Here is a 52,040-nt window from a genome sequence, read left to right as displayed (position 1 = left end):
TTATCTCTTTCTTGCTCTTTCATTCTTTACCTCTCTCTTTCCTTTTGTGGTCTCTAAACCTCCCATTCTCCACCTGCCTCTCTAGGGGGTCTCTTTCTACTATATATCTCTCCTTTGTCTCCTCCTTTCTATCCCTCAATCACTTTATCTAGATCTCTCTTTTTCACGTCTTGTTCTTCTGTGCTCAAAGTCTAGCTCTCGCTTGCATCTCACCACATCTGTAACTGTCTTGAGAAGTCTGTGTCTCTCTGTCTCTCTCTCTCTCGCTCTCTCTCTCGCTCTCTCTCTCTCAGACACACACAGGTTCTTACACACATTATTTGCTATATGACTTACACTCTGGATTTTTACTGTCCACACTCATGTGTGCTAATAGAGCTGTCAGATGGACAGCGTGTTTTACAGCCCTGGGTGACTCTCAGTGCAAACATAGAGAGATAAATGACCATGTCTAATTCTGGTCTGTTTTATTGCTGGCCTGTAAAAGCAGCTCATTTACGTAAGAGAGGGAACAGACACAGGGCACAGACCCATCCACACAGGGATAGTCCTACAGGCCTGGAATAACTCACTTCCACACACACTGTTAATGACTATTGCTGTTCATCAAATGGGATGTCTCTTAGCCATGAGTAATGCACCTTGCAAAACAGCCGCTTAAACGCCAAGAGCTGGGGCCTACCCCGGTGACCACAGTGAATCAGGCTTAAACCGTAGCTGTGTGAGTCCTGGATGGAGCTAAAGTTGTGCCAAATGTTATTAATGGCAGCTACTTTAAAGGGGACATATTTTTCTACAGGTTAACACAGCACCTTGGGACTTAATGAAACTGTGTCTGTGACAGGCTTTGATCTAAATTCAACAAATAATATACAACACAGCCCTTTTTCTTAATTTGTTTAAACAGCCCTGTTCAGAACAATTGGTCTTAGGGCCTGTTTAGAATGAGCTTCTGTTTACTTCAAGTGCGAGTTGGCAGGAGTGTGGTGCGAGGAGCAGAAGCTGTGGTTTTTAGTCATTTCTGCTTGGTTCACTTTCTTCTCCATTTTTGTTAGCTGTATTTGTTTTGATTCATTTAAGCTTTGCACATTCACATAAAAGAAGATGCAGTGCTGTGATTGAAGACACTCAAATGAGGAGGCTGGACAACTCAGGGGTGTGTGCTCTCATTAAAAACGAAGCAGAAAATCAGAATAAATTGTTTTTAGCCATAGTCTTCATATCCTCAGACTAATGCACTCATACAGTCTTATTTTTTTCATAATATGTTCCCTTTAAGGTACACCCTCTTGGATATAGATGTTTATAACTGTGCATGTACAGCTTCTATAGTGTCCATAAATAGGGGTGGAAATCTCAGGGGGACAGGGGAGGACATCCGCCTTTCTGGGAAATCTGAGAGTTAGAGAATATAACTATATCATTTTAAATAATAAATAATCATATACATTGAAAAAAACATGTGCTAATTATTGACACAATACATTTGTTTGTAGGTTTTGAAGTAGTGCATTCCCCCTTCATATTCCTCACAGTGGTTCATTTATTTATTTATTTTGGGCTGGTTCCTAAAGTTATTTGAGCTTGCTCACTGTCTCTGTCAAATATACCTGTTTAATAACAAGAAACTGCCAGATTGTCCTGCTAAAAGTGGTTTATTTGCCAACCAGACATGATGGTTTTTCATTAAAAAACTATTAGATGAGATCGCGCCACTATGCCCATGTATAGGGTATTACAGGTTTCATTGAATTACTGTTGGAACATAATGCCTGTAGACTTAGAACCATAGTACTTAGGCATCCCTCTCAAAAACTGCTCTTGAGGAATGTTACTGTTTATTGCTTCTGTCCAAAACAGTACTCGAGAGTATATATTCATACATGTGTTTGTACCAGAGCAGCCACAGCCTCTTGAGTTGAAGGTCAACCTGCTCAGTACCGAGAGTCAGCTAGAGGGGTGTCAAGCCCCCAGCACCCTGCAGTATACAGTGGAGACTGTGACAGCTGCATACTCTGGTGAGTTTGGAATAAGTTGGAGTAGTGTTTGCTATACATCTAACAATGACCTATACCTGACCTCACTGACACTTGTGTGGCTGAATGCACTCAAACCCTGCCAGCATTGGTCCAAGATCCAGTGTAAGGTCTCTCAAAAGAATAGAGGTTGTTACTGCAGCCAAGTGGGAACAAACTCCCGATAAATAACCTTGATTTTAGAAGAAACACTGAATGAGCCAATGCATGAAAACATCAATACTTTCTCGTTACATTATGTGTGATTCTCTCTCTCTCTCTATCTCTCTTTCTCACTGCTTCCCTCTCTCAGCCTCTCTCCTCTAGCTTTGTCTCACCATTCTTACTCACTCACACTATTCTTCATTCACTCACTCTCTCTCATTTTCTTTTCTGTCAAAGGCTTTAAAGCTGTATGCTGATGGATTGATGAAGGCTTTCTGGGAAATTCCTCATCTTCTACACTAATATGCACAGATGCTAGCATCACATTCACGTCTGCTACAAAGAAAAAATAAATTATGTTGAATTTTTAAATAAAACAGAATAACTAAAATCTCACAAATTTAAAATGACACTGGGTAGTATTTGTCCTTTAAAGTTACAGCTTCAAAATTATTGTGACGCCCCACTTACATGTAATAGGGAAAATAAAGCCTCTGTTGTTGCTGCTCTGGGCTCGGCACTACAGAAACTGCACTGTGTAACGTTTGAAGATAGGAAACATTAAAAACTGTACTTTATTTATTTATTTATTTATTTTTTTCTAAACATAATTTCCTACTCATGAGGAACAATGGAAGATCAGATGTGATGGGCTCAGCTACATTTTTCTACATTTTAGTTGATGGACTCAGGTTAGACACTTCATAAGATATGGAAAGAGGACACAAGTTAGAATCCAGCAGTCTCAATCCAGTCCATCCACTCTCCATGCCCTGACATGTCTGAGCAGAGAGGCTGGGAAATGGACTTTGGAGGGGGGATGAAAAAACCACAGTAAAAAATAAGGAATACTGACTCAAGTTAGAGGGACCACACCAAATTCACTGTTTGTTTTTTATGAGTAAGCCGTCTTTGGTATATGGTACATGCAGTTGTGAAAACCCTGGAATGTGGTTAGGAAGTTAATACTAATCTATGTGGAAAAGCTATGTCCAGGGCTTCTGATTGGTGCAGTAGTGTTGTCCTAAGTGTTGGCCTTATCATTGGGAGTTTTCGCCAGTGATGCCTCAGGCTTCCGAAGCTTGGAATCCAGCAGAGCACATTAGGCTTCATCCTCTGGGTGGGTAAGATTCTGTCACCTTATCACTGTTCACAGTACTGACTAGCATGGGCATCTATTGACTGGCACACAAGCATGTGGAGCTTTATAATGGTGTTGTGTTAGCAGCAGTTTGAAAATAATTGTTGACCATACGTATCTTAGAGGACGAGCGCTTGACATTACCCTAAAAAACTCTACATTGGAAACTGGGGGAGAACACTGCTTAAAAAAAATAGTTTGCTTAGAAAAGATTGTTTAAATATTTTAATTGACCTGATTCTAGTTCAGTGTGGTATATGTGTAGCTATGCACCTTTTTTGCCACATTCCCTCAATTAAACCTGTACCTAAGTATTTGCAAAACCAGTTTACTGATTCTTATTTTTTAAACATGGCTCTTCTGGCCAGAGCAGCAGTTTATAAAGTGGGAGCAGATCCTCCACACAGCCATTTCTCACACTGTGTTAGTGCCTGCAGCTTGTGAGGAGATTTTTGACTTAGAGCATATCCAAGTTAGGAAATCCCAAACATTCTAAGCTCAGCACTTTCCAGCTCTGAAGGGGAGGAGAGAATTTCATCCCTCAATTCACTGGTTTTTATCCTGCCTCCTTCTATTTTATCCCTCTGCTTTTTTATAGACAGGAAATGCTGAGGTGTTGGAGTATTAAACTGATGTGACAGGCACAGGAAGAGCAGCTGGTAGAGAACAGGAGGAACAGGAATGATAAGAGAGAGGGGGAGAGAGATCGAGGGGTGGAGGGGGGGTGTGGGTGGGGAGTTGAGGGATGAAGAACATGTTGTAGAAGAGCCCTGGCAAATCTCCCAGTTTTATTGACTCTTTATTTGGATTAATAGACAGCTTAGTACATGTGTGTGTGTGTGTGTGTGTGAGAGAGAGAGAAAGAGAGAGAGAGAGAGAGAGAGAGAGAGAGAGGCGAATGTTGAAGAAAGCAGGAGAGACAAAAAAGGAGGGAGAGAGAAAAGTAAAGACAGACCAAGAGCAGGAAAAGTGTAAAGAAGAGGGAAAGGGAATGAAAGAAAAAGTAGGATCAAAAACAACAAAAGGGAAACACAGGAAAGAGATACAAGGAGATTAAAGAAAAGGAAAGATATGGAAGGATAGAAGTATGATAAGAGATACAGAGTGCTAGAGAGAGAAAGAGAGAGAGAGAGAGAGGGAGAGAGAGATGGGAAAGGAGAATTATAAAGAGGAGAGAGACAAAAAATGAAGTATAAATATACCCAGAGAAAGAAAGGATTAGGTGAGATAGAGAATATTTGAGAGAGAGAGAGTGAAGAGGAGGAAAGATACAAGGTGGTAGAGAGAGAGAGAGAGTGAGAGAAAATGTAATAGTATTCAGAAGAACATTAAAGGCATGGAGAGAGGGTAAGTCTCTTCAAAGTGACTGTAAACTTTAATTCAAGCATTTGAATGAATTTGTAAACTAAAAAAATATGAAAGTGTGTATTTGTTTTCTTGATATTTCTGTGATCTCCACATAAATAAACCGTATCAAGGAGTGTACGCAGCATGCCTGAGCACGGCTGCAGAGCTGAGATATTCAGTAGCTTTTTTCAGAGTCCGTTTGTTTATTTATTGGACCTGGTTTTTGCACTAATTAGAATGAAGTGCTCCCCCATTTTCCTCTGCTTTTGCTGCCAGTGTTTTCAGATGCAGCCATTTGTTTCCATTAGGTTCATCAGGTGCAGAGTGGAGCTGCACTCAGGACTCTAGCTGGAGCTTTCCTCTTAATTTATACATCCTCATTATTGCACTTGGTTTCCTGTCCTTGAGAAATGGCACGTTATTTGCAGGTACCTACACATTTCTGGATTTTAACAGTTTAATTTAGGACCTTCAAAAGCATTCCACAATCCTATAATATCCTTCACTCCAAACTCGCTGTGATATTAAGTGGATTTCAGCTGATTATTTTGTGGCTATTTTTCAAAACTTCTAGTTCCACCTTAAATGCTGCTGTACAGACAGACCCACAAGCCACAGGTGCTAGAATATTGCTTCAGCATTTAAGGTGGAACTGAACTTTCTGAGACATCTGCAAAGTATTAGCAGTGTTTTATGCTTTTTTTGAAGGGAAGGGAATTAATGCACAAACAATATATTAAACTAAGACGATACAAATATTATCATAGTTTTTAAAGGAGAAAATACTGACATTTTTAGCTTTATTTGGCCACTTGCACCAACATCTAGCCACTGATTCACTCATAGTCATTCATAGCCCTTCATTTATAGTGTGCCCAAAAAAAATCAGTTTCAAGGTATATAGCCCTACCCCTCGTCCCTACCCCCTTTCCCAACAAGAACTGAGACATTCTACCCCTAGCCATGTTCTGGGTAAAGAGTTCAGCTGTGTGTTGTTAAGTGTTAGTGTACTAGTTTTTGTATCAACAAGAAACTCGTTTCAGGGTTCGGTGTCTGGGAATGGGGGACCTAAAATTGCACAGTGGTTTTGGGACTTGATTTAAGAAGCATGCACAATTTAATGTTCTATTTTCAGTGTTTATGATTATGACAGTCTGCTTTATACAGCCTTTCATGCCTTTGCTGGTTTCTTTCTGTGGGTGTTTAGGATCATTCTGCCAAATTATGAATACAGATATCACCCCACCACCTCTCTCTCTCTCTCTCTCTCTCTCTCTCTGTAGGTGTATATCTATGTATATGTCAGTACCCATGTGCAAAAATAACTTGAGTGGCATCTTACTTCCAAGAGACAAGCTTCCACGGGACCGAGACAGATGCAAAATACTGAAAACAAAAGGAATATTTGATTACACACATTGCACACTGATGGGGAATTTCATGTCTGATGTCTTATTTTCGGTCGGGTTGGGATTATTGCATCTCCAGCGCAAATGGTTTATAGCCAGCCACCAAAAACATCCATCATTCCTTTTATTCAGCCAGAAAAATAACCCTTTATTCTTGGAGGTGTTTTTCTCCAAAATGTAAGGAAATGTTTTTAATACTGAGAGAGAGAGAGTGAGAGAGAGAGAGAGAGAGAGAGAGAGAGAGAGAGAGAGAGAGAGAGAGAGAGAGAAAGGGGGGGGGGTGATGGAACGAAAGCAGGGGGTTCTATCCTCTGCCTCATGAGAGACAATTACCTTGCGACAGAAATACCACCTGTCATGTTCCTCTCAGCTACAGAGGCCTGATGTGGACATTCTGAGGCGGCAGGTAGACTGTTGGCTGTAGAGCTGAGTGCCCCTGCTGTTCCTGCACCCCCGTGTCCACTGACAGCAAAGGTCAATCAAATCAGAATTAAACAAAGGTACATCTCTGAAGCACCTGCAGCTTTAGTGTGTTTTTATAAATTGGGTTTACACTGTAGAGCATATAAACTGAATAATTTGCCTTTCAAAAATAAGTTCAAAAACATGAGATAAGCCATTCTGCTTCTGTGATTCTTACATAAAGTGCAGAGACATTACAATTGTCCTATTCCCTCATCTGAGTATCTCCAGCCCCACAGTGCTGGACTGGCATTTATTTGATAGCACAATGATTAAGAATAAAAAGGAACGTGAAAGAAGACATGATGAGCATGGGGATATACTGGTATTGATTAAAAATGGCAAAATGAGAATAAAGAAAGGCAGATGTGAAAAGAACTAAAGATCAAAGCTTCTCCTCCTCACTTCTCACTCTTAGGCTCTCGTGCTGAAATGAGCTGTGGCTCATTCTCATGGTAAGGAACAGGTGCTGAAGCCAGTTGTTCTGAACAGTGCTGTTTAAAGAGGGGAGAATGGTGCTATGTTGTTTGAACCTTGACCAAAGCATTTCACACATGGAACCGAACTGTGACAACTTGTGGAAAAAGTGGTATATAATATCCACTGTAAAGAAGCTGTGAAAGTTGTTTGTTTTGTCCTTCTTTTAATGTTGCCATTCTGAAGATACAAGGTTTTGTTCCGCCAGTACCCATATATTATTTATTAAAGTCTGTGCTTCTGTCAGTTGATAAGCACATGCACATGCTGAAATGGAAGCAGAATATAATTAAACCTTACACTCATTTTCTCTTTGAAACATCTATAATACAACAAATACTTTGCCACTGCTTCTTACTTATTTACACGTAATATCCCAGATCTGTTTTATCAAGCCTTCTTCTTCAAATTTAAGAAGCTGTCACAGTTCTTTTTCTTTAATATTTTGCTTCTTTCGCTTGAGTTTTCCTCCCTCCTCACACCTCTGTTACTGAGCCACGCTCCTGTCGGTTCTTTGCCTTGGCATCATGTGGCGAGCACTTGTTTTATGAAAAGACACGCATAGCCGGGGGAGGGGAGGAGAAAAGGAGCGTATGCCAGCTACCGGTGCCAGCCTGAGCAGAATCCTGCTTGGCATCACTCAACATGAAACAGTGTAATGAAAACCCATCTGCTGCAGCTATGAAGCGGTGCCAACAATGAAGTGTGTGTGTGTGTGTGTGAATGCATATCTGCACTTTTCTGTTAAAGTCAGTAAGTTATAGTGTTAAAGTAAACAGCTCCGTGCTGAAAGAACACAAAAAGCAAATATTATAGGAAACACCATTTTCTTCCATTTGGTTCACCGTCTCCAGTCTCCTCTCTTGACTCCAGCTGTGTCTCTCCAATCACAGATTTTGCTTTGTCAAATGCATCCACATTCACTTCTAAGAGCAGGGATAATTTTATTATTATTATTATTTTATAATTTTACACTAAAAAGTTTCTGAATAATACATGTTCTTCATCTTTTTAAAAATTCATGATTTAGTAAAAAAAAAATAAAAACATCCATAATGCAGATTTCTTCCAGCGAGATTTTGAGATTTTAGTAGCATGTCAGTGGGCAACAATAGCATGTAGCAACAGACACTCACACATGTGGACAGTTTCATGCAGCAATCAACCTACCAATATGTGTTTTTGGATTGTGAGAGAAAAATGGAGCACCCAGAGGAAACCCACACAGACACAGAGAGAACACACCAAAGTCCTTACAAACAGTGACCCCAGTTAAAGATCAATCCCATGAACCTTGGGTCCTGGAGCTGTGTGGCAGCTGTTGCTACCCCATGCTACATTAAGTATAACATTGCTAACCAAAATTAATGCATATATAATGCTCATAGCCTTCACAAGCACTAGCTGGGACTGATCAAGAGGTAACTGTTAGCCTAACACTGGAAGGGTTCTCCATAGGGATTGTAACACCACACAATGGTAGATACCATAAAGGGGGAAAGCACATTCATGCAAGAAATAAAACACAAAGATGAACTACCAAACACAACATAAACTTCTATAACATAAACAAACATAACAGAGAGCAGTGGCGCATCATGGAAGCTGTGACTGTCTGCTTCTTATCCTTCTGACAGACACACACAAACGGCTGGTTTGCTGCTCAACATCCACAGCAAGTAGATGCCACACTAAACTATACTTTAAAGTATAATGCCACACTAAACTATACTTTAAAGTATAATGCCACACAGACTATTCAAGTTCTCTTACTTCAGCATTAACCACTTTTGTTCCTCAGCAGTGTTAGATCACAGTTCACCATGCCAACACACTGGGAGTAGAATGTACTGAGAAGTAAAGGTTTTGTACAAACGATGAGCCCACACTTGCCATGTAATGTCACACCTGTCAACTGTAGATTCAGCTTGTCTGAGGAAGCAGCCTTTCCTTTAATCATGTTTCCACCTCATAAGACAGAAAACCCACTGGTTTAACCCACAGTAACTAGAGAAATCTAATGGCTGTTGTACTTTATTTTATTTTTTTATATGAACTACTCTGTTTAAAACCTGTGCTACCTTGTTGCTGTAGATCTAGCTTTACTCAGTAAGCTATATTTACCAACACTGAGTCATTAACAGGCTCATTCACTTACTCACGTTTAGGAAATATAAATAAAGGGGCTCTATTTCTCACATTCCTCACATTCATGGACTTAACAAGGATTTTGGTTCACATCAAAGACACTCTGTCCTTGTTTTTTGTAATGAGCAATTCAAATGTTGTTTCATACCGGTCTATTATAACCCTGAATTTATGGTAACTGTAATCCATGCTTGATCAAGAAGTGTAGACGTCATTCTATGCAAATTTATTTATTTTATTCTTCGCAGTTATGGTATAAAAAAAGAACATTTCCAATACAGGAACCGATCAAAGTGGCAACTCAGAAATGCATACGGCATCCATTTCAACAAATTCCCTTACTGCAGAGTGTCATTTGCATCCCTGTTAAAGGCCCCTGTTAAAGTAAGGACGACGCCTTGGGCACAATGTGCCACTTTACTTTGAACTTCAAATGTGGAAAGTCGACTGCTGATCATTGCCATGTGTCATATAGACGAGTGGGTATGAAGACCACTCTTGAAAGGGAAAATGTGAAATATCTTGCTGGGAAATGATGGCACATTTGAATCTGAGAGGACATTAAAAATTCCATTTCATATGCAATGACAAATGGAACTCAATACAAATGTCCAATGCAGGTTTGAAAGATGGACAACTTATGATAGATACATAGAGCCTTGCAAAGTGGGTTCTTAAGTAAAGATAGAATCATGTGTTGTATAGAATCATGAGAACTCATAGAACCATTTAAATGGCTTATAGTAAACTGGTGGAGCATGTGTATGTAAGAAAGAATGAACGAGAGAGAGAGAGAGAGAGAGAGAGAGAGAAAATTGCTGCAAATATGTGGGGTAATAAGACCCCTCTGTGTCTGAACTGCTATAAGATGGCTTAGTTCCTGCTGTGAAAATGTGTATGTTCTCCATCTTCAATATTAAAAATACACCTTCATCAGAGTAACTAACAACTAATGTCTTAAGTATAGAACAGAGCTTAATTTATTTCAAAATGTATCACTGCGCAAAAATAGTTTGGCTCACAGCAGAATGAATATCCACGCAACACTCTGTTAAATATTTCAGATCTTAATACATGCTTGAATAATTAATCTGATATTTTGGGATGAAATGCACATATTAAAATCCATCAGATGTGATCCAACAAATGCAGTAAAACAGTGAGGCACCTGGTCAGTAACACCGCAGTATGTGTCTAGCCCCTCATTACCGTTTAATCGCTAACTCATTAAGGCCAGGAAAATCAGCAAAGCTGTCTCAGTGGCCAATCTATCCCTTTAATTGATCAATTAAAAGCTGAGGTGCCATGAAAATCTCCAAACGACTTGCAGTACAACCTTAAGGGAATGGAGCCATGCAACCATGAAATAAATGTCCCTCTGTTAACTCAATGCTATTGAGTAGCCCTTAGGGTTGTTTGCTAATAGAGAGGAAAGGGCAAAGACAACTGTGTGGGCTATTCACCACACCGGTGTAAATGGACATCCCATGAGGCAAAAACTGCAAATGTTTTGGGTGGCACAATGGTGCTGCAGGAATTGTTCTTCCTGAATTAAAAGCATATTGGTTTGTGCATTGTAAAACATGTCTGTGAATTTTACGGTGAAAAACTGTAAAACCATGACAGTAAATGACTGTAAATTCTAAAATGGTTGGAAACAGTTTCTGTAACAGTGAAATATCATAAAACCCATTATCAGCCAAAATACATCTTTTTACTGTAAAAAATACATTATTTCACTGTTAAATGCACAAAACATTAGGGACTGTACAAGTGTCCAAGTACTCGAAGGAGCTGAGACTCATTAGGGAGCTCCCAGCATGCCTTGCTTCTCCATATTTTCTGTGAGTTTCTTTGTTTTTTCTGTCTTTGAGACTTTGATTTTGGGTTTCATTGTATTTGTGTGTGTGTTTGTGTTTCTGTGCATGTTGTGACGAGATGTGTGTTGGTCAGGAAAGTTCACCATTAGCCTATGTTCTGAGTGCTGGAGTGTGGCACCCAGATACCACACATATGTTTGGTCCTTTCAGCAGTAGGCCCAATTGGCTATATCTAAATATGGCTACATCTCAGTCCCCATTCTCTCATTTGTCACACAATGTACATGTTACATGTTGTCACACAATGTACATGTTAATTATATGGCAAAACAATGTTTCTTCAATGTTATTTTTATGTAAATACTATGGCTTTTTTTACTATGTATATCTGTTTTTTAACAGAAAAGTACTGTAAACAAAACAGTTCTTAAATGTAAAATGTATGATTGCCAAACGTGACCGTATATTTTACCATGAAATTGTGCCAATCAAATCTGCCAGTTTTTTTACCATAAATTAAAAAAAAAAAATTAACAGTGTGGACAGGGCACCAGTCCATCACACTATTGGGTAATTTCACATGGCCAAGAATGTGTTACTGTATTGCACCCAAAGGTTCTGAGTAGGCTCTAGACACAATGCAACCCTGATCAGGATGATGTGGTTACAGCAAATGAATGAATGAATGACTTAATATTCTCCATTTTAGATGTTTTTGTATCTAAATGCATAGATTTTCTGACTTTACTTTGGAAAAACACAGTGTCACCCTCCTGAGTCAATCAATGTAATTAAAAAACTTTGTGCACTTTTGCATCTTCATAAACCAAAGCCTGTTCAGGCTCATTTTTTTTAATAAACACAAAAAATTGATTGTAAATAGATGGTGGGTAGAAGGCAAATTTCATGGAGAGGGAGCTGTCAAAGTGACACCAGAATCAAGGTAGGAGCTCTTAAATGAGGAGCATGACAACTTTTCACAGAATGGCCAGCATGATTAATAAAAAGGACTGTAAGGAAAGGAAGAATGAAGTTGTATTAAACTAAATAGGTCCTGTTTTTCTTTCCTTTATCGTCTTCTAGAATCTAAATTTCCAGCTTCACCATCAAGCTTGGATTTTTTTCTGCTATACATTTTAATGAACATTCTTTCAAATTTCAGTAGACTGAAACACTCCTTATAACTTCAAACGGAAACTGCTGTAGGTTGAAATCGCAAATGCCATTAATAAAGTTAAAAGGACTGTAAAACTGAGCACTGAAAAATATATATTAAAAATAACATCAAATTGTACTTTTATGATGAAATATTAGAATGCAGGTAAAGACTGAGAGTGAACCTACTCATACATATTGTGTAACTTTCTGAGGCCGTAGTTTCAGGCTGTGAGGGTCGAGGTGACTCTACAGCAGTGGCTATCAAACCAGGTAGACTGAAATTGGGCTGGAAATGAGGGCTCCGTCTATACGCCACAATCACTGACCCACAAAACACCAGCAGGAATTCCTATCACCATATTTCATTTCCTGCTCTGCTCCAGTGGGTGACAGGTGCAGAGAGGAGAGAGAGAGAGAGAGAGAGAGAGAGAGAGAGAGAGAGAGAGAGAGAGAGGTGGGCTAACCTCTATGTGTGTAATTGACAGTGTGCAGTGGAGTTGCTGGAGTGGAAAGATAGGGTTTCTTTCCACGGTAAAATGCATGTTCAACTTTATTTTTGATTGATATTCTTAGTTACAATGCTGCAATCCCATTGTGCAAGCGACGTCATTGTAACACTGCTTACATTGAATAATTCTTTTGAATTCAAATTGTCCAGTGATTTTTGGGATGTTCAGTCACTTTTACCACTTACAAATTTCACTAGACCCTGTTTGAAATAACTAGCAAATGTTTGCCTAAGACTAGCTAGGACTAACTAGGGCAACCTTAGATTGTATGGAATATGTTCACTCCCTTTACGTTTTATTTACTTACGTTTTAACTGACAGAATACAAAGAAACTTTGCCAAAGATTGCATTTATTTTATTTAAACTGTTTAATCATTTGGGAACTGAGGAAACTAACTGTTAAAGTTTTGCAAGTGGAATATTTTCTCATTCTGTCTTGGTACAAGACTTCATCTCCTGAACAGAAAATGGTAGCCTTTGCCTCTCCTCTTCATGGTGTGCCATAGGAGACAAGTCTGGACTGCAGGAGAGGAGAATCAAGCACATGTACCTTCTGTATAAAAAGTCGTGTTATTGTAGCACACAGAATGAGGCCTGGCATTGTCTTGCTGAAATAACCATTTATTTCCCAGGAAAAGGCATCTTGATACCAGTATATGTCTCTCTAGAAATTCAGGGTTTGCCTCCACGTTGGTGGGAATGTCTCATGTATGCAAGCCACCCACACTGGTTCTACATAGAATTCGTGTTTACATAGAGTTTCTGGTTGCACTTCTTGATGCAGTGGTTCTGTTAAGTAACAACAATTTTTTTTAAGTACTCCCAGGCCCACGTGGCTCTATTTATCATTGTGGGATAACAATGAGCTGGTGTCCAGCTTTACTCTACATGGACTGGTATTTCTCCAGATTTCCTGAATCATTTCACAGTATTAAATAAGGTAGATAATAAAAGACATACAGTACATTCTTTAGAATCTTGCATTGAAAAATGTTCTGTTTGAACTATCTGACAATTCCCTCATGATGCTTGTCATGAGCAAGGACCTTTTTGAGCTATATTTGAATGCTACTTTTGTATTTTTTATATCCGCCTCTTTATAGTGTTTAAAACCGCATGATACGAATTTTCTACAAAGTTTTCATTCCTATTCTGACCCTCTCCCAACTTTTTTTGGAATGTGTTGCAGGCATCAAATTGTAAATTTGTTTATATTTACAGAACAAAATCAAGTTGTGAAACCTTGTCTTTGTACATTTGTCAGTTAAATACAATTTTAAGAGAATTTAAAATAAATCACATTGTTTTATTGCATTTTACACAATGTCCCAACTTTTTATGTAAATTAAGATTTATATTGTAAATCTTTTCTCAAAGAGGAGGTTTTTTGCTGTACTACTCTATTCATTTTAGAATTTATTCATGTCCTTTTACATTTTCATGTACACAGGTTGAACATATTGAAAGCATCCTGAAAAACCTGAAGTTTCTAGTGTCAGGAAAGAATATGCTCTCTTTATAAGCCCACAATCTTTCCGATTTTCTTTTTTTCACAGTTTATAATTTTATTCACAATCACTCACACTAGTGCCATTTTTCTTCATGACTTACATTCAAAATAGTCCCTCCAGTCATATCAGAAAATGAAAAATGGAAATGAAACCACGACAGGTATTAAATCCCTGTGCATGTGAAGATGGATTGAGGCTTGTTAACACTGCCTGGATGTGTTTGAGTTTGGACATAGCTGTACATCCAAGGCCGAAACATCAAGGCATTCTCTCCTCACGCTGTTGTTTTTTCTGTAGGTCATTTTAGTTTCTCACGTATTGAGCGCACCATTTAATATTCAAGAGGTTCTCTGAAAACATTAAGCTTTTATGCTTTTTGAGAAAATGTGAACATGTGTGTAGTAATCTACTATGATACCTCTTATGAAACAGACGGCAGATCAATGCTGCAATACACACAGAGAATGGAGATGCTGCCAATGCCATAATCACTCTTCACTCAAGCAGATGCAAAATCCTGTAATACAACTCTGCTCGTTCAGCTAGATCACCAGGCTTATTCAGAATTCCAGCAAGCTTAGCTTAGCCTAAGCACTTTATACTGCACTGAAAAAATCTAAGTCACTGTGGATGTACCATTCCAAAGATTCAAATGTTTGCAGAACTATCACTGTTTGGTTACATTACTGTACAACCAAATTCATCAATTAAATTTTACATTTTCTACAGCTTTATAGAGACTGTTACAGTACTATTATGGAATTTGAAATGGGTGCATTCATGGTTCAATGGAAATAATGATGATCAAGTCTCAAGGGAGATTTGAAAGAAAGTCCTTGTCAAATACTAATAAAATAAAAAGCTAACATAATGTCAGTCACTCATGAAAACATGGAACATTATAAATATAATACACTATAAATATAATATAATAAACATAATAAAGAAAAAGTTATATTTAATGAGTGCTTTCTAAAGTAGTTCAGAGGTCCAGAAAGCACCAACACAAAGGGTACAACCAACATGGAATTTAGAAGTCCAGGGAAAACAGGATCTGCTCAGGGGGTTCACTCTTTGTACACAGAGTGAGCATTCCTCACTGGCATGTAGCCAATAATCATATACATTCTCCATCAGATGGGAGTGTACAAAACCAGGCTCCTAGAGGTCCAGTGCATGGGAAAAAACATGACTAAATGAACCATGTTGAGCCAAGCAGCTGTGAATTCAGCCTCTCCCCTTTGCAGTAGTTGGCATCTCATTCGAATTTCCCATTCCACTTTAAAAGGTGCCATTGAACATTGTGTTTTAACACTAATAAAAGTAAATAACACTGAGAAGAGTAAATAAAGTACTAAGTAAATATCCTGAACAGAAAAGAAACAACACAGTGTGGCTGTAACATTAGAAATTTAATTTAGAGCACTTTTTATTAAGGTGGAATGGCAATACTGAATATAAAACTATAAACTCAGCCTCAATTTTAACATAGAGAAATTTGTGGGTAAATAAAACACTGTATAAATTCCCTGAATTGTAAATGAACAAAACGGAGCAAATAGTAGAATGGGAAACCTGAATAACTCACTAATAAGATGCTAACTTCAAGCTTGTGTGTTAAAGCAGTCTGTAACTACAGCAGCATTTAATGTGGAACATGAAAATCCACTCTTACAGTGTTCCAGACACAACATAGCAGTGAGTGAAAAGTCAGTCCAGTCTTGTCTCACTCTGTGTTAGCGGCAGGTTTTGTAGAGGTTTTTTTTCCCCCCTTTTCAGAGTAGGAACATATAAATAGTTGTGTGTCCGGAATGTTTGGTAGTGGAATCAACCATCTTGCTCAGAGAAAGCCTTGTGGGCAGTGCTGGTCTCATTGGGGAGGGCAAAACAAACATGGGGTGAGCCAAAGTTTCCACAGTGCAGGGCTATAGGCCATTCTATGCTCCGGATGATTTACTTCCAATACACATTTACATTGAAATTAGTCGTTTGATGTTATATAGATGTGTAAAATCTCGGAGAGTGAACCGTTAAATTAACATTGTTCATACGTTCATTCATCTAGAACCTACTCAGAGTGTCTTGGTGCAAAGCAGGAACACCCTCTGGACAGGGTGCTGATCTTGACAGGGCATCTACATAATTTACTTACTTGTTATATATGAAATTACAAAGAATATTTGTATGAAAATTATTAAAAACTTCCAAACTTTAGTGTTATTCAGCAGTGTTTGTATTATTCTGATAAATAAATTAATTTGAGATTTACTTTTCCAATATCCATATAAGAATCATCATCTGAGATGCTTCTGAGACCCTTGATTTCTCCCTCAAACAGCCACATGTTGTTTGAACATAGATATTTTGAGAAGATCACAGCATGATTCAACACATGATTAGTCTGCTTGATTTCCCTTCACACATTCTTTTTCAAACTCAGCTTTATCTGCACACCCACTATAGACCACTACCATATATAACAGACCTGCTCTAAGTACTTCTAGCCCCTCTGGGGATAAAGCAATCCCATTTAATTTTTTCTTCATCCTATAGCAGTAGTTCTGGAGCCCTGATCCCATAGCCATACTCTGCATACTCTGTTTCACTGCTTCAGGGTAAATATTACCTGGCGCTTTAATACACAGAATCTAACTAATAAGACCCACAAATGTGCCGTTTCAGAATAATGCTTTTTACCAAGTTATTTTAGTCAAGCTATCTTTGCCATGGTGGCAGCTCTGTTAGCCTCAACAATTATACATTGCCACAAGGAAAAATGTATCATTGTTGTCATTGTTGTTTCCAACAATGGTACATTTGCTATGATAGCAAATGGTGGATTATTTCCTATCTTACTTTTAATAGCTACAAATACCATCCAGTTCTGTAGCATTGTATTTTAAGCTATAAATTCTGGGAAGATTTTGCCACCTCACAATAATTGCTACAAACGTAGGCTTCTGTGAGCAGAATAGGGTTGGGTTTATTAAAAGGAACGCCTACGATTGTGGATAAATGCAGTTCTCTCTGGTTGTTTCAGAAGCGAAGCATATTTTAAGATGGAACAGTGTGTTTGAGGGGGAAAAAACAAATATTGTTTGTAAGTGGATGAAGTTTAACTTGTTTACATTTTTTATTCACTGTTTGATTTACCACAGAATGTTTGTTTGTTTAGTTTTGTAGCACTTTCAGTAATGCTGTTAGCTGTCTCCCTCTCCGTTCAAGCATTTAAATCTTTGGAGTTCCCTGTTGTCTAAAAAGCTCCAGATGCATTTTCACTGCAGAGAACAGAGACAGAAACCCTACGAAATAGAAACACATTTTTTTAGATATTTATTGACACTGTAAATACAATAGACTGGGTTCAAGACCTGAGAGCTAACTAATGGTGAGGAAACATCTTCTGAATATTTATAAAAAGTGTTTTTTATTAAAATGTGAACGACACATTTCACAAGCCCTTCCTCGTCAGGGACAATGGAAGCTGCAAATCAACAGGAACCCATTGCTAGCAACCCATATGTGATATTCCTGACATGAATTCTTGTTGTTTGAAGGAAGTTGCTGTCTGCCGCACTGCAGTTCTATATGAATGGCTACTCTCCAAGGTCCTGAAGTGGAGTGTAAGTATTGTTGATGTTACCTACCGTGTTTCCCCGAAAGTAAGACAGTGTCTTACATTCTTTTTACCCCCGAAAGTCCCACTATGTCTTACTTTCGGGGTATGTCTTATATTGGTAAAAAATGTCGATTTTTGTTTTAACCATAAAATTAACATGTATTAACAACCTGAACAGTATGGTATTCACCATAAAACAGTTTTATAAAAGCAAGTGCCAAGAATGTCTTGTTACAACCGTATCATGACGGTATTTCCATGTATAACATGTAAAACAATGAAAAACGGTAAGAACGAACAGTTTGAATATGTTACACTGGAAGATAAAACAGATTTATTCCATGACAACCATGGCCATGCCAATCAGAGTGGCCACCAGCGGCTGCACATGAGGGCACTGAGGCTGCGTGTTGGACCACGGACAACATTACTGCTGCTCCCGCGGCCTCCACATCCCTCCGCTCATTCCGCTCCAGATCTGTCCGCATCCCGCAGTTAATGCAGCAAAAGGTACCGGTACTATGGCTTGTATTTTTCCAACGTACAGTTTACTATGTCTTACTTTCGGGGTACGTCTTACATTAGCCGACCCCCCTAAAACCCACACTGCGTCTTACTATCGGGGGTGTCTTACTATCGGGGAAACACGGTAGTACATACTCATTTAGGGCTGGCATCCCAGTGGGTGTAGTAGATACAACAAGGCAGAGTTTAGTCACCTCTGATCTAAACACTAAATGATTAATCTGAAAAGCATGCGACCTCATGGTAATAAAATCTCTTGGAGCTACAATCACTTGGGATGAAAAGACAGAAAGTGGGTTGTTATAATGTGAGTTTGAACGCAGTCAGGGACACCTGAACATCAGTCACAGTCACTCAGCTGCTTTACACCACAAAGAGTGTGAATGAATAATTTCACACTGATTAAAACTTAATTAAGGAGTCGTTGCTGCTTTGTGCCTCTGATACCAGCTCTCTCTCTCTCTCTCTCTCTCTCTCTCTCTCTCTGTGTGTGTGTGTGTGTGTGACACACTATACAGCCTAGATTAAAATGAATAAAAACCAATTCCCATTAAGGCTTGGTCGTCTTTTCCTGTCGCTAATACAATTGATTTAACTGCACTTCCAGGGCTACGATAACTCGGCGAATCTTAATTGCATTTGTTCCGTGTTTCACAATGGAAACCTCTGGAGTCGGTTGCGGAAATTAGCCTAGGCTAGATTTTTTTTTTTCCAGGTGAAATTTAAGCCCGTGTCTCGGTGTGCTTTAAATGTTTAATGAATTAATTACCAAGTGGTATCACTCCGCCTAATTGATTATGCAGTAGAGCCCTGCCCACTCACTCCTCCTTCGCCTCCCCGCGCTCTTCTCCATCCGCCACACTCGAGCCGTTAATTCGTGCGCGCGAGGCGGGGAGAGGGAAGACCGGGGGAAAGTGAGGAAAGTGAGCTTCAGAGAGTCAAACGAAGGAGGTTCGGCGACACTTTTGCTTTTTTTTTTCTGTCTCGCCTGAAACGGCAGAGCTCTGTCGGCGGAGGAGAATAGTGCCGGAGCGGAATAACCTACCTGTGCTCGCCTCATGTGTGGGCTGTGTCTGAACTAGCCTAACTCTTCAACAGCCGTCAGTTAAAGACATGGGGCCGTTCGGAGCGCTGCTGTGGATTTCACATTATGTGGCACTTTTCCTTCAATTGACCGCCGCTTCTCAAGCGACTGGACGCGGTGAGGTGGATAACCACATCTCAGGAAACGGTAAGCAGCGCTGGGCGGTTGTAGGCGTTCAGAGGAATATGAAACGACAGTATTGTGGTGACCCGTTCACTATAGACACAAAGGGGCGGGGCTGATAAATGGACGCCTCTGGTCACTTCACTGTTACTGACGATTGATAACTTTCGTCTTTAGCACATACAGTAACAAGCTCTATGTGTTTACTGCTTTGGCCTACTTCCAACGTTGTTAGCTGTTTTCAGGGTAACATTTTCAAGCTAGTTCCTAGAGGAAATTTAAGTATTTATGGGTGGGCAACGACAATATTGTATTGTTATTGTGATAAATTCCCTCTGAATGTGAGGGAACACAAAGAGCACTGACCAGCTGTTACATTAGAAAGAAAACACGTTTAGTTCTGGACATACTTTAGTGCAACAGGAAACAAAAAAGTGTTGTAATCATATTTTTGTTTGCACTTTTTATAATGAAACGCTGCTGACTTTTTTTTCCTTTTGGACTTTGCCAGATATTTGTCCCCACCAATTTAAAAGTGTACCCCCCACAAGCTGTTGCTGCTTCATTTATTTTATACTAATCTGAGTAAAAATCAACTTGTTTTAGTCCATTAATTGAAACCTATTTTGTTCCTAATAGAATCAGAAAAAGGTTCATGCTTATATTATTATTTCACACAGTGACAATAATCAATATTTAACCAACAATCTTGATTTTTCCTATCTGTCAATCAACCAATCAATCAGTGTATCTATCTAATAACATTAATAATGATGATAATAACAGTAATAATGAAAAATAATAATACAATTAAAAATGTTTTAGACAAAATATAATGTTAACTGTTAATTTCAAGCAGATACCTGATACTTCTTTTATTTGTTAAAAACTGATAGGATTGACCTCGGTTGGACATCGGTTGTTCTGTCTAACCACCAGCCACCTTGCTACACTATTATGTATGAATGTGTTTAGATTAATAACAATCAAACCTGCAACATTCATAATAATCTTTACACATTTAGAAAAATGTTTCTATAAACACTGTCTGTAGTTCACCAGTGGGTCTTTAATAAAGGCACTTGTTCTGCTAAGAACTGTGAACACTCCTACATACTAAATACTACATACTATTACATATAAATACTTATTTTTTGTTTTAACAGTTTTAGATGTTCACACAATGTGTTCCCTTGTGGTTTTCAGTAGTATTTAGAATTCCTTCGCTAAGAGTATAGTGCTAAAAAAATGGATTCTTTGAAACTAAACAGGAATCTTTTTTGCTGGAACACTGATTTGTATAAAAATGGTTATTATACACTATAAAAGAGGCTCTACATCAAAAGGAGAACAATAGATAAAGAAATAGATGCAACTGGTTGCTTGAGTTGACTTGTAACCACTGCTTGTATTGAAGAAGCATTGAAACACCCCCTTTTTTCAAAGTATGCATTGGGAATACACATAATTTACAGCTGCTCTCTGTCCATTTATACACTTCTATATAGATCAGAACAATTCAACCGTAACTGTAAAGCAGGGTAATGAATGCAGCATGAAACCTAAGTAGCTATATGCCTCCACCATTCTGCTGACCTAATTCAACACCAAGTATAAATCAGCACCATGCTCACTGAGCCCTGGATCAATACAGTGGTGATAAAAAGGGGCAAATGAGGTGTTGAGGTTCGAGACCTCAATCCTTCACAAAGCCAAGCTAAAGAAATTCTCTGCAATCCAGTTTCAAAGGAGTTGGTTTTAACAAAGGGCTGAGATTTACTGCCCTTATCTTAAGGGGTATTACATACATCTACCATTTACAGCATAAGTGGACACATTTAGTCTAACAGTGAAAATATAGTAATAATAAAGATCATTTTATTTACATTTTCAAGATTTTCCATGTGATTTTAATTGAATAAAAACCTGAGGTTTGTATTGTTGCTGTTGAAAGAAGGCAAACACATTTTTTAATTTTAATGCAATGAGATTTGACACATTTTGAATCATTTTTCATTGTTGTCAATGAGAGTTTGCAGAACCTTGTTTTGTTTAAAGGGATACTACATCAGAATTTCCTTTTTTGACTCCTGGGCTCCCCCTACCTGTTGCTGAATGTAATTCATATTTATAGAACTCTTGTGAAATCAAGTCACACACACACTCACAGACTCCCTCAATGTCAAGAATGGGAAATCTGTGTAACTTCAGTGGTGCTATAGCGATTTCAACCACACAGCAACTGACAGAAAAGCACTCATTACCAGAATCAATGACCAGCGCTAAAAAGTGAGCTAAAGTTAACAGGCACTACCACTGGCCCTGGTTCATCAATAACTCTCAAAAACCTGATTCTAAGACTTTGTCGTCAACAAAGCTTGGGTTCCACCGACACAAAGTGTAACCGGCCATTACAACCACACAGCAGTCTACAAGAAACCCACTTATTACCAAAATCAGTGTCTAATGCTAAAACATTCACTAATCTGGCTAAAGGTTGCAGTCTCAAACCCTGGCTCACTGCTCAGTTACCCTCAAAAACCTTATTATAACACTTTCATCAACAAGATTTATCACTGCCACATCAAGAAACATGTTACTAGTCCAACAAGAAAAAAGCATCTGTCTTGTGTAATGTCTCTCTCAGCTCCCTCCAGAGTAAAGTCAGTCCTATATTAACTCTTTTACGGCTGCTCTCTTTTAACTCTCTCTCTCTCTCTCTCTCTCTCTCTCTCTCTTTTCTCCACCTTGCTACATCTGTTGTAATGTCGGTACCAGAAAATCCAAGCTAGATTCTTCTTGTAGCAAAGTTAATACACATCAGCTATGTGCCGTTAAGCACACAGTTCTCACAAGCTTTCAACTCTAAATCTGTGATTCTAAAGTTGCATAACCAAGATTGTAGGGAAGCATCCCCACAGAGAAGAGAGAGCTTCATTTTGAAGCTGTCGTTTTTAGGTAAAAATACTACATAGTGTTCATTTAAAGACCCCTCCAAGAATATATGTCATCCATCCATCCATCCATTATCCACCGCTTATCTGGGTCCGGGTCGCGGGGGAAGCAGTCGGAGCAAAGAAACCCAGACCTCCCTCTCCCCAGCCACCGACTCCAGCTCCTCCGGGGGTACACCGAGGCGTTCCCAGGCCAGTCGAGATATATAGTCTCTCCAGCGTGTTCTTGGTCTGCCCCGGGGCCTCCTCCCCGTTGGACATGCCCGGAACACCTCTCCAGGAAGGCGTCCAGGAGGCATCCGAACCAGATGCCCGAACCACCTCAACTGGCTCCTCTCCACGTGGAGGAGCAGCGGCTCCACTCCGAGTCTCACTTCCAACCTGGAGAGAGCACTCCACCCTTTTCCGACTGAGTACCATGGACTCGGACTTGGAGGTGCTGATCCTCATCCCTACCGCTTCACACTCGGCTGCAAACTGGCCCAGCAAGAGCTGGAGGTCCCGGCCCGATGAAGCCAACAAGACCACATCATCTGCAAAAAGCAGACATGGGATCCTGAGACCACCAAACCGGACACCCTCCGCCACTTGGCTACGCCGAGAAATTCGGTCCATAAAAATTGTGAACAGAACCGGTGACAACGGGCAGCCCTGACGGAGTCCAACTCCGACTGGAAACCAGTCGGACTTACTGCCAGCCATACGAACCAGACTCCTGCTCTGTTTGTACAGGGACTGGATAGCTCGTAACAAAGAGCCCAGTACCCCATACTCCCTGAGCACCCCCCACAGAATACCCTGAGGGACACGGTCGAATGCCTTCTCCAGATCCACAAAACACATGTAGACTGGTTGAGCAAACTCCCATGCCCCCTTCAGGATCCTAGCGAGGGTAAAGAGCTGGTCCTGTGTTCCACGACCGGGGCGGAATCCGCATTGTTCCTCCTGGATCCGAGGTTCAACTATCAGTCGGACTCTCTTCTCCAGTACTCCCGCATAGACCTTACCGGGGAGGCTGAGGAGTATGATCCTATAGTTGGAACACACCCTCCGATCCCCCTTTTTAAAAAGGGGAACCACCACCCCAGTCTGCCAGTCCAGAGGCACTGCCCCCGATGTCCACGCGATGTTGCAAAGACGTGTCAACCAGGACAGCCCCACAACATCCAGAGCCTTGGCCCTACCGCCAAGGAGTTTCCCTACCACCTTGGCCACTTCAGCCCCAGTGATAGACGAGCACACGTTTGGGCCTGCCAGGTCTGTCCGACATCCTCCCCCGCCATCTGATCCAACTCACCACAAGGTGGTGATCAGTTGACAGCTCAGCGCCCCTCTTCACCCGAGTGTCCAGAACATATGGCCGCAGGTCAGATGATACGACTATAAAGTCGATCATCGAAATGCGGCCTAGGGTGTCCTGATGCCAGGTGTACTTGTGGACACCCTTGTGTTCGAACATGGTGTTCGTAATGGACAAACTGTGACGAGCACAGAAATCCAATAACTGAACACCACTCGGGTTCAGATCAGCGGGACCGTTCCTCCCAATCACGCCCCTCCATGTCTCACTGTCATTACCCACGTGAACTCCAAGAATATATGGTCCTGTACTAATGGAAAATGTACTGAAAGCCAAAACCATTTAAATACATTCATGTATGAGACTGTATTTAAAACCTTTACATTATGTGAAGTATATTTGAAGGATCCTAACACTTGGATGTCTTATTTATAAAGCATAGTTCTTTAAAAAACTAACCAGTGAATAGTTCCATATGGAATCAATGGTGCTTGCTCTCTGGCACCACTCCAGGTAACCCTTTTGACACTGCAATTTTTTACAGTGTACTGTAAATGGAGCAAGGAAGTAACAGTGCAGAAAAGATTAATCATCCTATAGAAGAGGGATAGCAATGTTGCCCCCGAAAATACTGTAAAGTCATGTAGCTGTAGCTCCAGCACTACTGCTACAGCCGGCTTGTCAGGTACATGTGAGATAAGCTGGTCATACACATGAACCACTAAACCTTTGTGTACTAACAATCATTCACACAGAGGTTATATCAATAAGCAATACACACAGACTAACAGTACAAGTATGTTGTGTAGAAAGGTGCTGTGAAACATTATGGGACGGTGGGTATAAGTGCGCTCATTCTGGATTGGGGCCACTTGATGTATTGGAAGACAAAAAGCAATTTTAAAGCACACAAGAATTGATTAATGGCTGAAAACCAGTCAGAAACAGTCCCTCTCAGAGAGAGAGTTTATATGTATGTGTGTCTGATGTAGCTACCACATTTAAAATACGATTAAAACTATAAGCATAATGATTTTATATTTCATACATAAATATGCAGCCTCTTTAATGAAATGAACTAGTGATGGGAATTTCGACTCCTAAATGGCTCTTTGTTTTACCTTATTTCCACTGGTACAGAACAATATTACCTACATTTTACATGACTATATGGACAAAATATTATTGTTCAATATTAAAAATAATACATAGTGTTGTAATGGCCAATTGTTTTTATGGCTGTCTTGTAATAACTCACTGATTGCACTCACACATTTAATTGTATAACTGGATTTTATTTAAACACCTTAATAAAAAATCACTTATAAACTCTGAAATATAGCCAATGGAACCCAAAAGGTAGGTATTACAAAATAGCTTATTAAATTAAATAATCATTCATTTCTGGGTAATTAAATAAACACATACTCTGCAAAGTGCAAAACAGCAGCATTCAACGGTAGTGATTAAAACAACCACAACTGTCAACAAACATTTAACTGATTTAACATTTTCTTCAACTATTTTTTGGAAGGCAGATTGGCATTCAGGAAAACCAGGTGTCTCAGTTTGTAGGGGTTGATCCAGTTTCTTCTCTCTGTTATTATCTGCCCAGTTTTTGAAAAATTTCTTTCAGAGGGTACTGATGTCGCTACAATACACAGTTGCCCTGCCATCACCTTGACTAGCCGTGGGTAAACTGAGGCCTTTGAATGTCACCAGCTCAGTGGGTCTTCTGTTCTTGGAATAAGAGGCTCCTCAAGATAAGACCGTACTTCTAGCATTGCATCTCCTGATTGGTATCTTTGCTTGTTGTTCTCTGATTGGTTGAATGACAAGCCTTAGAAAAAAATGGCTCGGTCTTAGACGGGAACCGGCTCTCATCGTTCACTTACAAGAGCCGGCTCTTTGAACCGGTTCGTTCGCGACCGACACATCACTAAAATGTACAGTAGTTTGTCTGTAAATATGAACAGTATCTGTGATTATGCAACTGAATGATGAAAATGGCTGCATATCTTAACTGATCACTTTAATGCCAGTATGCCAGTTTTTATAGTTCCTAGTCCAAGTGGCAGTACCATTTGGTAAATTGCAAACACTTTGGTTTATTCTTTTTCCAACTGCTCTGTCAAATGACCTATTGCAGTGACTGTGTTGTCTGAGCCTTTTTGAGATATGACTTAAAAATTCTAAAACCACTTGTGCTTAATTTAAACATAAAATTATATTTAATCACTTTCACCTTTCCATTATCATTCTTGGGACTTTGTGTTTAAGATAGGTACTGGTGTGTGTGTGTTTATATGTGTATAAGTACAAATTTAATTCTTGTAAAAGAAAAACAAATTTATACAAGTAATATTATTATTAATGTGTACACAATAACATTTGCATGTAATTTGTTTCACTCCTGTTGTAGTCTGATACTTCAGGATCATTCAAAAATTATTATATTTCCACCCATTGCACTGAATATTAACAATATGAGAATTTTGTCCTGTCATAACTGGACACAGAAGATTAGGGAAGACTGCATTGGTTCTTGTGATACTTGGCTGTTGTTTAAATCCATCACTTTAATTTTATTTGCTTTTAAAATTCCTTTGGGCTTGAAGGTGCTTAATTCTCTCTCTCTCTCTCACACTCAGGTCAGGTTTGATAAATGGCTATAGCAGAGGTGAGGATTTTGCTCTTATAGAACACAGTAATGTGACTGTAGAGGGTCAGGTTTGCAGGTGCTCTAAGCTTCAGGCTGGTTTTGTGTAAACTTTAGCCCAGTAAGCATAAGAGCTTCAGCTGGACATGCCCTCTTTGTGCTAGACACATGCCCCCAGTGTGCTTCCTGCCCTGGATTGGTCAACATATTTTACTTGCTCCAGTAATGTTAGGTGCTGTAGATAAAAGACATTGAAAAAAGAATGAAAGGAACACACACCTCGCTTAGAGATTATCTCAATGAAGAGACAGAGACAACACAGAGTAGCTGCTACTACCATCTATAGGTGAGTTACAACCAAAATCAAGATTAGTAATTAAGAACATGTAGCACTCAAGCTTTACCACATGTATTGAGTTAAAAATGTGAGATTTGCAAGGCCTTCTTCAGAATAAAACTCTGGAAAAAATGTTTTTAACCTAAACCTGAAAAATCTAAGGCAGTGAGTTTGTTCTAAATGTTGAGATGCTATTTTCCCTGATATTGTCAGAAGTGAATATGAGATCAATTTAACGTCACTCACCTTCACACATGCGTGTGACAACTGAGTGAGCTAACAGAGTGCTTTGTTAAGTATTCGGATTCCACGACATCACAGTAAACATGTATCTAAAGCAACCCCAAACAGTGAAAGCATTGGAGCAATGTAAATCTAGAGTTTTTGGAGTCGCGATTGGCCCCCAGGCCCCACAAAGCCCGTGGCAGACGCTACAGTGTTTTGTTACTGCTTGGTTTGTATTAGTGGCATTTATTTTGGCGCAGTCTGGAGAGTTTGCTTAGTTTAAATAGTTGAGTCCATCACTCTGTGGTTGATTTACTGAACATTTCTGGGTCTCAGCCTGACACGCCACAAACTCCATACACCACAAAAACTCTGCAGTGAGATTTAGGGAATTATTACATTATTACTGCAAACAGTAACAGCAGCAGGAAAACTGTATTGCACACTGTTATTGGATACATTTATCTGTGATCGGTTACACCACTAATAACTACTTCAGCCAAATGACAGTATATTTTACACTCCAGTGCGGCTGCAGTATGAAGAGAGCATCATTGGAGGCTGAGAACAAAGGGGTGGGAACACTAGTTCACAAATTTGCATACTGTGTTGTGTCAGAATACTTCCTTACACAGGCATGATATTTATGCTTCTAGCAGTCGAACATAGTTCTCCAACATGCCTGTCTTAATTTTCTCTCTTTGCTCTCGCTCTGTCTCTGTCTATATATATATATATATATATATATATATATATATATATATATATATATATATATATATATATATATATATATATATATATATATATCTGTTTCTCTCTCTCTCTCTCTCTCTCTCTCTCTGGATTTCTCCACATTAAGATGTTTTGGAATAAAAATTGGACCATCTGTGAGGCCCTGAGGACTGGTTTGAGGACTGTTCTATGGCACAGCACCAAGATTCCTTAGTGTCTTAGCATACTTAACATTGTATAGATAAGAACCAGTGGTGACAGTCTCTAGTCACAGCATGATCCAGTTTGATTTTGATTCAAGGTATTTTCAATTCATTTCACCCAATCTATAAGTTCATAAGAACACACACAATTTAAAAAGCAGTTGGAAAATCAAAGTGTACAACTATTAATTAAGATTGAGATTCACAATGCATCTAAGAATTGCTTCTATTAAGGATTGATATCTTGTAGAAATCTTTTTAACCAGAATTTAACCATGAACTCTGTCACCAAAAAGTGGCATTGTCTTGTGTTTTTTAGCAATGAAACATGGAAATTTTGTTGGGCTTTATAAAATATCAGGGCAATTTTGTGCTGAATATGTGCAACAGCAAACACACATACACATGCACACACACACACATATATGTGAACAAATTCACATGTCAGTCATGCAGAGCCAGGCCTATAGAGAATGTCCTGCTGTTATGATTTGGTATCCATGGGAGCAGAGGTACACGTTAGATTATTTGTGTCCTTAAGCTTCGGAATAACCGACCTTGTCACAGTGTGTGACCCTGCATCTTCTCTATGGAACTTCATTCTATTCACCACAAACTTATAGACCTTAAAAATATTCTGGTCAGTTGAGAATCAGAATGTTTACTTATGTTGGCCAGTGTTAGTACACAGATACTGGGCTTATATTTAAGTGCTTATGTAGCTGCTCATAATAATGTATAATAATAATAATGTGACATTTTTATCAGAGACAACGATTTATAGATGCATTTGACCTACCATCAGCAATATTTATTTGCTGCCATATAACTAAACTCTATAAACCCAGTTCCTTTATACCCAGTTAAACCCAAATCAGTCTCAGTATCAGGATGTGATGCATTATGATTGAATAGTGCATGGTGGCTCACATGTAGCCCAATGAAAATGTATTAGAAGAATATTTTACACATTTAACTCGATGCAACTTAAGCTGCACATCTCTGGTGTGTCAGCATTGCAGAAATTTACAGATGAAAGCAAATCTGTACTACGATTTCAATTTTGTTTATTATTGGCATAAGTATTCACCAAATCTCATATCGTTAAGATATGCTTAATTAATTGATTGATTCATTGTCTGTAACCGCTAATAAAATTCAGGGTTGTGGTGGATCCTGAGCCTACCTGGAATCACGGTACTTCGCAGGGTTCACATTCACACCTACCAACTGTGTTTTTGAACCATGGGAGGAAACCGGAGCACCTGGAGGAAACCCACACGGACACGGGAGAACATGCCAAACTCCTCACAGACTCAAACCCGCAACTCGAGGTCCCTGGAGGCGTGTGACACTGATACTATACATCTGCATTTTTTTTTTTTGATTGTGTAGAAATATGGTATTGGGACATATTATGAAAAACAAATCAATGCATTAGCACATTCATTTGGTGCTTTGGGACCTACCTACAATTGTCCCACCTCATCATCTGAGTCTCTCTAATCTCAGCTCGGGATTCACAGTTATGTAAGAGTACAGAGAAAATGATAAACAGAGCTAAATAAACATAGCTAACACAGAGCAATATAAGGTGCTGAGTAAAAATGATGAAAACGAGAAAAGAGAAGTAAGAGGACCAAGCAATAATGGCTAAAATCCAGAGCTCCTACACCTCATTCCTGTGCACCTCGCACTGTAGACCTCTTTTACTCATTTTACTTAATAAGATTTTAATATGTGAAACAAAAGCTCAGACATGTACAGTCATACTGTGTTGACAGCAGTTTTTACATGTATCAAATAAAGCATTTGCTAGCCTTCAGTTTGGTAGCATCATGTGTTTAAGGGAGTTCTAGCTAGTGGTGGACTTGGCAATAACTACATTTAAGGAGAAAATTGTGTAAATTCTATATATAAACAAGATCTGTTATTTGATTTTAGGTAGTATTATATCCCTTATTGATTGTAATACTCACTGCTTATCAACAGTGAAATCTTAGTGCCTGCTGCAGTGAGAATAACTGACACTGAAAGCAGTGGATTTTAAGAAGAGTGTGGTTGTCAGCCCTGCATATTTAGTGGGCATTAGGGAAGGCGGTATTTAGACAATAGCGATGGTGCATCAATGGCCCAGGCTAATTACTGTAATGGCTGCAGAATGGAGAGAAGCTGTGCATATTAAGGACTAGTGGTGCCACAGGAGAGTCACTTTTTTGTTTCTCTTGCTCTTTGTTTCTCTAATTAGGATGTGCATCCCTGTCTGACTGTGCTCCTCCTGCAGAGAGAAAGTGTGTGTAAGTGTGTGTGTGTGTGTGTGTGTGTGTGAGAGAGAGAGAGAGAGAGTGGTGGGGCACAGAGGGAATGTTGATTTGTTTATCGGACTGGGGCTCATGACAGCTCTGCTATGGTTGTACATAATTAATTATTGCCAAAATGTAGTCACTGATATACTAAAGGAAATCAGGCCAGTGTGGTTTTAAAGAATGGAAACAATGAGCACCTCATATGACTCAGCCATATGTGCACGACTGGGCATCCAATTCATAGTATGTTTTATTTTACACGTATTATTATTATTTATTTCTCCCGAACATAATGCATGGTTATATTTTAAATGTTTAGTGTTTAAATTTGGACACGTCAGTTCATATTTTGTGAATATTCAAAGTGAAAACAGCAAATAAAAACTGTTCTCAAAAAACAAGAGAAAAATTGTACAATTAATTGTGATATTGATTTGTGCTCTTATCGCCCAGCACCAGTTCCCATGGTCATTAAGTAGTATTTTAAAAGCCAGAAATGTTAGAAACATTCCAAAACATACACTTTATATATCTATGCATTTATGTTATTTGTTTAATGCAGTATTGATTTGGTGCTTAGATTTAGTCTAAAAAGAGCACGAATATCAGTTTTTCTTATTAATTCCTCATTGTAAGTGTACTTGTATTATTGTGCAAGAAACTCATTGGATTCTAATAGCTTTGGATTCCTATTGATTTCCCTTTTAAACTGATGTGGTGAATAGCCTGAGCTGATTTATTGTCACTCGCCACAGTGCTTTGACTTCCTTCTCATTTCATTATACACTCACTTCCCCAGCTTTCATAATGTCCCCTGTGTGAGAGAAAGTCTTGAAATTCACACACACACATGCTCTCTCTCTCTCTCTCTCTCTCTCTCTCTCTCTCTCTCATCAACCATCCTCCCACACACACATACATGCATTCTACCTGTCTCTGGGGTTATAAGAGATGCACTGGCAAGGTGCAGGCTGGGGGTCGCTGTGCCCAAGTTGTGGTCTTATTACATTAGTCTCTCTGCAGCCTTCAATTCAGGCTGATTTCACATGCTACCTGTGCTTATTTCCCAAAGGAGAGACCATGTGACACTGGATACACACACACACCACATACAAACAGAGAGATGTGAAAAAGCACACATTTACTGAAATAATTTAATTTTCTAAGGTGTGCACATTTTTGAGGCTGTGTCAATGAAAACAATATCACTGATTCAGTGCAGTAAACTTGTAACATATCGAAAAAAATCATGTGTATGGTATAAAATGTGCTTTAACATGGCCTGTTCTTAGGGTTTTCCCCAACGCTACCACATCAGACTTTTTCATAATTTAATAACTAGATTTATTTAAATATATATATATATTTTTAAATAAAATTGCTTAATAACCAGGTTAATCATTTAAAAAACATTTTAATGTTCATGAAAATGAGTATTGCTAGCATAAAACTAGCTAGTGCCTTCTCACAAAATTATGATCACATTATATATTTATCTAATTACTGTGTGTTGATTGATTTAAAGTCAATATTACCATAATCTAATTTAACAATAGACTAATGTTACTGCAGTGATATTCAAAATATGAGCACTTCTGTAGAATCTGTAGCACTTTTATGAATTTCCCTGTTTCCAGAAGGCTTTTACTTTTTTTCATAGTTGAAAGAGATTTTTGAGATATAAGTTGAACACAGGGTATGTACACTTGTACATGTATGTACGCTTAAATGAATGAAATCTGTACACAGCGATGTACACATTTGAATGGAATTCAATGCACTACCTTTTTCAGTGTTTATTTTAAGTCATTCACAACCCGTCATATTATTTCCGGGGCATCTTTAGTGATATATTTTATGAATAATGTTGGAGTTTTACCATGCTTGTCCCTGCTTACCTTTTTTGGCTTTATTTAAGTACCAGTTGTCTGTACACATTCATCTAAGGACGATGGATCTAAATAAATAAATGAGAAACATTCTGTACATTGCTGACAACTATCTCCAGTAAGTCTCTCTATAATGAATTCTAATGAGCTGTTTGGGGCTGTGACTTCTCCCTCACTTGACTGTCTATGGCAGATGAGATAGTGTGATTCATCCTTTTATTGCTGTAAGAATGCAAATGACACACAGCTCATATATTGTTACTCGGGCTGAGAGCAGGAGAGAAGATGCTGGACTTACTGAGAGGTGTGGATGGGTGCTCTCTAGAGAAGACTTCCGTGTTTACTTATTTATTTATTTTTTTTGTTTGTCTTTTTATTTATTTATATCTTCTCTCGCTCTTTCATATTTAATGTGGATGGTGGAAAGAGCAGGCCACTGAAGCAGTGCACTGTTTATATGATACCTTCATAAAGCATGTAGGGTTGCACAAAACATCGAAATGTCGATTCTTTTTCAATACGACAAAGTTGTAAACGATTCGTTTCTGACTCATTTGATGCTGAACTGAATCAGTATACTGAATAAGTTAATCAAGTAGCCCGTTCTATTAGGTTGATTTAGCGAATCAAATAGCGCGTTCTATTTGATCAGTGAATCAAATAGCGAGTTGAGCCGCACGCTTCACTCAACTCGAACAGAGAGAAAGAAGTAGCAGAGCTGTGTCTACAAACCACGTTATAAATGCTTTCTTTACAAAACAGGCAACACCAGCAACTTAAACAGCCTGAGCTCTTCAGAGAGCTGAACAGTGTACAGCTTATGCTCATAAGTGTTATAGTTAGTAGTTATAAACTTTTTTCTTTTGCAAACAGACTATACAGCATGTAGTATTCAGCAGAGCAAATATCGCAGCTTAAACCCAAATATTAAGGTTTTACTCTTTATATTACTTCATACAGTTCGCATGGGTTCATTTTAAGTAGTAAAGTATGTGTCATAAAGGGAGTAATAGCTGTACAGTTTAAGCTGTAATTATTTTCATTCTCACTTCTAATGCTTTCCTGTGGGTTAATTTTAAACTGTGAAATATTAGTATTTGAAGTTTACATTAAATGTACAACTTATGCTCATATAATAAGTGTTATTTTTTAACTTCATTTTCTCTTAGAACCTTAAAACCTTATTTTCCTCAACTATTTGAATACCATTAACATTTTAACATGGAGTAGAACATCACTGACTCTTCCTTCTGTAAAAATCTGTCCACGTTTAACCACTGACCTTAACATTTAAGGAAATCAAACTGAAATACTAATATTTAGCAGGTTTTGTTTGGCCTTAAAAAAATCATTTTGGTATCGAGAATTGTGATACTACACTTGGAATCAGTATCAGAATCAAAATTCTGGTATCGTGACAACTCTAGCATGAAGTGCATGCACACAAAATTAGAGCAGAAATCTACAGTACACACAGGCGTGCTTTTAAAGGTCAGATAAAAGGGTACTTCAGAAAATCAACAAAAGCAGCATGCATGTTTTTTACAAAGATGACATTTCTTATAATACAAACAAATATAATGGCCTTCATTTCAGTATTATAAAGGAGTTACATTTATAAGATAATTTCATGGAAATATGGTTTGCTTGGATATATAAGTTTTTTGAGCTATTATTATTCATTCACTATCTGTAACCGCTTATCCAGTTCAGGGTCGCGGTGGGTCCAGAGCCTACCTGGAATCATTGGGCGCCAGTCCTTCACAGGGCAACACAGACACACACACACATTCACTCACACATTCACACCTACAGACACTTTTGAGTCACCAGTCCACCTACCAACGTGTGGTTTTGGACTGTGGGAGGAAACCGGAGCACCCGGAGGAAACCCACGCAGACACGGGGAGAACACACCAATCTCCTCATAGACCCGGAGCGGGAATCGAACCCACAACCTCCAGGTCCCTGGAGCTGTGTGACTTATTATTATTATTATTATTATTATTACACATCATTATAATTAGCCTAGTAGCAGTAGTAGTGTGGTGGTGGTTGGTGTAATCTAGTGGATAATGCTCCAGTTATTGAAATTACCTGAAATATTATCCAAATATATTTAATTGCAATACTGTATTTTTGTTTTACCACATATCAGAACTTTATATGTATTTTGTCTTATTTGAAATATTTATATATATATAATTTTTTGTCTCTCCTGATGCTGTATGACAGCCAGTTTCTTCGTGTTTTGGCTGTGGGCAGTGTATTGCGTTTAACTGCTCCCTTGTGGTCAAATCTGGTACAGCATGCTAATTCTTACCTAGCGCCTTAGAAAAATGTTTATGCTTTTAATAGCTACAGTTATATAAGTTATGCCAGAAAGTATTATTTCAGTTGTTTCTGGTGTGTATAACAGGCATAAAAATATAAATTATATGGATCTTACATACATTAAACTTTTATTTTCATTGTGCCTTTCAGGGCTTCTGTATCTTCCTAAGTGGGAATAATATGTTATAATAAATGGTATTATTTTGCTGGTGTGACCGTCCCTGCAAAATGCAATCTATTTGCAGAATCTAATATATATTTCTGTCCACATCTCAAATCTTTATGTACTTATGTCACCTTATACTGAAAAAATAATTTAGTACTGAAATTTATAATTTCATAAGTCTGAAATTAAAAAAAGACATATCTGAACACTAGACCTTACCAGAGGGCACTTTAAAACTTGACAGAGGCCCTAGTTTGTTAAGAAAAAAGCAGAAAGACCTTTAGCTCAGTTAGCCCATATGCACCTCTGGAGCTCCACTCCACTCCACCCTCAGCAGCTTTGTGCTCGCCTCAACCTGCAGCGGCGTAGATCTGGCTAGGCTAATGCTGAGTTCAAACAGAGTAGCACATTCCACAAAAAATCCTTGAGCAATACACCTTTAACAAGCAGAGAGGGATGGAAATGAATTTTTATAGGCAGCATTTTTGAGCTTTTCCATGGCAGAAATGATGTCGTCTCCAGCGGAACAAGCAGAGGCAGTGCAATCTGCATCCTGGACATAATGACATTTTGACTGGAATCCACTCTGCCAAACCAACCTAAGCTAGTACATTCATTCATTATTTGTAACCGCTTATCCAGTTTAGGGTCGCGGTTGGTCCTGAGCCTACCTAGAATCATTGGGCACAAGGCGCGAATACACCCTGGAGGGGGTGCCAGTCCTTCAAAGGGCAACACGCACATTCACTCACGCCTACGGACACTTTTGAGTCGCCAATCCACCTACCAACGTGTGTTTTTGGACCGTGGGAGGAAAACGGAGCACCCAGAGGAAACCCACGCAGAAACGTGGAGAACACACCAAACTCCTCACAGACAGTCACCCGGAGCGGGACTTGAACCCACAACCTCCAGGTCCCTGGAGTTGTGTGACTGCGACACTACCTGCTGCGCCACCGTGCCACACTAAGCTGGTACATTAAACACAAAATATATTTTTGGAGTGCCCAGGGATAAGATATTCAGAAATACTTTATTGATCCCAACAGCAGTTTCCCTCTGGGATCAATAAAGTATTTCTGAATCTGAATTAATCAATTATTAATTTATTACTACCATGTAAATATTTATTATAAAACCCCTAACATATATAACATTGTTTATTTGTATGTATTTAAGCTTTACTTAGTTACATTTTGTCCTGTTGGTGAGGAATTTTGATTTTGGGAAATAAAAGGATTTTATTCCTGATATAATGGGGGTTACCCACAGGTAATGTGGTAGAGTAGCAAAAATGCCTGGTTTCTTCTAAAATAAAAGAGAGGCTGGAACATAGTAATGTAAAAACTATGTTGGAGAGAGAATATGTGAGAATACTGTAAAATATGATTTGCTTGGATCCTTGTAAATGGCTGTGCATCCTATTCACATTCAGTGGTTGTTTCAGCTGGTAAGGTAGTCCATCCATAGAAATATTTCAGTTTGCAGTAACATAATATGTAACTGTTGGAGTGGCATTAATCTCCGCAGTGGGAGAATCCGAGAACTCCAGAGAACCGGGCTTTGCTCAGTTCATACAGGGAGTGGCCAAGGTTACTGCATTGATTTGTGATTCTGCTGATTTGATTTAAGTGTCACACCTTTACAACCCATTCTGGAAGGATCTGTCATGGTCTGACAAAGGCACAAAGCACCCTGGGATACTCCCTGTTTGTCAAGCAGCCATGTTTCATAAGTAGGACAGAGAAGGAGAGCCGAGACCTGAGCTGTAAAGCAATTTGACAAGCTTCAAATCGATACAGACAAACAAGGGGAGAGAGAGAGAGAGACTGAGAGAGAGCTTTTTTTTTTTTCAGCTTAGTGATAATGACTGACTGTTCTGCACAGAGTAACCTAGTTGTGTGTGTGTGTGTTTTAAAGAGTGAGAGCTAGACAGAGAACATCATTACCACTAGGATTTGGATCTGGTTCAAGTAACAAAAGAGAAACAATGAGTGTAACAGAATGAAAGTTTTTGTGGGACGAGCACAGAAGCAGGAATATGCGTGATATATATTTTGCAGCATAACAGCTGCTTGCAAAGCCGTGGGAACATGGTAATTATGAACAAAGAAGCTTGAGAGCAGAGACTGCTACAGTGTGCCTCTGAAATGGCACTATTCACTCCTTTATTTGTACAATATATATATATATATATATATGGATAATGGATACCGAACAGCTAATTTTAAATGTTTCATAATCGTGATGTAACAATGAGCAAGTCTACAAATGGATGGACATGATTCCACACTGATTATATATATAACTGGGGACTAACCAGTTAAAAATAGTTTGATATAATCCTATTGAAAAGAGATTAAAAGGAATTTAAAAAATGTGTTGTGAAATTTATGTGGAGAGTAGATGTGAGATAAACTCACAGGTGTATCTACAGGTTTCATATCTACATTCATTATAAACGAGCAGATTTCAGTATTTCATTAGACTTTTATCACCCCTCTCTACAGAGCCTTTATTATCTATTTGTCTCTTTGATACATTGAGAGTGTTCTCTGGTTTATTGATGTGTAGTAATTCCTCAGGTTTTTAATTTGATTTCATTGGTTGCTGTCATTTTGATACATTTGTCTAAGGCACCTCTCACTGAGAAAGATGGATGGAGGAGTATGTAGAAGTGAAGTGTGAAAAAAATAGAGGGCGAGGGGAGTTATTTAAAGCTGTAATCAAGAACTGGTACACTTGGCAGCCTAGTTCTGGCACGGCAATAACAAAGGCTGACAGCAGCTAGTAAAGTGGTTTGTAAATGGAGAAATTGTGAACGCTTTTCAAATGAAAGTAAAATAGAAGCTTTTGTATTTTATACTAGTTTAAACATATCATAAAACTTCATTGTGATTTACTTAATAAAATGTGACAAATGTAATGTTTTACACTACATGCAAATAGAAAAAAACATTACAAACAGAAGGAGACACTCACGACAGTCACATGTGCCTGCTAATCATTAGCTAGAGGGGTATATATCTCCAGGATCGGGCTGTGGAGCTGTTAAATAGTGTTCTCAGGATTGATTGAGCACATCTAATACTTTTAGGACGAGTTGCAATGGTGTTAGTGATCCAGCGAGAATCATCCAGCATCAGTACCTGACTACACCAATGCTTTTGTGTCTGTAAAGCTGCTTTGTGACATCATCCATTTGTAAAAAGCACAATACAAATAAAATTGACTCCACTAGAAACATTCACGTAATCACAGAAGTGTTCCAAATATAGCTTCATAACAGGAAACAAATATCTGTTTTACTCTAAGTAATATTAAACCCATGAAATATGAGGTTTTATTATAGTGATAACATACAATACAAACAAATATGAAGAATTTAGAGGAATGACTAATGTAATGCCTGTGAAATGAACAGTTTGAAAATGTTCATATATATTAATATTAGTAATATATTAGTATACATTCTTTTTCTGAAAAACTAAGGTGTTGGTTGTTATATTTATAAAGTTACTAAATTCCGTGACTGGGAATAGCACCTGTTTACTTCAGAATTAGGGGCTGCCTTTATTCATTCTGCTCTCTCATCTTACTCTCATATTTCCTAGTTTCATACGTTTTTCCACAGCCTCTACAACCCTCAACCCACCTCACCTCTGTTACCCCTCCCCTACCACTGGGATGAGCTCACCTTTGATCTACTTGATAGCTGTGCCAGTGTTTGGTTAGATTTTAACTGAAGGCCTTGCCCCTGCATCATAACTCATGCCCTGCAGGGGGAAGAAGGGAGAGAGAGCAAGTGAGAAATGAGAGAGAAAGAGAGGACTAGAGAGAGAGAAATAGTGAAAGGAGTTGGAGAGAGGGACAAAGAACAGGACTGAGAAGAGGAAAAATGAAAGAAAAAAGAGAACGCTTTTAGTAAATATCTGGTTCTCTGTTCATTGTTTATTTCACTGGTGTATTTGTGTTTATACATTTTCTTACCTATTTCACCGTCTACAATGCTGTGTTTATCTTTAATGCAGAAGGGTGCATTGCCTCATCAAATTATTGGAGTGGGCATGGCATGATGCTCTGAGTTTGAAGTGCTTGTCATTTTGCATATGCGAATAAATCTGACTGCAAGCAGTGACTTTGCCATGAATCATGCATGCGCCTTTGGAAGAGCTGTGGTTTGAGTTGTGAGGAAATTAATTCATGCTTGGGGGCGGAGAAAAGATACATCTGGGTGTGAACTCGCTTTGGCTGGAATGGGAGATGACAGAATTCATGCCTGGCTCCCCCACCATCCACAGAGAATAGTTTAGTCTGTCCAACCTTACTTTGGGTAAGTCCCTTTAGGCTAGGAACACCTGCCAGACTGTGTGTGTCTGTGTGTGTGTGTGTGTGTGTGTGTATGTGTGTCTGCCTGATGTTTTGCTGTCTTTGGGGGGAAGATTCTACACTGAATTAAAAAATAAACTAAATATCTGAAATAACACCTAGCAAAATCCTCATAGGTATTAGGTTACATCTTGAATAATACAACACAGTGTGCATTTGTGTGTGTGTGTGCATGTGTACATGATAACCTAACAATAGATATGACCATATGACCATTCATTATAAAATAAATAACATGATTAGTAAATTTGATTATTAAAAAAGTCAAAGATAATTATTCATTCATAGTCTTTAACTGCTTATCCAGTTCAGGGTTGTGGTGGGTCTGGAGCCTACCCTACGCTACGGACACTTTTTGAGTTTTCCCTGAAGATGTGTGACTGCGACAATTACCTGCTGCACCACTGTGCTGCCCAAAAAAACTGGTGTTCCCACCCCACACTCAGTGTTTCCAGGTAGGATCAGGACCCACCGTGACCCTGAACTGGATAAAGCAGTTACAGATAATGAATGAATAAATCATTGTGATGCTGATTATTGGAACAGAGCCTCTATCATTGCTAGGCTCAGCATTGCAGGAAATGTACTAAGTAACATTTGGAAGCAAGGAAACCAGCCCAGTCTCTTCCCAGCCTCACTGATTTCAGTGCTGTAAAAATTAATTACACTAGGGGAATCACCAGGGGAAAAAAAAACTTTTAATTCTTTTAATTATATAATAAATGCGACAGGCCGGCACGGTGGCGCAGCAGCTAGTGTCGCTGTCTCAAAGCTCCAGAGGCTTGGAGGGCTCGATTCCCGCTTCGGGTGACTGTCTGTGAGGAGTTGGTGTGTTCTCCCCGTGTCCGCGTGGGTTTCCTCCGGGTGCTCCGGTTTCCTCCCACAGTCCAAAACCACACGTTGGTAGGTGGATTGGCGACTCAAAAGTGTCCGTAGGTGTGTGTGTGTGTGTGTGTGTCTGTGTTGCCCTGTGAAGGACTGGCGCCCCCTCCAGGGTGTATTCCTGCCTTGCGCCCAATGATTCCAGGTAGGCTCTGGACCCACCGCAACCCTGAACTGGATAAGCGGTTACAGATAATGAATGAATGAATGAATAAATGCGACAGGCAAGTAATGTCTAGTCATGCGTACTATATGATAATATCAGAAACAATTTATGATGGACTGTAATGGTACTCCTGTTCTAGGCATTTTAAACATTCTAAACCTTAGACATTGGAAAGATCCTTCATTTTATTTATTGTTAGTCAAACGAAAGCTTAATGCAACCAAGATTTACATTTTAGTGAAACACAGCCTTAAGGACTGTGTATGTACGTTCCAGGCACTTTACATTTTATTGTTTCTTCTGAGAGTGAGCATTGTTTGATTAGCTGTAGTATACGTGTCCTTTAGATGTTCCTCTAAAAAAAAGGATCTTTGAAACTAAAATGAGTTCATATTTTTTCTGTTATTTGTAAATGACAAAAAACTTTTCTTTGGTTAAACCATCAGTCACATGTTAAAATGTAGTTCAAAAATGTTTTAAACCTGTAGTGTTCTCAGGTGGTAAAATTACTCATAGCATAACTCATAGAGTTATTACTCTGCAATGGTTATGAGTTTTTCCTTTATTGATACACACACATACCCATACACACACTCCAGTAACTCATTATATTGTTTGTCATCAAACGTGTGTGTTTAATTATCTCTAATGTTGTTTACAATCCATTTGTTTGTTATAGAGCTCCATTTCCAAGTGTAGCTTTCCTAGAACTGCAAAAAATCTCATTAATTTTGCCAGTGTTCTGTCCTAATCACTATGGAGATAATGATGGCTCAGGGCTCGAGGCATTTGTAATTAGACAAAGAACCTCCTCCAACACAAAGGCACTGATGTGTAGATACACTTTAGTATCAATTTTCCACGGAGAGTTTCATCGCAACACAATGGGGAAGCATCCCAGTGAGTGTAGCTTTTGAACTGAGCTGAAAATAAATTGTAGTATGAAAATGGTTTTGCCATTATACTGGGCTTATCTCACCAAAATGGAGTAAAGGCTGCGGTAACATTCTGTGTGGGTTTTGCTTAGATACCAGCCCATGAGAATAAAACTCTAGAAGAGCAGAGGATCTGCTGTCCTCCTGCAGTGGAGGCAGTGTGTTTGCAGTCAGGAGGCATTGCTGTCTGAATGTCACTGCTTCTGCAGTTACTACTGACTCATATCAAATCAATAGTGAGGGGAGCCGAGAGCTGTTGAGCATATCAGTCTCATAAATAAGAGATCATATGAGTGAGTACTCAACGAGGCATGGGCAGTATGCAATAAGCCACGACCTTGGGCCATGCCTCGGGTCACAGGGAGCTGAGCGTGGGTTTCATACTATATCACGACACAGGTTATCCTCCAGATAAAGAACCAGAGCTGTACAGTCTTGCTTTAAGGGAGCAATCAGTCAATTTTCTTCCCATTATAAATAAGCCATTATACTGACATCTGGATGTGGCCTGGATATGTCAGAAATTCTGTACTAAATCTATTTCAAACATGGCCACTTATATGCGTGGTGTATATATATATATATATATATATATATATATATATATATATACATACATACATATACATATATATATATATATATATATATATATATATATATATATATTAGAATTCTAAAAATGTATTTACAACCCGCCTCTTTTTCCTTAGACATACTTAAAACTGGAATAACTAATGTATGTCACGGCTGAGCAGGACAGACGTAAACGCAAGGAATTTATTAACAAAAGCAGAAGCAAAACCAACAGATACAATAAATACGGGTAAGACAGACTGAATAAAGACAGGACTAAACTGAAAGAATAAAGCAAAGACTGACAGGAAACAGCCATGAACCGCAGTAGATGCATCTAAACAGAAAGACACAGAAGCACACATCTACACACCAAGAATAAGGGAGCACTGAAACAAAGGCCAGGACAAATGAAGAACACCTGGAGACAATAATTGGACAGAGGCGGCACTAGGGCAGAGACAAGAACAACAACAAACAGAGCCATGTGCTACATGAGCACATGGTGGAGAAAAACAGACAGGACAGGGTGTGACAGATGCCCCCTCCTAAACCCCCGGGGCGCGTAAACCTACCCCCCCCCCCACCCCCCCAAAACACTGACAGGTAAATGAACTAACAGATAACAGGACTCAGGACAAGACAGGAGCAGACACAGGAAATGGAGCTGGGGACATGATAGGATTGGAAACAGGAGACTGGACTGAGGACAAGACCGGAGACTGACAAAGGGAGCAACAGGAGACGAAGCTTAAGACCAGACAGGGCACAGAAAAGGTGACTAGACAAGAGACAAGACACGCAACTAAAACGGAGACTGGACTCAGGACAGGGGCAAAAACGGGAGACTGAACACCATACTGGAAGGGAGAATGAACTGGGGACAAAAAACTTAACTGAAACGGAAACTGGACATGACTAGAAACAGGAGACGGGACTCGGAACAAGACAGAACTAAAGACAGGAGACAAGACATTGGATTGAAGAGGGGAACGGACTGGAGACAAAACCTGAGTGGGGACAGAAGACTGGATTGGGGACAAGACAGACGACAGACAGACCACTAAAATAAGACTGGACTGGGGACAAGACAGAAACAGTGACAGGAGACTGGACTGGACTGGAAACAGGAGCCAAGATACTGGACTGGAACATAGACTGGACTGGGGACTAGACTGGACTAGGCAGGGGAATAGGGACCAGGACATTTACGGGGACAGACAAACACGGTGACAGGGACTGGGACAGAAACAACAGCAGACACAGGTACTGGGACATGGACAGAGACAGGGACAGAGGTACAAAAACGACCATTGGGGGGTTCCCAGGACTGGCAAAAATCTGTGGAAATGTCAGAGAGGCCAGCCTGGGCACAGTTTTAGGAATCTGCCCCGAAGTCACAGTCATGGGAACAGAAGCGACCTTGATCGCTGCCTTCGCAGGAACAGGAGCAGCGAGGTTCGCCGCCATCACTGAAACAGGAGTGATGGGTTTCGTCGCCTTCACGGGAACAGGAGCGACGGAGTCGTCCTCGGAGGCAAGGGGTCCTGCAACGACATCCACGGAGGCAGGGGGCCCTGTAACGAAGTCCATGGAGTCAGGGACATGTGCTGCTTGAAAAGCTGCTGAGGGTTTGCGAGGTTCAAGGGGTGCACTCTTGAGGAAGTCCCTCAATTAAAGATCCCCAGGAAGTGCGCCCCTGTTACCATCACCTCTGTCCTGAGGCTTGAGGCTAACCGCACCAGCCCTCAATGCCCCCCCAAAATTTCCCCCAGATGTGAGGGGGTAGTCCTCCAGCACGCTGCCTCTGCTGGCTCTGTTTTTTACAGGGTGTGGAGGACACTCTAGCCTCCACAATATACCCCACTGGAGGGCCAGGACCCGAACAGACCCAGCAAATGGATTCGGTTCTTCTGTCACGGCTGAGCAGAGGGATATTGGAAGCCATTTTTATTTTATTTTTTTTAAGTGTTTTTTATGTCCAGACCAAATATTAGAATCTCTTATAAATAATAATAAAAAAAGAGATAAAATATTATCTCTGAGAGCCACTGCAGTGTAAAACCATATATGGTCATTTTATTCTGACAAACTACCAGGATTTGTTGATTTGTTTTTAAGAAAGTGTTGAATGTAAGGGGTGTTTTCATTATAATACTTAAAAGAAAAAAATGGCTGGTGTTTACCTAGTTATCTACTCCATATTCAACACTGGACATGAAAGCATTCTTAACTAGGTATGTCACGACATCAAACATATATCACCAATACTAGTAAAATTCTACAATTCTTTATACCAATTTCGATACCACAACAAAAAAATAAACCAATGAAATGAATGCATGTCAACATAGTTGCTTTTATTTAAAAGTCTTTTTCCAGCCAAAACAAAAGTGCAATTTTGTTCATATATAATTTTTTGTTTTGTTTTGTTTTGTATGCTCGTTTCTAACCTAGTACTCTACCTCTTTAAATGCCAGATATGTTGGAACGTGAGAGCTTCTTCCTGATTGGCTGTAGAACGAGGCAAACTCCCTCACAACCCTCCTGTATTTAAATGTCCTCATTGGAAGAAAGGCAGCTAGTGAAATAAAATCTGCACGGCTGCACAAAAAAAAAATAAAGTGTCAATTTAACACCTATAGAGTTTAAATGAGCTCCACTTCAGATAACATTTGGTCCCAATCAAAAATAGTGTTAAATTTACTCTATGCATAGTGTCCAATTTTAAGAGTAAATTCAACAGAAAATGAGTTAATTTTAACACCAATCCACCTACCAATGTGTGTTTGCATTAGCACATTCATGTAGGGATCTGAAGCTTCTACTAAACCATAAACACGTTTTCAAAATTTAGAGTTGTTCTACCTCCTTGTCAGAGTACCTCCAATTACAACCCTGGATCCATGAGACTGCAAACACACAGGACACACAAGGAGCAGGAAATAAATGTACGTAGTATATAGTAGAAATAAGATCCAAGAAAGAGAACCAAGGGAAAATGACTAAAGTCCAGAGCTTCAGCTTCTTTAGACAGAGGGAGAATGGTGCTGTGTATTATGTCAGAAACATTTTACTAAGACCCCAAGGAATGTGTAACTTTGTCGGAAAAGTGTATAACATGTCCCCTTTAAAGAGTTAAAGAATAACTTTAATAAGGAAGCACAATGAAGTTGTTCCAAATCCTGTATTGTTTTTAAATGTCTTGAGGAGGCGGTAGGTGTGAGAGATGAAAATTGGACACTGCTGAAATGTAATTACTGCTGGCAGCTTTGTGTGGGCTTTAGCTGTTTGCTTCTGTATGTACTACTGGGATCATAGCAGAAATATCTCTCTTTCCACAGAGATGACAACAGTGAGGTAATACAACTGTAACAACACACACAGCATATTCAGCAGGAATTTCCTGTTACATTCAGATAATGAAATCCCTATTATTTCCATTGGGATTGCGAAGTAAACAGAAGTGTTTGCTTAAAGCAGGGGGTTGACCTTTTATATGTTGGGCTTCAAGACAATATCTTATTTCCCTAAGTTCTGCCCACACCTTCACTATATGAGCTGCAGATCATAATCACAACAAATGGACTATGGTTGCTCTAATGGACATGATTTTATGAAACCAGCTGCACTATACCTTGTGGAAAATGTACCTGTAGATACATGAACTAATAGAATTGGTCCATTTATAGAGATAGGATGAAAATGGGGACTATACAAAGCTACGGGATGCTCTGTGGACTAGGCCCTAATATTCACGTTATGTTCCTGCCTTGTGTCTGAAGCCCGGTTTCAGGTTTGGTCTTCTCCTAAACAGTTCATAATGAAAGCTATGTCCGTGTTAGAGTCTGTACACCAGTTATAAAAATGGGCATGTTGGGTCTCCAATCAGACTTATATTTTTTTACATAAACATTGGTTGATTTTTGTTTTTTCTCTCTCAGCTCTTTTTACAGAGGTTCCTCATGACATCATCACTCAAAGCGGTCAGGATGTAGAGATGGCCTGCTCGTTCAGAGGAGCTGGCTCTTCCTCTGTCTCTTTGGAAATCCAGTGGTGGTATCTTCGACAGCACAGGGAATTGACTGAGAAGCCTTCCTGGACAACCAATCAGGTTTAGATCTGTTTTTCTAATTAGCATAAATGTTACACTGCAGATCTTTTGCTTGTGTTTCATACAGTTATAATTTTTTATAGCTTTTAACCCTGTAAATCTCTAAATAATTCCAAAACCGCTATGAAATGCCTATGGAAAGTATATTCTTCCCTAATCTGGAAAACCAAAAATCACATATATTTAACATTTGAATTGGAATTGACAGCCGAGTTTCTGGAATATATTTCTGTCCTGCATTTGTATAGACAAATCTTTACAGACAATACATATTTGTGATACACTACATCTGTTATTCTGTGAGGAGTTTGGTGTGTTCTCCCCGTGTCTGTGTGGGTTTCCTCCGGGTGCTCCGGTTTCCTCCCACGGTCCAAAAACCCACGTTGGTAGGTGGATTGGCGACTCAAAAAAGTCTCCGTAGGTGTGAATGTGTCTGTGTGCCCTGGCGCCCCCTCCAGGGTGTATTCCTGCCTTGCGCCCAATGATTCCAGGTAGGCTCTGGAGCCACCGTGACCCTGAACTGGATAAGAGGTTACAGACAATGAATGAATGAATGAATGAATACATTTGTTATTTGTTGACATCAGAATGAAACCCTTGAATGCTATCAAATCCAGTACAATGATGTATGTAGAACTGCAACTGCTCAGACAAGTTTGATATAAAATTGAACTTTTCACCTGTTCTGCTAAAGAACAAAATCCTGGCAGGAGATTTACTATGTAATTACAGATTACAGTGTCACAGAACAGCATCCAGCCAGCATCTTGCTGAGACAACACAATGTTATTAACATTGGCACTCTAGCATAAAGTACCTCCTTCCTTTTCTCCCATCCCTTTTTTCTCTGTGCAGGTTGCTCCTGTAGAGGAGATGACACGGGACGCCACTAAAATAAGCGTGAGTTTTCAATGTCACATCACTGTTCTGGGGTTGTATATAATAGCAGGTTGTCATCCATCAAGTTGACAGTTCTGTTATCTGATAAGCCTTTGCTCTAGAGTCGCATTTAAAAAAGTGGTGTCATCCCAACTCTGAACTAGAATTTCCATCTCAGTGGAGTGCACTGTAAAACCCCATTCATCACTCATCTTTTTCTTTCATGCTTCCTGAGCAGCTTATGGTAGAAACCTTTCACACTCTTCCAGCCGGACGAGACGGGGTGGTTTGAAAATGTTTAATAAGTATTTTGACCAGCAGGGACAGGAGCTTTTAAAATTACTGAATATGTTGTGGAGAAGGGAATATATTTCATTTTACTGTGTTACCAGAGTCAAGAGTAAAGAGAGTTTTATTGTCAATTCTGCATATGTACAGGACATACAAAGGATTGAAATTACGTTACTCTCCTCTCCAAGATGCAGTAACATTTAACAAAAAAGTGATTTAATTCAACTAAGCTAAGTATATAAATATATGAAAGTGTACAAACAGAAGACAAGTGCAGGACAAACGATACCAGCAGCTCACTGATAGACATACATGAGACAATGGGACACTGACTGAAGACAATAACCTGATTTGGAGGTAGGATAATGGATGTACAAGGCAATGTAAACAATAGTGCAAAAGCAGTGTAAACAATAGTGCAAATTACCAGCAGCCAATCAAGTTTCCTTGATCAGTCAAAACATGTTTTATGAAGAAAATGGCACAATTTTGGACAAAGGAGAGATGAGAACCTCATATTTTTGCACACTACATTGACATCCATAAATGGTTGTTAGCTAGAACTTACAATCCTAGCTGGTAGTAAACCAGTGCTTTAAACATTGTTCTTCACACACATTTCATTTATGCTCAAGGGCTTGAAATTTCTTGCCATGTTAAGAGTTGTTATATATTAATATAACTTGTAAAGTGTGAAATTAAAGAAATGAATTAATATTGTGTATTCTCACAATATTGTGTATTCTAAACTCAAGGTTGCCTGGTTCAGACCCATACATTTGTACGGTGGCCAGGAAAGCCAAAACCCACTGCAAAAAGCACAAAACACATCCATCAAAACGATGACACCTGGGCTTCATTTAAAAAACACAATGCAAGTTCAGAAACGTGATGCAAGTTCAGCTGCAAATCCAGTCACAACAGAACGGATGTTTTCTGGAGGACAGCTGCTGCACCCTTAAAAATATGTGACGTATAGAACAAAAGCTCCATCAGAGTCCGACCCCATTCATGTGCATCTGCATCACCAAGCAGCACTGGCACAATAGATTACCCTCGCAATTCTGTTGTTTCTGTTTAAAACAAGTGTTATGCTTGATTTCCTTCACATCAAACAGCAGAACAGTGCCTAAGCATTATTTGTATTGCGTTTTAATAAACTGAATACCGTTTGGTTTAATGGTTGGTGCAGAGGATTTTTTTTTTTAAATATCTCAACAATAAAAAGAAACTTGCATCACATTTTTTAAATGAAGCCTAGGTGTCATTTTGATGGATGTGTTTTGTACTTTTCCAGCTCGTTTAAATTTGCAGTGTGTTTTGGCTTTCACAGTTACCGTACATTTGGGACAGACTTGAGTGATTTACAGCTCTACATGTACCTGGTTGTATCTGTTTTTAAATGCACTAATTTGATAATCTACAGTGGCTTAATTCGGATTACAAACACAGTGCGTCATAGTGACAAGTTCAATTAATAAAAAAATGCATTAATTGGGGGGGGGTTGCACTTTTTTATTATACTTAGACCACACACTTTCAGTTTTCACCAAAGACCACAATAAGTGTGCATAGGGGTGCGCTTGAGCACCATTAGGATTGGGGGGAATGAGAAATAGGACATTCTACAGCCTCGTGGACTATTCATGCATGAGCACTTGTGGACTGCCAGACTGTAAGTACACCATTTGGGACTAGCTTTTATTAGTTTTAGGGAGTACTACTCTATTGCCCTCTGGTGGCCATGTAGGGTGGCAGCTGACCTCTAAACTCTTGCAGCTATTGCTGAGAAAGAATGCATTTGTGAAGGCTATAAGGATAGATAATTTGGCTAGAACAAATGGGGGAAATAATGTATGTATGTATTTATTTATTTATTTTTTATCTGAAGGTGGTAAAAGTGGCTGGAAGCAACATCTCTCACAGGCTTCGTCTATCCAGTGTTAAGCCTACAGATGAAGGCACTTACGAGTGTAGAGTCATTGACTTCAGTGACAACCACGCCCAGCACCACAGAGTCCGAGCTTACCTGCAAGTCCAACCACAAAGTGATGGCGTGCAGCTCTACAAGGAGGACCATCACCTGCAAAAGGAGAGGCCGAGAGAGGAGCAGAATGAGCCAGACCATTATTTTCAGTATGGAGACCACAAACTTCACCAGAAAGAGCATCACAGGGGTCCTCAAGTTGAGCAGGCTAATGAAGGAAAGAACAAGCATTCATCTTCTGTTCTCCACCAAGGAGAACATCACCGAAAGGTCCATCAGCATCCACAAGAAGGGAACCAACATCAAGAGAGAGACCACTTTAAAGCCCAAGAGATGGCACACCCTCAACCCCATGGCAAAGATACAGACCGCCATCAAACCGAAGCTCGAGAGAGAGACTATCATCAGGCAAACAAACAGACACAAGCAAACAAAAATAGTCTCCAATCAGAGGTCAAAGGCCACAAGTCACATGCTGCAGAGATTTCCAATGACTGCTCAACTGACGAGTGTCTCCTCTAGAGCAGTGGAGAGGAATCAAAGTATAGAAAAAGAGACTTTTTCTGAGTGAAGATGGAACAAGATAGAAAGAGAAAGGGGTATGAGGAAGTCTGTAGACAGAAAGTGAAAAGTGTGCATGTGAAAACATCTTCATAAGAATGTTCATTCACCTCAAGAAGTGGACAGACTTGAGCAATGTGTGCTACTTGTTACTATGCGATATCTCCATATCTTGACCCTGCTGTGCTTTTGCTCTTCTGTGCATATATTTCACTCATGACTGTTTTTGTTCTGCTGGCCTATGTGATTGGTCTGGAGACTGGATTTAGCTAGCAGGCATCTTTTTTTCTGTATCTATTTGCTTTGTCTCATACATTTGAATGCTTTGTGTGTGTGTGTGCGTGTGTGTGTGTGCGTGTGCACACTATGTACAGTACATTTTTGGATAATGACTCTGTATGCTTTGAAATACAACCAAATTTCCAAAATCAGCTTTTGCATAAAGGTTCACCAAAAAAGAGCTGCAGCGGCAGTGGTTTGATGTTTTCTGCTTTCATATTGTAGGTAAAAATATATATTCTAAACTGTGTCTCTCGAGTTTACTCTGTTCTGCTTTGATGTTTTGTATTAAATTTAAAGTACAAAATCTGTACATTTCTGAATACCTTCTCATGTGTTGTGTAGAAGGAGAAATGAACCCCTCTGCAATATTAAATGAATCATGTAAACTTACAGAGTTTTTGATTTGAATCCTTTCATATATTCAGTGTTCCATCCATGTGATACGTCTTAATGGATTTGGGCTTTGACAATGTAGTTTTAGATGGAATGGAAACAATAGCTTTCTCTGCTTGAATCTGCTGCACCAGTGCCTCCTTTAGTAGAGCTTGAAAACTGCAGCGATTACAAAACATCAGAGTGCCATCTGAGTGTGGCCTTCTCATTATTCACCGATCAGCCATAATATTATGACCACCTCCTTTTTTCTACACTCACAGACCCTTCTCTCCGCTCCACAAATCAGGAGTTGTTGGCTGTTCTACGGTTAAAGTGTCGTCCGTCTGCTCCTTTGCAAACGTTCGTCCTCTTTCACCGTTTTTCTATGGTCAGGACCACCACAGAGCGGGTACGATCTGAGAGGGGGATCATTGCGCTGCAGGGACACAGGCATTGTGGTGGTCTGTTAATATGTGTTGTGCTGGTATAAGTGGATCAGACACAGCAGCCCTGCTGGAGCTTTTAAAGTCCTCAGTGTCCCTGCTGGACTGAGAATAGTCCACCAATCAAAAATATCCAACCAACAGTGTCCTGTGGGCTGCATGCCATGACCATTGATGAAGGAATCATCAATTCCACTATTTAAACTTCTAGAAGTTGAACTCTTACACCCTCACAGGTATCATAAGATTAAAAATAATTTAAGATAGCCACTTAATAATACCAATTGTTCTTAGAAAAGCTTTTAAGGAAAATAAATTGTTAAGATATTTGAAAAATCGCTATTAATGTTAGCTCTAAAACTAAGAGAAATGGCACATTAACATATATTAATATATATATATTATATATATTATATCTTATATATATATATCTTATATATATATATATATATATATATATATATATATATAAGATAAGAGGAAGTCGCCAATCCACCTACCAACATGTGTTTTTGAACTGTGGGAGGAAACCCGTGCGGACACGGTGAGAACACACCAAACTCCTCCTAGACAATCAACAAGAGTGAGACTTGAACTCACACAACCTCCAAGTCCCTGGAGCTCTACACTACCTGCTGCACCACCAACATATAAACCATGAGACATAAATCAATCATAGTATTGTCAGTTGCTGCTCTGTGGTCTGTCTTACACAGTCATGAAAGGTAAGATTTAAACAACGTCTTTGCTTGTGTAGCAGTGTATAATCTGTTTTTTTTTTTTTTTTGTTTTTTATAATGTTCAGTGGTGGTTTTCTTGACGTTGGTATAGCTCTCCTACACTATTAGTAAAGGTCAGTTTTGTCATTTTTCTGTTGTTTTTCTCACAGGGAAATTCTCCTGTAACTCTTCAGTTCCTTCATTTCATTTCTGTCCCAAAACATGCCCTAAGCATGATGTCCTCCTATAAGGTTCAAATGTGTAAGTGGAACAGAACTGTGCAGACTATACATATACTTTAATATAATTTATGATAATTAATAATTGTATACAGTACATACATTATATAGAATTATATATATATAAATGGCTATTCACTCAAATGAATGTATATTACAATTTATTCAGCTGTAACCAATAGGAGAGTCTTTCCTGTTGCTGGGCCCAGACTTTGGCAGGCTTCCTGTTTAAATCTGAGGTCAAATCTGATCATGTTTAAATCTGAGGCCAAATTTTACATTGGCTGATAATAACTGCTGAATATGTTGTGCTGAGGACTGGGTACAATAATGCTGCTGTGTGTAAATAACACAGGTGCATTTGAAAAATGTGTTAGTTGGAAAAATCTTTTGAATCATTTTAAGGCTTTTGTTTTTAGCAGTAAAGTGCTGTATAAATATATTTTTCTTGCTGTTCTCCACAGTCTTGGACATCTGTATATGAACAATCCTCTTTGGTCTTAACTTGCATTTTTATTATATCATCTGCATTCATAACCAAAGGCCACAATAAGGAAGAAAGGATAGTGCTCAAAGCAGA

General features: G+C 39.2%; 1 protein-coding gene across 1 annotated transcript; it reads left to right on the top strand.

Moving 5' to 3' along the window:
* The first annotated feature begins 19,181 nt into the window (after positions 1–19,181).
* Positions 19,182–50,056, top strand: vstm2l (V-set and transmembrane domain containing 2 like). The gene is made up of 4 exons (XM_066666239.1): positions 19,182–19,538; positions 45,515–45,684; positions 46,540–46,584; positions 48,746–50,056. Exons 1-4 carry the CDS (start codon positions 19,421–19,423, stop codon positions 49,361–49,363), a joined length of 951 nt encoding a protein of 316 aa, XP_066522336.1. The 5' UTR covers positions 19,182–19,420; the 3' UTR covers positions 49,364–50,056.
* Positions 50,057–52,040: the final 1,984 nt, after the last annotated feature.

Source organism: Hoplias malabaricus, chromosome 3 (assembly GCF_029633855.1).
Source record: "Hoplias malabaricus isolate fHopMal1 chromosome 3, fHopMal1.hap1, whole genome shotgun sequence".
NCBI classification, from domain to species: Eukaryota; Metazoa; Chordata; class Actinopteri; order Characiformes; family Erythrinidae; genus Hoplias; species Hoplias malabaricus.
The sequence above is the reverse complement of the archived record's forward strand: the minus strand, read 5'-3'. Positions and strand labels throughout refer to the sequence as shown.

What these genes read in the sequence shown, in the direction of transcription:
- vstm2l (XM_066666239.1), top strand. Translation starts at nt 19,421, where the DNA reads ATGGGGCCGTTCGGAGCGCTGCTGTGGATTTCACATTATGTGGCACTT. An exon ending in TAACCACATCTCAGGAAACG is followed by an intron (nt 19,539 to 45,514) that starts GTAAGCAGCGCT and finishes TTTCTCTCTCAG; the next exon opens with CTCTTTTTACAGAGGTTCCT. An exon ending in CTTCCTGGACAACCAATCAG is followed by an intron (nt 45,685 to 46,539) that starts GTTTAGATCTGT and finishes TTCTCTGTGCAG; the next exon opens with GTTGCTCCTGTAGAGGAGAT.